At 36.7% G+C, this 72089-nt stretch overlaps 4 protein-coding genes across 7 annotated transcripts; all 4 read right to left on the minus strand.

Moving 5' to 3' along the window:
- Positions 1 to 6309: 6309 nt before the first annotated feature.
- Positions 6310 to 6765, minus strand: LOC130979898 (uncharacterized). Its single transcript, XM_057903447.1, has one exon. The coding sequence runs from the start codon at positions 6763 to 6765 to the stop codon at positions 6310 to 6312; it is 456 nt and encodes a 151-aa protein (XP_057759430.1).
- Positions 6766 to 15380: 8615 nt separating this feature from the next.
- LOC130955142 (J domain-containing protein required for chloroplast accumulation response 1-like) lies at positions 15381 to 22119 on the minus strand. Of its 4 annotated transcripts, none has more exons than XM_057882169.1 (6): positions 21521 to 22119; positions 20256 to 20785; positions 20094 to 20137; positions 19312 to 19410; positions 19019 to 19195; positions 15381 to 16145 (listed from the first exon to the last, which is right to left on the minus strand). In XM_057882169.1, exons 1-6 carry the CDS (start codon positions 22012 to 22014, stop codon positions 16104 to 16106), a joined length of 1386 nt encoding a protein of 461 aa, XP_057738152.1. In that variant the 5' UTR covers positions 22015 to 22119; the 3' UTR covers positions 15381 to 16103. The 4 variants fall into 4 exon arrangements, with proteins under 4 accessions (XP_057738152.1, XP_057738088.1, XP_057738022.1 ...); XM_057882105.1 differs by having other exon boundaries at positions 19312 to 19401; positions 20094 to 20152; positions 21521 to 22117; XM_057882039.1 differs by having other exon boundaries at positions 19312 to 19407; positions 20094 to 20152; positions 21521 to 22117.
- A 396-nt stretch (positions 22120 to 22515) lies between these two features.
- On the minus strand, positions 22516 to 23522 carry LOC130979908 (uncharacterized). The gene is made up of 3 exons (XM_057903457.1): positions 23225 to 23522; positions 22764 to 23135; positions 22516 to 22667 (listed from the first exon to the last, which is right to left on the minus strand). Exons 1-3 carry the CDS (start codon positions 23520 to 23522, stop codon positions 22516 to 22518), a joined length of 822 nt encoding a protein of 273 aa, XP_057759440.1.
- Positions 23523 to 23546: 24 nt separating this feature from the next.
- Positions 23547 to 24602, minus strand: LOC130979918 (uncharacterized). Its single transcript, XM_057903469.1, has one exon. It carries the CDS (start codon positions 24600 to 24602, stop codon positions 23547 to 23549), a length of 1056 nt encoding a protein of 351 aa, XP_057759452.1.
- Positions 24603 to 72089: the final 47487 nt, after the last annotated feature.

A 72089-nucleotide genomic window follows, 5' to 3' on the forward strand; every position in this document is an offset into this window, starting at 1 on the left:
TTAGATACTAGGAAGGAAAAGGATGATTGCATCATCCTTGGAAGACCTTTCCTAGCCACAGCAGGAGCTGTGATAGATGTCAACAGAGGTGAATTAGTCCATCAACTGAATGGGGACTACCTTGTGTTTAAGGCACATGGCCATCCCTCTGTGACAAAAGAGAGTAAGCATGAAGAGCTTCTCTCAGTTCAGAGTCAGGAAGAGCCCCCACAGTCAAACTCTAAGTTTGGTGTTGGGAGGCCACAACCAAACTCTAAGTTTGGTGTTAAGATCCCATATCCAAACTCTAAGTTTGGTGTTGGGACTATACAACATTGACCTGATCACCTTTGTGGCTCCATGAGAGCCACTGTCAAGCTATTGACATTAAAGAAGTGCTTGTTGGGAGGCAACCCAATTTTATTTATCTAATTTCTATTTTATTTTATTGTTATTTTGTGTTTTATTAGGTACATGATCATGAGGAGTCACGAAAAAATCATAAAAATTAAAAACAGAATCAAAAACAGCAGAAGAAAAAAATCACACCCTGAAGGAAGCACAGGCTGGCGTTCAACGCCAGTAAGAAGCATCTGGCTGGCGTTCAACGCCAGAACAGAGCATCAACCTGGCGCTGAACACCAGAAACAAGCAACATTCTGGCGCTGAACGCCAGGAATGTGCCTAAGAGGAAAAGCTGGCGCTGAACGCCAGTAACAAGCATGAAACTGGCGTTCAACGCCAGAAACATGCTTTACATGGGCGTTGAACGCCCAGAATGTGCACCACACGGCGTTTAAACGCCAGAATGGTGTGCAAAGGCAATTTACATGCCTATTTGGTGCAAGGATGGAATTCCTTGACACCTCAGGATCTGTGGACCCCATAGGATCACCTCAGGATCTGTGGACCCCACAGGATCCCCACCTACTATATTCCCACCTTAACTCCTAATCCTATTTTTGTGATTTGTATTCCCCATGTCACAATCCCCAACACTCTTCACCAATCACCTCAATTCCTCTTCCCAATTACCCCCTTTACCACTCACATCCATCCACTCTTCCCCATAAACCCCACCTACCTTCAAAATTCAAAAACATTTTCCCACCCAATCCCACCCTAAATGGCCGAACATTCACTCTCCCCTCTCCCTATATATACCCTTCCATTCTACTTCATTTTCACACAACACAACCCCCTCTTTCTCACCTTGGCTGAACATCCATCTCTCCTTCTCCTCCATATTTTCTTATTCTTCTTCTTCTCTTCTTTCTTCTCTTGCTCGAGGGCGAGCAATATTTTAAGTTTGGTGTGGTAAAAGCATAAGCTTTTTGTTTTTCCATTACCATCAATGGCACCTAAGGCCGGAGAATCCTCTAGAAAAGGAAAAGGGAAGACAAAAGCTTCCACCTCCGAGTCATGGGAGATGGAAAGATTCATCTCCAAGAGCCATCAAGACCACTTCTATGATGTTGTGGCAAAGAAGAAGGTGATCCCTGAGGTCCCTTTCAAGCTCAAGAAAAATGAGTATCCGGAGATCCGACATGAAATCCGAAGAAGAGGTTGGGAAGTCTTAACCAAACCCATGCAACAAGTCAGAATCTTAATGGTTCAAGAGTTCTATGCCAATGCATGGATCACTAGGAACCATGATCAAAGTATGAACCCGAGTCCAAAGAATTATCTCACAATGGTTCAGGGGAAATACTTAGATTTTAATCCGAAAAATGTGAGGTTGGCATTCCACTTGCCCATGATGCAAGGAGATGAACGCCCCTACACTAGAAGGGTCAACTTTAATCAAAGGTTGGACCAAGTCCTAATGGACATATGTGTGGAAGGAGCTCAATGGAAGAGAGACTCCAAAGGCAAGCCAGTTCAACTAAGAAGACTGGACCTCAAGCCTGTGGCTAGAGGATGGTTGGAGTTCATTCAACGCTCCATCATTCCCACTAGCAACCGATCTGAAGTTACTGTGGATCGGGCCATCATGATTCATAGCATCATGATTGGAGAGGAAGTAGAAGTTCATGAGGTCATCTCCAATGAATTCTACAAAATAGCCGACAAGCCCTCCACCATGGCACGGCTAGCTTTTCCTCACCTTATTTGCCATCTATGTTACTCAGCTGGAGTTATCATAGAAGGAGACATCTCCATTGAAGAGGATAAGCCCATCACCAAGAAGAGGATGGAGCAAGCAAGAGAGACCCTTCACGGTTCTCAAGAGATGCATGAGGAAGCTCATCATCAAGAAATCCCCGAGATGCCTCAAGGGATGCACTTTCCTCCCAACAACTATTGGGAACAACTCAACATTTTCTTAGAAGATTTGAGCCACAATGTTGAACAATTAAGGGTGGAACATCATGAGCACTCCATCATTCTCCATGAAATAAGAGAAGATCAAAGAGCAATGAGGGAGGAGCAACAAAGGCAAGGAAGGGACATAGAAGAGCTTAAAAACATTGTTGGTCCTTCAAGAAGAAGACGCCACTAAGGTGGATTCATTCCTTGTTCTTATATCTTTCTGTTTTTCGGTTTTTAATGTTGTTTTTATCGATGTTTTGTGTCTCTACTTCATGATCATTAGTATGTAGTAACCATGTCTTAAAGCTATGAATAAAATCCATTAATCCTTCACCTCTCTTAAAAGAAAAATGTTTTAATTCAAAAGAACAAGAAGTGCATGAATTTTGAATTTATCCTTGAATTTAGTTTAATTATATTGATGTGGTGACAATACTTTTGTTTTCTGAATGAATGCTTGAACAGTGTATATGTCTTTTGATCTTGTTGTTCATGAATGTTAAAACTATTGGCTCTTGAAAGAATGATGAACAAAGAGAAATGTTATTGATGATCTGAAAAATCATGAAATTGATTCTTGAAGCAAGAAAAAGCAGTGAAAAAGAAAGCTTGCGAAAAAAATGGCAAAAAAAAATAGAAAGAAAAAGAAAAAGTAAGCAGAAAAAGCCAATAGCCCTTAAAACCAAAAGGCAAGGGTAAATCAATGGATAGGAGGGCCCAAGGAAATAAAATCCAGGCCTAAGCGGCTAAATCAAGCTGTCCCTGACCATGTGCTTGTGTCATGAAGGTCCAAGCAAAAAGCTTGAGACTGAGTGGTTAAAGTCGTGATCCAAAGCAAAAGAGTGTGCTTAAGAGCTCTGGACACCACTAACTGGGGACTCTAGCAAAGCTGAGTCACAATCTGAAAAGGTTCACCCAGTCATGTGTCTGTGGCATTTATGTATCCGGTGGTAATACTGGAAAACAAAGTGCTTAGGGCCACGGCCAAGACTCATAAGTAGCTGTGTTCAAGAATCAACAAACTTAACTAGGAAAGTCAATAACACTATCCGAAATTCTAAGTTCCTAGAGAAGCCAATCATTTTGAACTTCAAAGGAAAAAGTGAGATGCCAAAACTGTTCAGAAGCAAAAAGTTACAAGTCCCGCTCATCTAATTGGAATTAATATTCATTGATATTTTGGGATTTATAGTATATTCTCTTCTTTTTATCCTAATTGATTTTCAGTTGCTTGGGGACAAGCAACAATTTAAGTTTGGTGTTGTGATGAGCGGATAATTTATACACTTTTTGGCATTGTTTTTAGGTAGTTTTTAGTAAGTTCAAGCTACTTTTAGGGATGTTTTCATTAGTTTTTATGTTAAATTCACATTTCTGGACTTTACTATGAGTTTGTGTGTTTTTCTGTGATTTCAGGTAATTTCTGGCTGAAATTGAGGGACTTGAGCAAAACTCTGAAGAAGGCTGACAAAAGGACTGCTGATGCTGTTGGAATCTGACCTCCCTGCACTCAAAATGGATTTTCTAGAGCTACAGAACTCAAAATGGCGCGCTCTCAACGGCGTTGGAAAGTAGACACCTAGAGCTTTCCAGCAATATATAATAGTCCATACTTCATTCAGAAATTGACGACATAACTTGGCGTTGAACGCCAAGTACATGCTGCTGTCTGGAGTTAAACGCCAGAAAAACGTCATGATCCGGAGTTGAACGCCCAAAACACGTCATAACTCGGAGTTCAACTCCAAGAGAAGCCTCAGCTCGTGGATAGATCAAGCTCAGCCCAAGCATACACCAAGTGGGCCCCGGAAGTGGATTTATGCATCAATTACTTAATCATGTAAACCCTAGTAGCTAGTTTAGTATAATTAAGACTTTTTACTAATGTATTAGTCATCTTTTGACCACGTTTCATCTTTGGTCTCAGTTTTGTTTTATTCTTCATCTTAGGAGACTATTGATCACGTTTTGGGGGCTGGCCATTCGGCCATGCCTGAACCTTTCACTTATGTATTTTCAACGGTGGAGTTTCTGCACACCATAGATTAAGGGTGTGGAGCTCTGCTATACCTCAAGTTTCAATACAATTATTATTACTTTCTATTCAATTCTCTTTTATTCTTATTCCAAGATATACGTTGCACAACACTTTGATGAATGTGATGATCCGTGACACTCATCATCATTCTCACCTATGAACGCGCGTGATTGACAACCACTTCCGTTCTACCTTAGGCCGGGCGCATATCTCTTAGATTCCCCAACAGAATCTTCGTGGTATAAGTTAGATAGATGGCGGCATTCATGAGGATCCGGAAAGTCTAAACCTTGTCTATGGTATTCCGAGTAGGATTCTGGGATTGAATGACTGTGACGAGCTTCAAACTCCTGAAGGCTGGGCGTGATGACAAGCGCAAAAGAATCAAGGGATTCTATTCCAACCTGATTGAGAACCGACAGATGATTAGCCGTGCCGTGACAGAGCATAGGACCATTTTCACTGAGAGGATGGGATGTAGCCATTGACAACGGTGATGCCCTACATACAGCTTGCCATGGAAAGGAGTAAGAAGGATTGGATGAATGCAATAAGAAAGTAGAGATTCAAAAGGAACACAGCATCTCCATACGCCTATTTGAAATTCCCACTATTGATTTACATAAGTATTTCTATCCTTTTTTATTTTCTTTTTATTATTAGTTTTCGAACTCATCATAAACCAATTTAATCTTCCTAACTGAGATTTACAAGGTGACCATAGCTTGCTTCATACCAACAATCTCCGTGGGATCGACCCTTACTCACGTAAGGTTTATTACTTGGACGACCCAGTGCACTTGCTAGTTAAGTTGAACGGAGTTGTGAATTGAATTTTAGACACCGTGATATTGAGCACCAAGTTTTTGGAGCCATTACCGGGGATTGTTTCGAGTAAGAAAAGAATAAATCACAATTTCGTCCACCACTGGTACCGGTGCATACGCACAGATGTGTGCGTACACACACTTGCTAATTTTCATCCTGTGCGTACACACAAAGAGTTGTGCGTACACACACATGGCTATGTGTTTATCTTTTGTTTTCTTCATGTTTTCTCCCAATTGCATGCTTCTCTTCCACTCTTATCAGGCCATTCCAATCTATTACACCTGAAATCACTCATCAAAACCATCAGTTAGAGAGAAAATAAGCACAAAATAGCAAGTTTTCACAATTAGGCACAGTTTAGAGAGAAAACACAAAATCACGCTATTTAGGTGAATAAATGTGGGTTTATATGGTGAAATCCACTCAAACCAATCCAAAATTTATCGTCAAATATGGATTCATCAGCCCCATCAGTTGTAATTAAGGTCGGGGTCTTACCCTTCATTGCAAATATGAGCTGACACAGAAGCCTAATATATGTATCAGTAGTTTCATCCATAATTAACGTAGTAGCAAAAACAATTGTTTGGTAGTGGTGGTTAACCCTGCTGAATAGGACTAATGGACAACCATACTTTTTTTTTTTTTTTGTACGTGGCATCAAAAGCAATAACATCCCCAAAGATTTGGTAGTCTAATTGGCTAATCCCATCAAACCAGAACAAGTTACGTAACAAACCTCTTGAATCATGACATACCTTGAAATATAATTGTGGATCCTTCAACCGCATATCCTCCAACTTCTTCAACACTCGTGTTACATCACCAGGAACTTGACGCCTTTGCCGAGTAATATTATTGTACATATCTCTGGGACCGTAGCCAAAAAATTCATACCCACCTGCTTGACTAGCTAGAAGACCAAATATCTGTGAAATGTCAATCCCGGACTTTAGCATGTTCATCATTCACATAATATCTGCCTTTGATATTTTTCTATGGGCATGCAACATAGCACTGAATTGTGTATCCAATAGATCATGGTTGTGTTCATAAGAGAAATAAAAAATATGCCACCTTCGAGTTTTAAGTACAAATTTAACATCCATTCGAGCTTCACATCCAGTTCTTCTTCCCAATCTAGGCTCCTACTTCCTATTTTTCATCATGTAATACTTCTCCTCCTTGAACCCTCGCCGATGAGATACAAACTTTTGTTTGTAAACTTCGCCAATACTATTCTTGAAAGTTTTACTCTTCCTTGCACTAAAGCCCTTAGAGTTTGAGTTTTTCAAATAAAAATCAAATGCAAGCTGCAAAGTAGAAAAGTGATATTTACCAATTTTAACGACACAATTTTTAGTGAAATTCAAATTTGTAATGTCTTGCACGGAGTCAGCCGCATAAGCAGCTTCATGGGTATCCTCTGATGGATCAATTTCAAAAAAATACACTCCCTCAGAAAATTCATCTCCGAAATCTTGTTCAGATTCATACTGTTCATCCATCATATCTTGGTCACATACTAGCTCTTCTTGTTGGTTAATGTCATCGTCCTCCTGGTATTGCTCATCTATCTTACTGTTCGTAAATATATCTGACATCTTAAAAATGTCCAATGAAAAAAATAAATAGCTTCCAATATTACACCAATGTCCTAAATTCGAAAAGCTTACATAAATGTGTCGTTTTGCCATATAACTATGTAAATCGAAGCAAACTAATTTGATTTGCACTCATTCTATTTATTTATTGGTATAAAATGAGATAACTACATAAATTTTAAATAGAATATACTAATAGGAGTATCAATATATAAATTTCACTCGTCCGCTTAAACAACTATTAGGAGTTAGAATCTCGCCTTGTGTATATAGCAATCTATTGGCTAGCGATAAACCTTTAATAAATGGAGTATCAATACATGGTTAGACTTGGCAGGAGTTTTCGAATACGCGGGTACCCGACCCATCCATACCCGAATGAAAAGGGTAATAACTTGACCCGAGTTGGGGCAGATTTTGCTCAAGACAGGGTATGGTCGGGTTTAGGGTGTACTCGCCCCAAATATATACATATAAACACTTTTTAGGAATTAGGATTTGCCTCACATCACACATGATTCATAGCTTCAGTCTATACTCTATAGCCATGCAAGATAAACTCAGTCATCCTCACCTAAAATCTTCTTCTTCTCGACTTCTTCATAAAAAAACTGCATAACTCCCGTCATGTTGTTGCTGAGTCCATCACCGCTTACCTATTCCAACTTCCATCTTCCTTCACAGCCAGAGATGGACCCACGTTTAATATAGAGGGGGCATTTGCCCCCACAATTTTTTTTAAAAGGTAATACTTATATACATATATACCACTTATTATATTATATTTGTCTCAAAATAAAATATAAATAGTTCTTTTGTATTTTATGTTAAAAATATTTTGTTAAACTTAACACATAATAATAATTATATTGTTAAATTTGATTTAGTATGAAAAATAAATAAATACACTCAAAAATTAGTGATAATTAATTATATTATATTAGTTAATTAATTAATAATTAAATTAAAACTTAGTTTTCTAATTAAATACAATTTAAATTATTAGTGATTTTTTAAAGATTGTTTAAGATAAAAAATATATTATCTATATATTAATATACTATAATTATTTTGGTTAAAAAATTTATTTATATTATAAAAATTATAATAAGTAGATTTGACAATTAAGTAAAATAATTGTTTAAAAATATATATAAAAAAATAATATTTAATCATGTTAAAAATTAAAAAGTCCTTATAAATATTTTTCTGTTATTTTAAATATTATACTATGTGTATGAAATTATATTTTTATTATTTTAAATATTATAATAATAATTGTGTGTATATTTCTAGTTCTTATCAATATGTATTAGATGGTTCTAATTTTAAATTTTGAATATATCTAAACCAATTTAGATTGATCAAGTGATCAATTTAGTCGTCCGCTTAAATAAGTATTGAGGGTTCGAATAATTTTGTGTCGTATGTATAGCAACTCGTTGTCGGCTAATTGTAGATTCTTAAATGGAATTCAAATTCATGACGGAGTAGTCCTTAACTTGTTGAATATCATGGGAAGCAAAAGAAAATAACTATACCTAAATTTTATTATATTTTTGTCTCCATTACTAAATTTTTCTAGGTCCGTCACTGTTCACAGCTTATGTCATCATCGCTGCTCATCCCATTACCGTCGTTGTTGAGCCCGTCGCCACCATTCTCCTGTTGAGTTTCTTTTCTCTAGATAAATTTCCCTCTCTCTCTCTCTCTCTCTTTCTCTCTCTCATTGTGAGTTTGTTAAGTTCTTCTCTTCTTCTTCCACAGACACATTACTTAGTCGCCTTCGCTATGAGTCCGGACGTTGCCGTTGCAGTTTCAACTTAGACATGCATGAGATCATTTTTGCATGTAATTTCTGAATTTTCTCATCCAAATTTGATCTATGTGGTTGAGTATTTTAGTACGGGATCATCGTAGTTTTGTTGTGACACTAATGTGATAAAAGCTTCGGTAATTTCATAACTAATATATGAGATAGACCAAATTATTAAAGTAATAAGAGAAATAACATTCAGATTTACGCGTAAAATTTATAAGAGGTTATCTCAGAAAAATATATATTTATAACCCAAGTAGAAGATTGTTAGAAAATTATTATTTTTTAATATATTTATAGATAATACATATATTAATTATAATCGTAAATTAAGTAATTTCACATTAAATGACTTATATAACGGTGATGTCATTTATTGTCATAAATGTTAAATTAAATAAGTCATTATTACTTTTGATTTGGATAAATGAGATTAAAATCATAGATACTATTTTATTTGAGTTTTAGGATTTAATGAGTGTCACACTCAAATATAAATAATAACTTTAGAAATTTGTCTCCAACACATCAAACTCGCCTTCGTAGCTCGTTTTTCACAGTAAATTGTGATTCAGCCCTATCAAAAATACAAAAGGCAGGTTTTGGTTGACAAAAATCAAAGAATCACAAGAGCCAAGCTCTATGATCTCAATCATAGTCTCGAATGAAGAGACGCTTCTGCGCTCATAGTTATATTTTTTAATGATTTAACATGGATGATCTTGAGGCTCAGAAATCCTAAAATTTTTAGCTAAAATATAAATTTTATTCAATCAAATGATAATAAATAATTTTATTGAATTAAATTATATTAATGTGATCATTAGATGATAAAGAATGCAAGAAAAATAAATAAACAATATTTTAAGAGTATAGAAATATAAAATTGTCATTTCAATTTACTTTTTTAATCAACGATAATAAATATCTTAAATTAATTAAATTTTTACAAAAATTATACACCTAAAACTATTTCATTTTTTCAAAAATCTTTTGAAAATACAATGGTTCAATAAGAGGTTGACTATTGAGAATTGAATATAATATTTTTAAATTCGTATTTTCAATAAAAAGATGTACTTAGCTCTATCCATCTTAAATAATTCTATATTCACTATTACTTATCCATCTAAATAATTCTAACATTGATAGAATATTATTTTTAGATGCAAAAAATTTAAAATATATTTATTCTATTTCAAAAATTAATATTCATATTTAACTTAGAATTCCAACAAATATGACAAAAAATATTATATTTTTTAGTTATTAAAAAATTAAAGTAAAATATCTATAAATATATTTTTGTGCTTTAGCTTTAGATTTTTCAAAAAAATTTGGCAAGTTAATGGAATCGAATCATATTTCTATAACATATATAAGAATGTATATTACACATAAATAAAAAAAATTAGGTATAATAAGAACAAATACATAAATTAAAATAAAATTTAGAAAAATAAGAACCAATAAAATATTGAAAGAAAGAAATATAAATAGAAGAGAAACACAATTATTAGATGGAAGAGAAATAATTTAATAAATTTTATGTATATATATATATTGGGAATAAAACATCACTTTAAAATGAGATTATTATTATTAATGACATATAAATATTAAAATTATATTAATACATTAATAGAAATACATTATTATAATAAAAAGTTACAAGAATTAAAATAACTAAAATTTATTAACTTTAATTAGTTAAATTAGCATAAAATAAGAAAGAGATAATTAATCAGATTAAATAAATTAAAAAAGATTACTGAATAAAGTAAATATCACAATAATTATATTACTAATTGAAAAATAATCTATTTAATCAATTCAAATTTTTATTGAAAATAGATAACTAAAGATTATCAATGAATAAAAATAAATAGGATATAATATATTAAAGAATAATTTTGGTTGTATAAATAATAAAATTAAATTATTATATACAATTTTTATTTTTTACCTTATTATGATTGAAGTTAACATTAATAGTAAAAAACTAATTTTAAATAGTCCAAATTTGTATTTTACAACATAATTAAAGCACAATTCATAATTTTTTTATTTTGTGATTAATCAATATTTTTTAAATTTTTTGGAGTCTTCTGTGTTTTATGATTGATAAATATTTTTTACAAAACAAAAATTTATGATGAGTTATTACAATCATAATTAATTAAAAAAATAAAAATTATAAAAAATCAAATAAAAGATAAAAAATAGAGTAAACATTTATTTTGAAACTAAAAATTTGTTAATTGTGCTAGAAATTCTAAAAATTTGTATTTTATTATATAATCAATTTTGTTACTCACTTTAACCTTATTATTCATTTATTGTATCTAAAAAAGTATATAATGCCACACTTTATTTTTAAAAAGATGAAACTCTTCAAATATACGGTATAATATAATTTAAGAACAATAAAATAAAAATATTTAGAATTTTATAATAGTATTTGAAATTTTCAATGACGATAATACAAAGTGTTTAAATCGACCAAATGAATTCAATAGTTATCCTTTGCACATCTTATTTAAATTTGAATCTTAAAATTCATTTTTATCTTTTTTTCTAATATAAATTATTTTTGACAAAAAATAGAGGAAAAAATTTATTAGACCAAAAAAATATCCGATCAAAAAATTATTATAAGGAGATTTATAATTCGAGAAGAAAAGAATAAAAGTATTAATAATAATTAAGAAAAAGAAACGAAGCTTGTATTAAAGAATGTTAGAAAAGAAATAATAAATTTCATATTAATAATAATGTTGAGGAATGATGTTGCTGCTTTAGGCTTCTAACCTTTGTCTTTGGCCATCTTTTTTTCTGTTCTTTGCCTTTTTTTTAATTATCAAGTCATAAAAAAAATAAAGAACAATTCAAGAAAACAAAAGCAGCAAGATCGAAAACAGTAAGATCAATAGTAACTATACAAATCAAAATATATAGGAGAAAAATAAACTATTATATGATAGAATTAACATGAGTATATTTCATCATTAAATAAACAAAGTTAATGCACAACAAAATTACATGTAAAGAGAAAAAAAAAAGAAAAAAGAGTTAAAATATCCAAAGTGATAAAAAGATTATTTTATAGAAGACTATAAAATAATGAACTTCTAACTAAATTAAACTGTACTTATTATTATTAGAAAGGGTAAGAGAGAGCAGTAGAGAAAAGGTTTGTGTGTATTCAAGTTGTGTAAAATGATACAATATAGAAGGGTATTTATAGGTGCTAAGAGAATCGAAATAATAAAGACATAATATTCTATAATAAATATTTAGATATGTTAAATAATGCTAATTGATCTAATTGATCCAAATTATACTCTAACAATTATATTCAATTAATTGATATACATAATATTAAATTGTGTGATACTTAAATATCTCAATTAGTTGATATAATTAATCCACCGTAATGAATTGTATTTAATGAGTTAAAAGAAATAAATCAGAAAACATTCTAAGAAACATGCCATGTCAACTTTATTATTAAGTGCAAGAATTCGATTTTTATATAATAGAATAAATAGAATAGATAGATATCTCATTATTCGTTATTTTAACTTATCTATTATATATTTTTTTATATTTACCACTCAATATATTAAAATACAATTTATTTATCTAGATAAAAATTACATAGATATTTAATTAAAAGAGCATTTAATTTTTTAAAATATAATAACAATTTTAATATCTTTTATTTTTTTTACATTTTTTGTGTTTTTTTTAAATAAAAGACAAGCCTATAGCAAAAATAGAAAGAGATTGTAGTATTTATTGAAGAGGGAAAAATAATATAATTAAAATTCATACATTTAAAATGTGTTTGAACTTTGAAAAATGAGATGAGACATGAGAACCCAAGACACTTGGCTTCAATAAATCTGTTTACACCATTCAACTCAGTGTTCTTTAGCTTTCTGTTTTCTTCTTTTTTATTTCATATGAATTTATCAGTGCCAAACATGCATCACATAGAGTATTTTTTAATTCCATCATAATCCATATATTATCTTTGCTAAACAAAATATAAAAAGAAAAAAAGACTATAAATAAATTAAAGTTATTATTATTTAAAAAGACAATAAATATATTAGTATTTTTGTATTTTAAATTAATTAAAATCTAAATGAAAGATAATATTAATTTAAAAAGTTAAATTAAAATTAACTCAAACGTTGATATTTAAATTATAAAAAAATTAATTTTCATATTTTATAAAATATCATACTGGCGGTAATTGTAAATATGACGATACTTAAAATTAAATAAAGTAACACAGATAAAACAAATAAAAAATATAAAAAATAACTAAATCTTGTATAAAATTTACCTATAAAATTCTGTACCGAAAATTGAATTTAATTTTAGTATATTAATAATATAAAATATTTTATATAATCATTCAATTCAATTAGATTTATCTATTTAGGTCGTTATTGAAAAATAAATTTAAGATACCAACATATAATTACTTTAAATTAAGCAACAATTATCAATACTATATAAGGGACACACTATTCCACTAAGAATGATTGCCATAAGAAATAATTTTCTAATTTTCTATACTAATATTAGAAAGTTTATATAATACGATATAATAATATTATCATTATCAATACTATATGATATCAAAACAAAAAAAATCACTGTGCTAATATAATATTATCAATATTATATAAATCATCTTTGTATTTATTTTTTTGTGCGTATATAATATTTAATTAACACATTAAAATATATATAATATTTTGTTAATACATATATAATATAAAGTGATTTGCAAATTATTTTATTGAATATTAAAAATTAGAGTAATTTATAAATTATTATAAATTCGTATATAATGTATAATTAAATTTAATGAATTCAATTAGAATAAACAACAAATTATTTATTTTATTTCAGACTTTATAAATGAATAAATTAATTAACTAATATAACAAATTATAATTAATGTAGTAAAATTAATTAAGTAATATATATTATAATAAATTATATTAATATTTAAATATCTAATCAAATCAATTAGCTGATATAATTAAGTCATAGTAATAAATTGTATTGAATGAGTTAAAATAATTAAATCGGGAAACACTCTCCGGAGCATGCCACGTCAGCTCCATCATTAAGTGCAGACATCCGATTTTTATATAATAAAATAGAAATGATAGATGAATGATAAAATAATAATTTATAAAATAAAAATAGATTGTATAATTAAATAATAGAGGATTAATTTGTAATTAAAATTAAATAAGAACTATTTAGCCGTTATTAAAAAACTTAAAAACATATTTTGTTATGGACCATTAGATAGTCCAAATGTTGAACATCAAATCCAGTGCCAATTAAGTGTGTGTTTGGATTAAAGTTTACAAATAAAAGTTTGCAAAAAATTGATTTTACGAACTTGATTTTGATGAAAAGTAAGTTTGTGTTAACGTGATTTATGTTTGATCATCTTTATATCAAAATGGATTATAATAAAATAAATATTATTTGGATTACACTACTCAAAATCACTTTTAGATAAAAAATTACTAAAAAAAGACATCAATTTAAATAATTTTTTATATTATCTTATCATTTTAATTTAGATATTTGAATAGATCTTATTAATTGATTTTATAGTAAAATTAATATATATTACTAAATTAAAAATAACATATAAAAATTAGCAAAATACATTTTATATTAAATAAAAATATATAAATAAACTAATAGTTTAATATGTTAATGTAGATAAATATTAAATTAAAAGATAAAACACCAATAAAATACATAAAAAATAATATTTTATACAAAATTAGTATATAAGAATATCATTATTTCTACTGCATGTAGTTATTTCTACTACATAAAAAGTCAGAACACAAAAAATATAAAAAATATTTATCATATAAATAAAATAAATACAATAAACAATAAAAAATAAAAATATGAGAGAGTACTACAAATTTTATAATTTCAAACAAAAAAATGTTCTATAATTTTTTTAATACTCTCAGTAATCTTTAATTTAATATTATTTTGGACTATAAATTTTCATTATTTACGACTCTATTGTTACTTATGCTTAATTTTTTATTTACTTTTCTTTTTAATGGAATCATAATTTATATTATACAAAATTTTGATAATAAATATAATACATAAAAATTACAATTACAAATTTTACAAAGCTAAATAAAAAATGAAAAATTTTTACAAAACAAAAATAAAGTAAAACAAAGAATAGGAAAAAAAACTCATACAAATAAAAAACAATAAAAATTTCATAAAACCGCCCACATAAAAATTGAAGCATTCATCATATACAAGTCAAATACTAAAAAGCGAAACATATGATCCTATTAACTACTTCCAAAATAACCTATTTATCTATGTATAATGTATTAAAACATAATACAAAACAGTTTTATACTCATGCCTTGATATTTGACACCTTTTCCTTCTACCCAATTACCTGCCATAGTTTCTTTGTGCTAGGTAATTAAGGAATGAAAAATAAAATAACCTTATACTATTTGGGATTGAGTTTCTATTATCTCCCAGACATTTTTGTTCAATCATCATCCACAGCTCCCTGTTTAATGTTAATACAAGGAGTTCACGTGTAATTGAATTCATATCTCCATATGTAATCAGCATTATTAGCTCCTAATTTGAGCAGCAAAAAAGTAAAAACCATTTATTTCAAGAACCAAACAAGCAATAAAAAGTTAAAAACTTAATTTACTATATATTTACAAAATTCAATAACATCAAGTTAAAATTTTAAATTTAATCACATAATTATTTCACTCCTATCTATTTTCTACAATATTTATTTAACAATTCTAATACTCCAAAGGCTGGGCTGGTTTAAGTGCATGTTTGGGCGCCATTATTTTGTAAAAAAAATAATCTTTTTTCAATAAAAAAAGACCTTTTTTTATTTTTTAACGTGTTTGGCAAATTTCTAATAGTAAAAGTAAAAGCACTAGTAAAATCAAAAAAAATCTTTTTTGAGAAGCTGTAATTTACATCTTTTTTTAAAAGATCTTTTTTCCTTAAAAAAAAGATGTTTTTTCATGTAATAAATAAACAAAAAAGTACTTTTATATTGTTATACCCAAACATAATTGATAAATAAAAAGACCTTTTTATATGAGATATCCAAACAAAAAATTACTTTTACTTCTCTATAAAATCTTTTAAAAAAAGATAACTAAAAAAAAGATCTTTTCTTAAAGCTCACCCAAACAAACACTAAATCTGGTATCTACAAAAGCATTAAACAACTTATGATACAACAAAAATGAAATGGTACATCCATCAGTCAACTATTTGTACAAAGGAGAGGAGATGCTATTTTCGAATTTCATGTACTTAAAACCTGTATTTGCTGCATGGCCACACACACTTCCATCATTCGATCTTGCTTGGTGTTTGTCCCCGAGCTTTAAACCAGAATTAAACCGAGTTATAGGGAATTCGAGTCATACACCGTTTAGAAAGAAACATCTTGAGAAATGAACGCAGTCCATGCAACCTGTTCCAACATAGAAGATATGAATTTCGATTTTATATTTATCCTAGTCTATATTTTATTGCCTCTTAGAAAAATTAAGCAAAAAGATCATCTCTTTGAAACCTTCTCAAGACATCATACTCTAATTTGATTTTAATATTGTAATAGATGTCTTTGAAGGTCTCATACTTGGTTTTCACCTTCTTAATCAATGGTGAAAATCAACACCTGACAAGATTGCGTGAAACTTTCCCTTGAGATCATCTATTCCAGTAATAGGAAATATTATGAAACCGTTTCTCCCTAATAAAACTATGAAAGAATAAAAGAAAAGAAAAGATGAAAAATATTGTGCTTTGTATTTTTTGATTGATTGTTGATTGATTGAATTGTAAATTATGAAGGTAAAACTAAATATATATAGAACATTGGCAAAAAGCAAATAAAGATAAGATAAGAACAAATAAAGATAAGATAAAGATAAGATATAATAATAAAAGCTAAAATTGTAACTAAATTTTTGTATTCAATTGGGCTGAATCTATGGGCCGCAAGACTTCTTTATTGTTGTCATGAGCTAAGGTGGAAGAGTGGTTTAATACTCACAAAAGCTTAAACTAGTAGAAACAAGCACATAGATGGTTATATCTTATACATGTCCCTCACCAAGAATCTTTTTTGGATTTGTATGAGTTTTGCATAGTTTTCTTTGTTTTTTTTTTTGCCTTATATAGAAATTTTATTGAGTTAATTGTCGAATTAGTCCTTGAAAGATGGGTCATGTTCTAAATTCGTCTTTGGAAAATTTTATCAATCAAAATAGTCTTTCAAATATTACAAATTAATCATTTTTGTCCTTCCGTGACACAATTAATAACTTCCGCCAACGATTGATGATATAAAACGTTAGAGATAATGACCAAATCAGTATCCGAAAGATTTAAACGCTGACATTTTGGTACCTCACTATTGTTATTGACAAAATGGTCCTTAAAAGATTTTAAAATTTGATAAGCGTGCCCCCGAGCTCGCCAGTGCAAATTTCCAGCAAGCACAATGCTGATGTGGCCACCGTGTTTTGGTGAGTTGGCAAACCACCCCCAAAGTTCCCTCCCCAACGCACACTCCCTCCCCTTCCCTCTCCCTCCCTGTCGCAGCCCCCATCCCCAACGCACACTTCTCCCCCATCGTAGTCCCCGCCGCATCACAACCCCCTCCCTAACGTACACTTCCCCTTCCTCCCTCAACACCACCATTCACAGCAATAACAACTTTAGCAATAACAACTTTAACATCAACAGCAACAACAACATCCACCATTCTCCCTCTCCAACGCACACTACACCTCCCTCTCTCAACCCCACCACTCGCAGTAACAATAGCCTTAATATCAACAGCAACAATAATCTTTACCACTCCTCCTTTCCCAATGCACACTCCCCTTTCCCTCCCTCAACACCACCATTCACAGCAACAACAACCTCAACATCAATAGAGTTGCCCCAAATCATGAATTGTCCCAAATTTTTAGGTTAAATTATCATTCAAAAAGATTAATAACAATAAAACTCAGAGAAAACAAACAAATTCATATACAATAATCAAAATAAAATAAAACTTAATACAGACACTACCAAAGCAAGAATAGAAGAAAAACACCAGACACAGACACAGAGGGGGCATGACACGATAGAGCCAAGATGGAACCCAGACAGAGGAGGCATGGCAGCGACTGGGGGCTAGCAGCAAGCAGATACAAGCAGTGAAGGCGACAGTGGTGAAAGGCGCACAGACAACGCAATGCTACGAAGGAGATAGACGACACTGGCGGACGTACAAGGCCCGATGACGAGATGGCGACAGTGCAGTGTCGATGACACTGGCTCTGTAAGACTGAGAAGGTTGAGCTCCACTGCTATTTTGAGGGAGAGTGAGTTGAGAGTGTGAGACACTATGTTGGTAAGGGGATTAGAATTCAAAGGGGTAAGGGAAGGGGATTAGTGTTCAGAAGGGGGGATTTTGGATTGAAGAGGGGGAAAGTGCGTTGGGGATGGGGGATTAGGGTTGGGGAGGAGGGAGAGTGCATTAAGGAAGGGGAAGGGAGGAGTGCGTTGCGGAGGGGGAAGGAGAAGGAGAAGGAGAAGTGCATTGGAAAGGAAGAAAGGAAGAATTAGGGTGGGGGAGGGTATTTGCCATGTCATCAAAACGTAGTGGCCATGTTAGCACTGTGCTTGCCGGACATGTGCTCCGGCGAACTCGTGGGTACGCTTGTCAAATTTTAAAATCTTTCAAGACCATTTTGTCAATAACAATAGTGGGATACCAAAATGTCAGCGTTTGAATCTTTCGAGTGCTGATTTGGTCATTACCTCAAAACGTTATTAATTGATATGTTTATGAAAATCTATCAATTTAGTCCATTTTTCCAATTATATAAACCCTAATATTAATATATCTTAATATAACTAACGACACTAAATTGATAAATTTTCATAAATATATTTGTTTAGCGTCTAATTGAATATACTAGGTGTCATGTATGATGTGAGTTAACATTCCATGTCATTAATTGTTGACAAAAACTATTAATTGAGTGACTAAAGGACAAAAATGATTAATTTATAATCTTTGAATGACTAATTTGATCAATAAAATCTTTCAAGGACAAATTTGTAAAACGAGCCATTTTTTAGGGACTAATTTGATTATTAACCCAAATTTTATTCTTTTTGAGGTTCAATGAAGGACGAATCCGAGACCTTCTAGTCATAGAAATTATGAAACTATATCATAAAACCACTTTTTTTCAAAAACTTAAACTGATAGGAGGAAACACATAAATAATATCTCGTACAGGAATAAACTTATCCAAAAATAGTATATATTTTACATACCTGCAAAATGGAGAAGGCCTTCTCAGCAATGTACTTTTGTAGAAGTGTTGCTCCTCTTTGCTGAAGTTTGTCAGGATGGAGGCACAATCTTGCTCTCTGATATGCCTTCTTCACTTGTGAGCTGTGTATTAGGCTCATAATGGGAACGGCATACCAGCCGCTCTCTTGCCATAGAATCTGGCAATGAAAACATACAACCTTGTCATGATCCTGTCATTTGTGCGTCAACTGCGAACAAAACTAAAGAGAATTCAATCAATTCATAGAAATAAGAGATCAATAACAGAAATTACATGATGTAGTGTTGAAAGCAGTAGCCGGATGTCAGTTTCCTTGCCACATGACCACAATCTTACATCTCTATCCAAGTTCTCTGTTTCTATCTGTAGCTTCTATAGAAAAAAGCATTGCAATCAATACAAATCTTTATTTTATAATAAAAGAAATCAAAAGAAAGAAATATTATAATCTCAAGAATGGAATTTAGAATGCATTTAAACTTGCAATCATTTCCAATTACATTTTTATTCTTGGCCTTAAATTTGGCTTACTATAGATTTGCGTTAATTGTCCATAAATCATGCACAGTTGAATAATTTGTATCACTTCTTTTCTTGAACAGTTGCCACTATCATCTTGAAAATGATCTTTTCATAATATGGGAAGTGTCGTCAAACTTTTTGCCTAGTTTCTGCCTTTAAAAGATAAAAGTTCCAGGCTTCAAATTAAAACAGTTTACTAAGGTCTTGTTATGTAGACACAAATCCAAGAAATGAAGTGTGACTGTTCTCCTGTTTCAAAACCCAACTAAGGCCAAATATGAGAAATGCTCAAGGACCATCAGAATTTATTGGTTTTGGCTATCACTTTTAGCCACTAACCTAATTCTTTTAGTCTAGTAATCCAACAACATACTTTTAGCCCAGACTTTTAAACAATGATGGCTAACTGCTGGCTAAACACAAGAAATTCTGCTGGCCCTCTAGTATTCCTCTATCCTAGAATTTGTTTCACTAATATGATGTAGGTATACAAGTAATTTGTACAATCATGCTTCTTAAATAAATTGTATTACCTTTGGAGACCTGACTATTCTGAACCCTTCATTATGGTATTTACCTGCAGCATGACTTCCTAGATTACAGGATCAAAGACAAATATGAATTGTCGTCTTTTGTCTGTTACATGCATGAAGCATTAGATTTATAAGAGACATTTTAGTAGTCAGGACAATTACCTTCTACTACAGTAGATCGTTCATTCCCGTTGTTTCTCCAACATGATTCTTCATCAGAATTTCTTGATTGGAACTTCTCTTTAGCCCAAGCAATTGCTTCATCAATGGCTTCTGATCCACGATGTTCCTCTCTGGTGCTGGAGTTAACCTCTATGACATAGGAGCTCATAACTTCATCATCATCATCAGGCTCTATAACTAATTCTGGAAGAACATTATCATGAACCAAAGATTTCGCATCAGGCTCTTGAGAGAGTCCGGAGACAGCCGAAAATGGGGAACTAAGTTCAAAGTCGTCAGTCACTTTCATGGTTCGACATGAATTAGATCCAAGACTAATTGTTTCTGGGGAGGAAACTTTTCTTGAGAATCCAAACTGGGAACTCTTGAAATTCCCCTTGCATTCAATATCTTGATATTGAACTTCACATGATTGGCCATTGCATTGAAAGAATGGCTTCCCTTGTTTAATAAGGTGTTCCTCAGGCATCATGGTGCATGAGTTCCATCTACATGGGACATTAATTGGCCTGAAACAATCAAACCATCTTCAATATCAGATTTCAAATATAGATCACCATATTGGGGTATATAATTGCATCTCAATAAAATTCAGCAAAAACAAAACCCATCAAGCATAAATAATTTGCATCGTCAATGTCAAATTGTCAAATAGGCCAGCTCGTAGTTATAGATCAGTAGAATATGTTTTCCAAAGAATTAGACTTGTCTTCAAATTGATCACATCAAAATCTACTAACATTTATTTTTATACATCATATTCATATATCAAAATTCAGGCCCTAACTCTATATCATTATTAAAATATCTCCAACTTCAGCTACTTTATTTATTTTAGATATATCTGGATGCTACCACCCGTGTCTAGATATGAAAGTATAAATTCATCTGCAAATTTAGCTAGCCACAAAGGGCACAATTGACAATGCACAACTTCTGCAAACCGTCATTAATTAGTTAAACACTAAATTTGTTCCTAATAAATTTCAATTCGAATTTCAATATATGTGATAGACAAATAAATCTATGATAAATTTTATTATAAAACCATTATATTAAAAAATATCGATACAACAAATTAGTCTACTTCAAAAATGAAGGAGCATCAATCTGTTAATTTTCAAACATTTCTAAACAATCAAAATTTGTTGGAAAAGCAAAGTGCCTGATTTGAATTTTTTTAAGACAATTTGGATATTTACTCAATTGATTAGATAGGAATTCGGGATTTCACTTTCCAAAACCTTAGCTTTGAAGCAAAAGAAGACAATGCCACATCATCGCCGATCGCCGGCCGGAGAGGGCTCAGGTCCTCTGAACTCAGGGCCGATGACGAATTCGACTTTGATTTCGCCATCGATTCCGACCGGGACCGATCCCTAGACCTCCGTTCATCGTCCGACACAAACACGCCGCTGTAAAACGCGTCGCTATTCGCCGGAATGCGGAACACCGGCAAGCTCCTGCCGCCTTTCGCTCGCGCCTGAGAAGCGAACTCCGACGGCCGGAAAATCTCCTCATAGAAAGAACTGGTCTTTGCTAGCTTGTACGCAAGTAGACTCCTCGGCGGGCCGCCGAAGACGTCGGCGAAGTCTTCGGGGTCCAACGTTTCCCTCTCGGAGGCACTGTCGCTGGCGAAGATGGACCGCCATGTGCGAGAAGATGAACGGTCCTCCATGGACCGCCGGCGAGGGGTCCCCGCTGTTAATCCCATCCTCATCCTCCAGGACTCGTCCATTTGCCGGCGGGGCTCTCCGGTGAGTTGTTTCTCTTCAGTGACCAGAATTCTTCACTGGAAAAAAGCAAAGTTTAGCTTGTGCCCTTATAAAGTGTTGAAACTTGGAAAACATAAAACAAAGAATAAAATTTAAATAACAAAATGATTAAAGAAGAAAGGGATATGTGAAAGAAGCCTGTGATTGGCTTAATTCTAAGGTTGCGAGAACCGGACCCGTGAATAAACTGGTGAGGTTACTGTTTTAATGGTTCACTAGTTTATTGGTTCGATTAGGGTTCAACCGGAATTTAATCGGTTTAATTAAATATTAAATAAAATTATTACAAAACTTAAATATTATCAATTACTTAAGATTAGAGGTTCACAAACAACTTCAAAATTCAAACAACAAAGTTTATAACAAAACAAAAAATAAAACGTACATAATGACAAACCCATAATGTTCTACATTCAAAGGATACAATTACTAGCAAGTTTTCAACTAATCAAAGGTGCAACTCATCAAAAATCATAATTATCATTAAGTGTTCCAACATCTCCATCATAAACAGGTAATCCAAAGCCACCATCATCAGAAGTACCACCAAAAGAAGCTGTATTTGAAGAATCAGCAACATGAGAAAAATCCACATCAAGTTCCACATCTCCTCCATCTAATGAAATAAAATAGAAAACCAAGAAAAAATTAAAGTTACAACTTTACATCAGATATTGAGAGAAAATGAAACAAGTTTTGCTATTTCAATCACCTTTAGGATATGATGGCATAGCATTATCCATATAAATTAAATTTTCAATGCCTTCGATGTCTCCATTAGTAAATTCAGGATCATCTTCATCCGGCATTACCCAAAAATCTACTGTGTCAATGCTTTGAATGTCAATTGGATCATAATTCTTCTTTTTGCGATGCATTCTAGATTGAAGGCGTAGATTATAAGTGACATAAACAATGTCACTTAGCCTTTGATGTTCTAATCGGTTCCTCCTCTTTGAATGGATTTGTTCAAAGAGGCTCCAGTTCCTCTCGCAGCCAAATGATGAAGATGTTTGATGAAGAAGACGAATTGCCATTTTTTGCAAGTTAGGAGCACTCCCACCGTGTAGCCTCCACCATTCACCTACCAGAATATGAAATTCAACCATCAATTCTCATTCAATATTTGAAAAACATTAAAAGTAAATTGAACATAGAAATATAAATACTTACCAGGTTCAAGTCTCTTAATTGCTTTCAATGCATTTTCCCTTCCAAAACTTCCTTTTCGATCTCGATACAACTGTATCTCTTGCATTACGGCAACCGAGTCATCGCAAAGAGTTTCAATATCAAATAAATCAAGCAAAGACCTCAAGATATTTGCCTTCTCAACAAACCCCTCACTATAGAAGTAATCTGGATTCAAAAAGTATGCTGCTACATGGAGGTCACGCTTCAAATGCTTATCCCACCGCATTTTCAAGATACTTGTATAAGGTGTGTATGCAGATTTCCTATTTCTAAACATTGTCTTGATGTTAATTTTGGCTCTTTACATGCCCGCATACACAATACCCAGAGAAGGTTTCTCATCAGCATCAACAAGCCTCAATAACTTAATTAGAGGACCAACAAGCATAACAGTAGTAAAACAATCCTCCCAAAACTTACTATCCAAGATAATTGAACTAACCATCTTCCCATTGACACTCTTGGATAATTTATGAGAAGTGAAATATTTGTCAATCACCAATGATTGCAAGTCTTCTTTATGATCATATATACTTTTCAAAGTAATGAAAACAGTAGCAAAACGTGTTACTCCTGGTCGAACAATTTCTTTCCACTCTTTTCTTTTTCTAAGCCATGACAAGAAAATCATATGATTGTAAACAAACACAGTCACTTTTGAAGCACGAGAGGCAAGGTCAGCTATGTGAGGAAGACTTGCTATGTCTTTCAAGATAAGATTGATACAATGAGCAGCACAAGGAGACCAAAAAATGTTTGGATACTTTTCATGAATGAGTTTTCCAGCAGATACATAATTCGCAGCATTATCAGTAACCACATGCACAATGTTACTAGACCCAACCCACTCAATAACCTCAGCAAACAATTTAAACAAGGTATCGGCAGTTTTTATCATATCAGAAGCATCAACAGACTTAACAAATGACATACCAGCAGGACAATAAACGAGAAAATTAATTAACGTACGCTGCCTTTGATCAGTCCAGCCATCTGCCATCAGTGTACAACCAGTCCTTTTCCACGAGCTCCTATAACCTTCAACAAGCAACTGACACTCCTTCTTAAGATCGGCCAGCAAATGAACTCTCATTTCGTCATACGACGGTCCCTTGAAACCAGGACCAATTGCAGCAACGCCGTCCAAGGCAGGTTGAAAGTAAGGCGATTGAATTGCATTGAATGGAATCCGTGCATCAATGATCCATCTTGCAAGCCCCAACTTAACCTTGTGTTTAACTTGTTCACTGGCCAAGACACTTTTCAAAGCTGGTTGAGAGCCTGGCGTAGTCCTTTCCTTAAAATAACTTCCAATTGGAGTAGCAGCAATCGCTCTTCTCTTTCCTTTGTCTCCCATTGTTACAGGAGCCGGAGGTTGTATAGGATTAAGCGCTTCACCCTCTTCTTCCGCTTCTCTTTCACTTTCCACATCAGAACAATCAGATGTAAATTTTCTTTTTTCTACCTTATTTTTTTTTGTTTTCCTCCAAAAGCCTTTTGAATTGAATTTCAACATCTTCAGTTACTTTGTTACAAACTTTAATTTGTCCAGGGATTTTTGCAAGATGATATTTCATTCTATATATCCCCCCTCCATTGTAAGTATTCAAGCAGAAAATACATGTATATTGAGCCTTGTTATTTTTGTCATACTTCACTGTAAAATACTGCCAAGCTGGATTAGATTTACTTCTGGATGAACCAGTTTGAGAATTTTGAACAGCATTATCTTGTGGCTGTGAGTTACTTTATGATTGTTCCATCTATAACAAACAGAAAATCAAAGACAAGAAATCAACTTCATGCAGCTTGACAGTCACAGAAATCAACTGAGAATATTCATGAACCAGCAAACAGAAGCAACAAAACTAGATTGAAAAACAGATTCATGAAGCAGCAAACAGAAGCAACAAAACTGGATTAAAAACAATGGCCACAATATGAAAAAGATTAAAAACAAAAGCCAGAGTGCAAAAAGCTCCAAAAATCTATTGCGGCAGAATCTGAAAAATTTTGAATGAGCTGCATAATTTGTTACAGTAAAGATGGGAAGATAGTTGGATAAAAATCGAAAAGCATCAGATCCAAATCAAACACCAAAGGCAAGAAGAAATAAGAACAAAATGGCAAAAAAATAGAAGCAAACAATGGATGAATCATGAATTACCCCTATACTCGTCACTGAAGCAAAACAGATTCATGAAGCAGCAAACAGAAGTAGCAAAAACAGATTGAAGATTCATGAAGCAGCAAACAGAAGTAGCAAAAAGAGATTGAAGATTCATGAAGCAGCAAAAACAGAGGAACTAGGAAGCATGTTCAAACAGAACAGGCGAGCTCAGAATTCAGTAGGAACTAGGAAGCATGTTCAAAATCAAGAAGACAAGAAAATCAGTCTTACTGGCGAATGAGAGGCGGGCTCGGCGAGCTGGGCGAGGTTCGGCGACGAGGAAGTGGCCTCAACGCGGTGGTGGTCGCGGCTGCTGTGTAGTAGTTTCGGTGGCGATTGAGGAGCGATGCTGGGTGGCGAGTGGCGACTGAGGAGCGCTGCTGGGTGGCGACTGAGGAGTGCTTTGGAATCTGGTCTCTGGAGCTTGGTGGGCGGTGGCGCTGCTGGCCTTGGTGAATGGTGGGTGAGGGGAGAAGAAAGGGGAGGCTGGGTGCTGGGAGCTTGGGTGTTGCTGAATGCTGAATGATTAGTGATTAGGGTTAGGTTCCGCCAGTTTCTATTTTTTTTTTTTAAAATAGCCAAAACGACGTCGTTTGACTTTTGAATTTTCAAACCACTGAACCGTCAAAAAACCGGACGATTCTTCCGGTTTGCCGGTTAACCGTCGGTTCAACCGGTTTTTTAACCGGTTCTTTGTTATTCGGTTTTTAAAGTTACCCGGACCGACTAGGTAACCGGTTCCCAATTTTTTCGGTTGAACCGACCGGTCCGGTCCGATTTTTAGAACCATAATTCCGTTTTTTTTCCTATCCTTATTCAAATTAATTTTTAAGTTTAATCATTTTGTTCATCAAAAAATTTTGGACCACTTTAGCCTGAAGTAAAATTAATTATTCAATTAGTTCTTAATAATTAACTCTGTGACACACTTAAATTTTTTTTATCATCCATATCCAAAATTTATTGAACTCCGCATATAAATTATCAATTTATTCAACTCAATTAATTCTAAAGGAATAAGTTAACAAGCCTTGTTTTAATAAAAATGTTATATTAATAGAAACATTTGTGCACAGAATGTGCTTTAAACAATAAATATTTGATATTTGATGAACTAAGCGAAACAGGGTTAATTATTTTATGCATCTGGTCATTATTGTTGTTTGTTCGCTGAATAATTAATTTTGTTTTCTGTGACAATGAATGCTTAGTGATTAGTGATTAGTGATTAGTAGTGACAACTGACAAGTGAAGGGAAATGTGATTAGTGGGGGATAATATGAAATGGTGGAGTCGGCTGGATTTGCTTATCTGGAAAATGCATGGGCTGGAATTGATGAAGCTAAGTCCCCACAGACATAATCATGGAAGCTATGTTTTCTCTTTTCTTTATATTATGCTTTTTGTGATTTTCTTTTTGCGTGGGGAAGCTAAGCTACCAAGTGGTTGTGGTACTGTTACCTTTTACCTTCAGCTTGTTGTAGAGAAGTTGTGTATGGATTTAGGAGTGTAAGGAATTCATATAAGGTTCATTATCTATTTCTCTTGCATTTGGTTTATGACTTTTAAGTACATTTGAAAAAATAAAATGGGGGAGTAAGAAGAATGTCAGAAATACTGTGAATTTATGTGTATGGCAGAAGATAAAGTTGCCAACAGGACAGGTGGGGAAAAGGATGGTTGATACTTTTGAAGGAGACAATCCTCAAATTTATTTGAGATCAGAAAGATTTATGAATTATCTTTTTTCTTACTTTTGATTTTTAAATTTCAATTTGGAAACGATAATCAATACTATAATAATATATGATTCCATGCTTCTTGATAATCTTAATAAGTATAACTCTGAGGTTCAAATTTTAATGAAAAGTTCTTAGACTGATAAGAGGATAATTTCCAGTCTTGTAAAAATAGTATTTTAAAATTTTTTATTTTTAAATAAACAAGTTATTTAGTATTAAGATCTTTGTAATGGGTTAGTTCAACAGATTTTGTATCTACTAATATGAATTTATAAAATTTTTGGGTTTTTTGTAGGTTTATAGGAATATAATGAAAATTGTTTGAGAAAATGGTTTTATACAGTATTTTTCTATCTTTTTTAAACCATTCTTTTTTGATGACTAATATTTTGATGGAGTTTGGTTTTTCATAATATGAAAATTGTTCTTTCAAGGGTTGAGTGCTGATGAGCGGATAATTTATACGCTTTTTGACATTGTTTTTAGGTAGTTTTTAGTAGGATCTAGCTACTTTTAGGGATGTTTTTATTAGTTTTTATGCAAAATTCACATTTCTGGACTTTACTATGAGTTTGTGTGTTTTTTTGTGATTTCAGGTATTTTCTGGCTGAAATTGAGGGACTTGAGCAAAAGTCTGATAGGAGGCTGACAAAGGACTGCTGATGATGTTGGATTCTGACCTCCTTGCACTCAAAATGGATTTTCTGGAGCTACAGAACTCCAAATGGCGCGCTCTCAACGGCGTTGGAAAGTAGACATCCAGAGCTTTTCAGAAATATATAATAGTTCACACTTTATTCGAGTTAAGTTGACGCAAACTAGTGTTCAACGCCAGTTCTATGCTGCATTCTGGAGTAAAACGCCAGAAACACGTCACAAACTAGAGTTAAATGCCAAAAACACGTTACAACTTGGCGTTTAACTTCAGAAGAAGTCTCTGCACGTGTAAAGCTCAAGCTCAGCCCAAGCACACACCAAAGTGGGCCCCGAAAGTGGATTTCTTCATTTAGACTTATTTCTGTAAACCCTAGTAGCTAATCTAGTATAAATAGGACTTTTTACTATTGTATTAAGGGTCCTTTTCCCTATTTTCGAATTCATATGTCTTTTGTGAAGGCTGGCCATTCGGCCATGCTTGGACCATCACTTATGTATTTTCAACGGTGGAATTTCTACACACCATAGATTAAGGGTGTAGAGCTCTGCTGTACCTCGAATTTTAATGCAAAGTACTACTATTTTCTATTCAATTCAGCTTATTCTTGTTCTAAGATATTCGTTGCACTTCAACCTGATGGATGTGATGATCCGTGACACTCATCATCATCCATCCTTATGAACGCGTGACTGATAACCACTTCCATTCTACCTTAGAACGAGCGAGTATCTCTTGGATTCCTTGGTCAGAATCTTTGTGGTATAGGCTAGAATGATTGGCGGCCATTTATTGAGGATCCGGAAAGTCTAAACCTTGTCTGTGGTATTTCAAGTAGGATTCAGGGATTGAATGACTATGACGAGCTTCAAACTCGCGATTGTTGGGAGTGATGACAAACGCAAAAGAATCAATGGATTCTATTCCGACATGATCAAGAACTGACAGATGATTAGCCGTGCTATGACAAGAGCATTTGGACCATTTTCACTGAGAGGATGGGATGTAGCCATTGACAACGGTGATGCCCAACATACAGCTTGCCATGGAAAGGAGTGTGAAGGATTGAAAGTAAGAAAGCAGTATGTTGTAGAGATTCAACAGGGATAAAGCATCTCCATACACTTATCTGAAATTCCCGCCAATGATTTACATAAGTATTTCTATCTTTATTTTATGCTTTATTTATTATTATTTTCGAAAACTCCATAACCATTTGAATCCGCCTAACTGAAATCTACAAGATGACCATAGCTTGCTTCATACCAACAATCTCCGTGGGATCGACCCGTACTCACGTAAAGTATTACTTGGACGACCCAGTGCACTTGCTGGTTAGTTGTGCGAAGTTGTGACAAATTGTGATTCACATTTGAGAGCGCTACCAAGTCATTGTTGATGATCACAATTTACGCGCACCAAGTTTTTGGCGCCGTTGCCGGAGATTGTTCGAGTTTGGGCAACTGACGGTTCATCTTGCTCCTTAGATTAGGTAATTTTTTTTTTTGTTTTATTTTCAAAAAATTTTCAAAAATCTTTCAAAAAAAATTTTTCCTTTTGTTTTCAAAAATTATTATAAATTTTTAAGAATGAATTCTAGAGTTTCATGGTAACATGTTGAAGCTTGGCTGGCTGTAAAGCCATGTCCAAATTCTTTTGGATTGAGGCTTCCACTTGTCAGCATGAAAGGCATGTATATGGAGTTGGATGAAGTATCAACCGTTGCATGCCTAATTTATATCCTAAAGCTAGCTGGCTATTAAGCCATGTCCAACTCCTGGATCGGAGCTTTAGGCTAACATTGAAAGATTCCTGAAATTCGTATTAAAAATTTTGAATTTCTTATTTTCTTTTTCCTATAAAACTTCAAAAAAAATTTGCAAAATCATAAAATCAAAAATATTTTTGTGTTTCTTGTTTGAGTCTAGTGTCAAATTGTAAGTTTTGTGTCAATTGCATGTTTTTAAAATTTATGCATTTTTCGAAAACTCATGCATGTGTTCTTCATGATCTTCAAGTTGTTCTTGACAAGTCTTCTTGTTTGATCTTCATACTTTCTTGTTTTGTGTTGCATGATGTTTTTCATATGCATTTTTGCATTCATAGTATCTAAGCATGAAAAATTTCTAAGTTTGGTGTCTTGCATGTTTTCTTTTCTTGAAAATATTTTCAAAAATATGTTCTTGATGTTCATCATGACATTCAAAGTGTTCTTAGTGTTCATCTTGACATTCATAGTGTTGTTGCATGCATCATGTGTTTTGATTCATAATTTTCACGTTGTGAGTCATTTTTGTGTTTTTTTATCTCATCATTAAAAATTCAAAAATCAAAAAATATCTTTTCCTTATTTTGCTCATAATTTTCAAAAATTTGAGTTGACTTAGTCAAAAAATTTTAAAACATAGCTATTTTTTACAAGTCAAGTCAAATTTTCAATTTTAAAAATCTTATCTTCTCAAAATCTTTTTCAAAAATCAAATCTTTTTTTCATTTCTTTTTATTATTTTCAAAATTTTTAAAATTTATTTTCAAAATCTTTTCTTATCTTTAGTTCATGATTTTCAAAAACTTTACTAACAATTAATGTGATTGATTCAAAAATTTGAAGTTTGTTACTTTCTTGTTAAGAAAGGTTCAATCTTTAAATTCTAGAATCATATCTTTTAGTTTTTTGTTAGTCAAGTAATTAATTTTAATTTTAAAAATCAAATCTTTTTCAACCATATCTTTTCAATCATATCTTTTTATCATTTCTTCTTAAATCATATATTTTTCAAAAATTTGATTTCAAAAAAATCTTTTCTAACTTCTTATCTTTTCAAAATTGATTTTCAAATCTTTTTCAACTAACTAATAGACTTTTTGTTTGTTTCTTATCTTTTTCAAAACCACCTAACCACTTTTTCCTCTCTAATTTTTGAAAAATCCTCACTTCTTTTTCAAAACTTTTTTAATTAACTAATTGTTTCAAATTTTAATTTTAATTTTAATTCTTCTCTTAATTTTCGAAAATCACTAACCCTTTTTCATAATTAATTTTCGAAATTCTCTCCCTCTCATCTTCTTCTATTTATTTATTTATTTACTAACACTTCTCTTCATCTCAAGAATTCGAACCTATCTTCCCCCTTGTGTTTGGATTCTTAACTCTTTTCCTTCTTCTATTCCTTTTTTCTTCTACTAACATAAAGGAATCTCTATACTGTGACATAGAGGATTCCTCTTCCTTTTCTGTTCTCTTCCTTTTTATATGAGCAGGAACAAGGAAAAAGACATTCTTGTTGAAGCTGATCCTGAACCTGAAAGGACTTTGAAGAGGAAACTGAGAGAAGCTAAAATACAACAATCCAGAGACAACCTTACTGAAATTTTCGAACAAGAAAAGGATATGGCAGCCGAACCCAACAACAATAATGCAAGGAGGATGCTTGGTGACTATACTACACCTACTTCCAAGTTTGATGGAAGAAGCATCTCAATCCCTGCCATTGGAGCAAACAATTTTGAGCTGAAACCTCAACTAGTTGCTCTAATGCAACAAAACTGTAAGTTCCATGAACTTCCATCAGAAGATCCTTATCAGTTTTTAACTGAGTTCTTGCAGATCTGTGAGACTGATAAGACTAATGGAATAGATTCTGAAGTCTACAGGCTCATGCTTTTCCCTTTTGCTGTAAGAGACAAGGCTAGAACATGGTTGGACTCTCAACCTAAAGATAGCTTGGACTCTTGGGATAAGCTGGTCACGACCTTCTTGGCTAAGTTCTTTCCTCCTCAAAAGTTGAGCAAGCTTAGAGTGGATGTTCAGACCTTCAAACATTAAGATGGTGAATCCCTTTATGAAGCTTGGGAAAGATACAAGCAGATGACCAAAAGGTGTCCTTCTGACATGCTTTTAGAGTGGACCATTCTGGATATATTTTATTATGGTCTATCTGAGTTTTCTAAGATGTCATTGGACCATTCTGCAGGTGGATCTATTCACCTAAAGAAAACGCCTGCAGAAGCTCAAGAACTCATTGACATGGTCGCAAATAACCAGTTCATATACACTTCTGAGAGGAATTCTGTGAATAATGGGACGCCTCATAGGAAGGGAGTTCTTGAAATTGATGCTTTGAATGCCATATTGGCTCAGAACAAAATGTTGACTCAGCAAGTGATGAGCGGATAATTTATACGCTTTTTGGCATTGTTTTTAGTATGTTTTTAGTATATTTTAGTTAGTTTTTATTATGTTTTTATTAGTTTTTAGTTAAAATTTACTTTTCTGGACTTTACTATGAGTTTGTGTGTTTTTTTGTGATTTCAGGTATTTTCTGGCTGAAATTGAGGGTCCTGAGTAAAAATCTGATTCAGAGGCTGAAAAGGACTACAGATGCTGTTGGATTCTGACCTCCCTGCACTCAAAGTAGATTTTCTGGAGCTACAGAAGCCCAATTGGCGCGCTCTCAACGGCGTTGGAAAGTAGACATCCTGGGCTTTCCAGCAATGTATAATAGTCTATACTTTTCTCGAGATTTGATGGCCCAAACCGGCGTTGCAAATCAGCTTCAGAATTCCCAGCGTTTAACGCTGGAACTGGCATAAAAATTGGAATTAAACGCCCAAACTGGCATAAAAGCTGGCGTTTAACTCCAGAAAAAGTCTCTACACATGAAAGCTTCAATGCTCAGCCCAAGCACACACTAAGTGGACCCAGAAGTGGATTTTTACGTCATTTACTCATTTCTGTATACCCTAGGTTACTAGTTCACTATTAATAGGATCTTTTGACATTGTATCTGTACCTCATGAAACTTTACATGTTTCTCATTGTATCTTCTACGGCATGAGTCTCTAAACCCCATGGTTGGGGGTGAGGAGCTCTGCTGTGTCTTGATGGATTAATGCAATTACTACTGTTTTTCATTCAATCATGCTTGCTTCCATTCTAAGATATCACTTGTTCTTAAACCGGATGAATGTGATGATCCGTGACACTCCTCATTATTCTCAACTATGAACGCGTGCCTGACAACCACCTCCGTTCTACCTTAGATTGAGTAGATATCTCTTGGATCCCTTAACCGGAATCTTCGTGGTATAAGCTAGAATTGATGGCGGCATTCAAGAGAATCCGGAAGGTCTAAACCTTGTCTGTGGTATTCTGAGTAGGATTCAAGGATTGAATGACTGTGACGAGCTTCAAACTCCTGAAGGCTGGGCGTTAGTGACAGACGCAAAAGAATCAATGGATTCTATTCCAACCCGATTGAGAACCGACAGATGATTAGCCATGCTGTGACAGAGCGCGTTGAACATTTTCACTGAGAGGATGGGAGGTAGCCATTGACAACGGTGAAACCCTACATACAGCTTGCCATGGAAGGATCCTTGCGTGTTTGAAGAAGAAGACAGTAGGAAAGTAGAGGTTCAGAAGACAGAGCATCTCCAAAACCTCAACCTATTCTCCATTACTGCAAAACAAGTACTTCTTTCATGTTCTTTTGCTTTTCACAATCAATCCTGATAATTTTTGATATCTTGACTAAGAGTTACAAGATAACCATAGCTTGCTTCAAGCCGACAATCTCCGTGGGATCGACCCTTACTCACGTAAGGTATTACTTGGACGACCCAGTGCACTTGCTGGTTAGTTGTGCGGGATTGCAAAAGTGTGATTGTAATTTCGTGCACCAAGTTTTTGGCGCCGTTGCCGGGGATTGTTCGAGTTTGGACAACTGACGGTCTATCTTGTTGCTTAGATTAGGACTGTTTTGTTTTTGTCGGTTTAGAGTCTTTTATTTGAGTTTAGTTTCATATTTTAAGTTTGGTGTCAATTGCATGTCTTTTTTTCTTTTAATTTTGCGAATTTGCATGTTCTTAGTCCTTTCTTGTTCCTTAAAAATTCTAAGTTTGGTGTTTTCTTTGTGTTTTTCCTTTAAAATTTTCGAAAATTAGTGTTTAATTTTCTAAAAATTTTAAGTTTGGTGTCATTTTGTTGTTTTTCTCTTTCCTCATTTCAAAAAAAAAAAATCAAATCTTTTTCAAAATAATTTTCAATCATATCTTTTTAACTGCCAATTCCAAAATCTTTTTAATTAGTTGATTGATTTAGTTTTCAATTTGCTTTGATTTTATTTTTCTTTTAGTTTTCGAAATTTTATTTTATTTTCCTTTTGTTTTATTTTATTATTTTCGGTCATTTTTTTTAAGAAAAAAAAAATAATCTACTTGCAATCCATATCATTTCCCTTTCTCCATCATGGACCTAAGTGGAATTGAGCAGTCCAGAAGGACTTTGGGGTCATATGCTAACCCCATTACAGCTGCATATGGGAGTAGCATCTGTATACCTCCCATCAAAGCAAGCAGCTTTGAGCTAAATCCTCAACTCATTATCATGGTGCAGCAAAATTGCCAATATTTCGGTCTTCCACAGGAAGAACCTACTGAGTTTCTGGCACAATTCTTACAAATTGCTGACACAGTACGTGATAAAGAGGTGGATCAGGATGTCTACAGATTATTACTGTTTCCATTTGTTGTAAAAGATCAAGCTAAGAGGTGGTTGAATAACCAACCTACAGCAAGCATAAAGACATAGAAACAGTTATCAGACAAATTCCTGAATCAATTTTACCCTCCAAAAAGGATGACACAGCTAAGGCTGGACATCCAAGGCTTTAAACAAGAGGATAATGAATCCCTTTATAATGCCTGGGAGAGGTATAGAGGTATGCTAAGAAAATGCCCCTTTGAAATGTTTTCAGAGTGGGTACAGTTAGACATCTTCTACTATGGGCTTACAGAAAAAGCTCAGATATCTCTAGACCACTCAGCTGGTGGATCTATACATATGAGGAAGACGATTGAGGAGGCTCAAGAACTTATAGATAATGTTGCTAGAAATCAACATTTGTACTCTAGCAATGAGTTCTCTACAAAAGAAGAAGTTATGGCAGTAGCCACTGATCCTAATCCTCAAGAACAGATGGTTGAGCTTAATCAGCAATTACACCTGATGACAAAACAGTTAGCAGAATTTAAAGAGATGCTCCAAGAAACAAAAATTGCTAACAAGAACATAGAATCACAGTTGAATCAGGCAAAACAGCAGCTATCTAAACAGATAACATAAGAATGCCTAGCCGTTCAACTGAGGAGTGGGAAGACATTGAATAACACTGCTCAAAGTAGCAAAAAGCCAATAAAGGAACAATTGACAGAGGATAGCCAAACCACTATCCAAAATCCCTCTGAGGACAGTAAGAGCCCAGAGAGGAATACTCTTGGCGTTCAAACGCTAGAAAAGGGGGGAAAGCTGGCGTTAAACGCCCATTCCCTGCCCAGTTCTGGCGTTCAAACGCCAAAAAAGGGGGAAAAGTTGGCGTTAAACGCCCATTTTCCACCCAACCCTGGCGTTCAAACGCCAATGGGGAATTAGACACCTGAGAGTGCTGATAGTAACCCCTCTAAAAAGGCTTCTCTAACCACTTCTGTAAGGAATAAACCTGCAGCAACTAAGGTTGAATAATATAAAGCCAAGATGCCTTATCCTCAGAAACTCCGCCAAGCGGAGCAGGATAAGCAATTTGCCCGCTTTGCAGACTATCTAAGGACTCTTGAAATAAAGATTCTGTTTGCAGAGGCACTTGAGCAAATACCTTCTTATGCTAAGTTCATGAAAGAGATCTTAAGTCATAAGAAGGATTGGAGAGAAACTGAAAAAGTATTTCTCACTGAAGAACGCAGTGCAGTCATTCTGAAAAGCTTACCAGAAAAGCTTCAAGATCCAGGAAGCTTTATGATACCATTCACATTAGAAGGTGCTTGCACCAAGACAGCCCTGTGTGACCTTGGAGCAAGCATCAATCTAATACCTGCATCCACTATCAGAAAGCTTGGGTTGACTGAAGAAGTCAAACCAACCCGGATATGCCTCCAACTTGCTGATGGCTCCATTAAATATCCATCAGGCATAATTGAGGACATGATTGTCAAGGTTGGGCCATTTGCCTTTCCAACTGACTTTGTAGTGCTGGAAATGGAGGAGCACAAGAGTGCAACTCTCATTCTAGGAAGACCTTTCCTAGCAACTGGACGAACTCTCATTGATGTACAAAAAGGGGAAGTGACCCTGAGAGTCAATGAGGATGAGTTCAAGTTGAATGCTGTAAAAGCTATGCAGCATCCAGACACACCAAATGACTGCATGGGCGCTGGCATTATTGACTCTTTGGTGGAAGAGATCAATATGACTAAAAGTCTAGAATCAGAGCTTGAGGACATCTTCAAGGATGCTCAGCCTGATCAGGAAGAACCAGAGGAAACAAAAGAATTTTTGAAAATTCCTCAGGAGGAGGATAAGCCTCCCAAACCTGAACTCAAACCACTACCACCATCCCTGAAGTATGCATTTCTGGGAGAGGGTGACACTTTTCCAATGATTATAAGCTCTGCTTTAAATCCACAGGAAGAGGAAGCACTGATTCAAGTGCTAAGGACACACAAGACAGCTCTTGGGTGGTCCATAAGTGATCTTAAGGGCATTAGCCCAGCAAGATGCATGCACAAGATCCTATTGGAGGATAATGCCAAACCAGTGGTCCAACCACAAAGGCGGCTAAATCCAGCCATGAAGGAGGTGGTGCAGAAAGAGGTCACTAAATTACTAGAGGCTGGGATTATTTATCCTATGTCTGATAGCCCCTGGGTGAGCCCTGTCCAAGTTGTCCCCAAGAAGGGAGGCATGACAGTAGTTCATAATGAAAAAAATGAATTGGTTCCTACAAGAACAGTCACAGGGTGGCGTATGTGTATTGACTACAGAAGGCTCAATACAGCCACCAGAAAGGATCATTTTCCTTTACCATTCATAAACCAAATGCTAGAAAGACTAGCTGGTCATGATTATTACTGCTTTTTGGATGGCTATTCAGGCTACAACCAAATTGCAGTAGATCCTCAGGACCAAGAGAAAACAGCATTCACTTGCCCTTCTGGCGTGTTTGCCTACAGGAGGATGCCTTTTGGTCTGTGTAATGCTCCTGCAACCTTTCAGAGATGCATGCTATCCATCTTTTCTCATATGGTGGAGAAATTCCTGGAAGTCTTCATGGATGACTTCTCAGTATATGGAGACTCATTCAGCTCCTGTCTTAACCACTTAGCACTTGTCCTGAAAAAGTGCCAAGAGACTAACCTGGTTTTAAACTGGGAGAAATGTCACTTTATGGTGACTGAAGGAATTGTCCTTGGACACAAAATTTCAAGCAGGGGAATAGAGGTGGATAAGGCAAAGGTAGAGGTGATTGAAAAATTACCACCACCTGCCAATGTTAAGGCAATCAGAAGCTTTCTGGGGCATGCAGGATTCTACAGAAGGTTTATAAAGGATTTTTCGAAAATTGCAAAACCTCTGAGCAACCTGCTAGCTGCTGACACACCATTTGTGTTTGACACACAGTGTTTGCAGGCATTTGAGACCTTGAAAGCCAAGCTGGTCACAGCACCAGTCATCTCTGCACCAGACTGGACATTACCATTCAAATTAATGTGTGATGCCAGTGACCATGCCATTGGTGCAGTGTTGGGACAGAGGCATAACAAGCTTCTGCACGTCATTTATTATGCCAGCCGTGTTCTAAATGACACACAGAAGAATTACACAACCACAGAAAAAGAGTTACTTGCAGTGGTCTATGCCATTGACAAATTTAGATCCTATTTAGTAGGATCAAAGGTGATTGTGTACACTGACCATGCTGCTCTTAAGTACTTACTCACAAAGCATGATTCAAAACCCAGGCTCCTAAGATGGGTGTTGCTTCTACAAGAGTTTGATATAGAAATAAGAGACAGAAAAGGGACAGAGAACCAAGTAGCTGATCATCTGTCCCGAATAGAACCAGTAGCTGGGGCGTCCCTCCCTTCTACTAAGATCTCTGAGACTTTCCCAGATGAGCAACTCTTTGCCATTTAGGAAGCTCCATGGTTTGCAGATATTGCAAATTATAAAGCTGTGAGGTTCATACCCCAGGAGTACAGCAGAGTGCAAAGAAAGAAATTAATTTCAGATGCCAAGTACTACCTATGGGATAAGCCATATCTCTTTAAGAGATGTGCAGACGGAATGATCCGCAGATGTGTACCCAGAGAAGAAGCACAAAGGATCCTATGGCACTGCCATGGATCACAGTATGGGGGACATATTAGAAGTGAGCGAACAGCCACTAAAGTCCTCCAATGTGGCTTCTACTGGCCTACTCTCTATAGAGATGCCCGAGAGTTTGTGCGTAACTGTGACAGTTGCCAAAGAGCTGGTAACTTGCCTCACGGATATGCCATGCCTCAACAAGGGATATTAGAGATTGAATTGTTTGATGTATGGGGGATTGACTTCATGGGTCCATTCCCACCATCATACTCAAACACTTACATTCTGGTGGCAGTGGACTATGTATCTAAGTGGGTAGAAGCAATTGCTACACCCACTAATGATACCAAAACCGTGCTGAAATTCCTCCAGAAACACATCTTCAGCAGGTTTGGTGTCCCTAGAGTACTAATCAGTGATGGGGGCACTCATTTCTGCAATAAACAGCTGTACTCTGCTATGGTCCGATACGGAATTAGCCACAAAGTGGCAACTCCATATCATCCACAGACAAATGGGCAAGCTGAAGTCTCTAACAGAGAGCTGAAAAGAATCCTAGAATGGACTGTAATTGCCCGTAGAAAGGATTGGGCAAAGAGCTTGGATGATGCTCTGTGGGTGTACAGAACAGCATTCAAGACTCCAATAGGAACCTCTCCATACCAACTTGTGTATGGCAAGGCCTGTCATCTGCCCGTGGAACTGGAACATAAAGCCTACTGGGCAACCAGATTCCTAAACCTGGATGCTAAGTTAGCTGGTGAAAAAAGATTGCTCCAGCTAAACGAGCTAGTTGAATTTAGACTCAGTGCCTTTGAAAATGCAAAAATTTATAAGGAAAAGGCAAAGAAGTGGCATGACAAGAAGTTGTCATCCAAAGTCTTTGAGCCAGGACAAAAAGTTCTGCTCTTCAACTCTAGGCTCAGACTATTCCCAGGAAAACTTAAATCTCGCTGGAGGGGTCCGTATGTGATTACAGGAGTATCACCATATGGATATGTTGAGCTTCAGGATGCCAATTCTGACAAAAAGTTCATTGTTAATGGATAGAGGATCAAGCATTATCTTGAAAGCAATTTTGAGCAGGAATGCTCAAAACTGAGGCTTGAGTGATCCTCAGTGAAGGTCCAGCTAAAGACAATAAAGAAGCGCTTGCTGGGAGGCAATCCAGTGATTAGCAGGGTATCTGTTCGGTTTAATCAAGGGTTGATACATTTTCTCAAAAGGGCAATTATCAAAATTGAAGGAATTCACAGAGTTACAGAAAGATTCAGTGCAAAAAGCAGAGAAAAAGAGCTTGCTGGCAAAAAAACGCCAGTAAGGGGTACTTTGGGCGTTAAACGCCAGAATGGGCACCATTCTGGGCGTTTAACGCCAGTAAAGGTGCCATTTTGGGCGTTAAACGCCAGAATGGGCACCATTCTGGGCGTTTAACACCAGGTGTGCAGCATCCTGGGCGTTTAGCAAAACGCCCAGTGAAGAAGGGAATTCTGGCGTTTAACGCCCACAATGGCCAACAATTGGGCGTTAAACGCCAGAATGGGTACCATTCTGGGCGTTTAACGCCAGAAAGGTGGGAGGCAGAGATTTTGCTTTCTGATTAAAATTTTTTCAAACTTTCCTTTTTTGATCCATAGTTTTCTACACAAACACATTTCAAACTTTCATCATTCACCTTCAAATTTTCAAAAATCAAAATCATTCTTCAAATCTCTCTCAAATCCTTCCCAAATCTTCTTCAAAAACTCAAATATCTCTCAAATTTTTTTTCATATCTTCTCAAATCTCCCTCAAAATTTTTGAAATCTCTCCTCCTCCTTTATAAATACATGTTCGGCCACCCCTTTCTCTTCACCATTCGAATTTGCTCTCTTCCTCTCTCCTCTTTTTCCTTTCTTTTGCTTGAGGGCAAGCAAACCTCTAAGTTTGGTGTGCTTTTCCGTGATCACTAAGCCAAGATTCATCAAGATCATGGCTCCTAAGGGAAAACAAACCAATTTAAGAGGCAAGAAAGAGAATAATCCAAAGAGTCTTTGGAATCAAGAGAAGTTCTTAACCAAAGAACATGAAGACCATTATCATAAAATAATGGGTCTGAGGTCAGTGATCCCGGAAGTCAAATTCGATCTAAAAGAAGATGAATATCCGGGGATCCAAGAGCAAATTCGAAATAGAGGATGGGAAGTTCTAACCAACCCTGAGATAAAGGTTGGAAGAAACATGGTTCAGGAATTCTACTCAAATCTGTGGCTGACAGATAAGCAGAGAATGACTGGAACTGCTTTCCATACTTACAGAACCATGGTCAGAGGGAAAGTTATTTACTTCCATCTGGACAAAATAAGAGAGGTCTTCAAATTGCCTCAACTGCAAGATGATCCTGAATCCTTTAATAGGAGAATGGTGAGAGCAGATAAGGGGTTGGATCAAGTTCTAGAGGACATTTACCTCCCTGGAACTAAGTGGATAACCAATTCAAAAGGTGTCCCAAACCAACTCAAGAGGGGAGACCTCAAACCAATTGCAAGAGGCTGGCTAGACTTTATTGGGTGTTCCATATTGCCCACTAGCAACGCTCTGAGGTCACTATCAAGAGAGCAGTGATGATTCATTGCATTATGCTTGGGAAAGAAGTGGAGGTTCATCATCTGATTGCTTGTGAGATCTACACAATTGCAAATAAGAATTCCACTGAAGCCAAACTGGCTTACCCAAGCTTGATCTCCTTGCTCTGTAAAGAGGCTAGAGTGAAGATGGGAGTAGATGAATTCATACCCATTGAACATCCAATCACCAAGAAGTCAATGGAAGGAAAAATGCAAGACAACTCTATCAAAAAGAGGGCGCAGGAGTTCCTCCCTGAATTTCCTGAAATTGACTACTGGGCCAGCCTAGAAGCATCTATCACCAAGTTGCAAGAAACTATGGAGCAACTTAAGGAAGAACAGCAGAATCAGAACTGCATGCTCTGCAAATTGCTGAAGGAACAAGAGAAGCAGGGGCGTGAACTTTAAGAGATGAAACGCCAAAAGCTCTCCCCTCAAGTGGAGGGAGAATCCACTTCTCAAAATCAAGGTTGTTGAGTCCTAACTCTGTGATAACCTCTATCATTAGGAGCCTATTTAAATTTTTTGTTTTCTATTACTATTAGTCTTATCTTATATCTATTTTTGAGTCTTGTTCTTAATTCATGATTAATGAAATTTAAAGTTCATGTCTTAAAGCTATGAATATCCTATGAATCCATCACCTCTCTTAAATGAAAAATGCTTTAATCACAAAAGAACAAGAAGTACCGGATTTCGAATTCATCTTTGAAACTAGTTGAATTAGTTTGATGTGGTGACAATACTTTTTGTTTTCTGAATGAATGCTTGAACAGTGCATATGTCTTTTGAATTTGTTGTTTTAAGAATGTTAAAATTGTTGGCTCTTGAAAGAATGATGGAAAAGGAGAACTGTTATTGAGGATCTGAAAAATCATCAAATTGATTCTTGAAGCAAGAAAAAGCAGTGAATACAAAAAAAAAAAAACGAAAAAAAGAAAAGAAAGAGAAAAAGAAAAAGAAAGAAATAAAGTTGTGATCCAAGGCAAAAAGAGTGTGCTTAAGAACCCTGGACACCTCTAATTGGGGACTCTAGCAAAGCTGAGTCACAATCTGAAAAGGTTCACTCAATTATGTGTCTGTGGCATGTATGTATCCGGTGGTAATACTGGAAGACAGAGTGCTTTGGGCCACGGCCAAGACTCATAAAGTAGCTATGTTCAAGAATCATCATACTTAACTAGGAGAATCAATAACACTATCTGAGTTCTGAGTTCCTATGGATGCCAATCATTCTAAACTTCAAAGGATAAAGTGAGATGCCAAAACTGTTCAGAAGCAAAAAGCTACTAGTCCCGCTCATCTAATTGGAGCTAAGTTTCTTTGATATTTTGGAGTCTATAGTATATTCTCTTCTTTTTATTCTATTTTGATTTTCAGTTGCTTGGGGACAAGCAACAATTTAAGTTTGGTGTTGTGATGAGCGGATAATTTATACGCTTTTTGGCATTGTTTTTAGTATGTTTTTAGTATATTTTAGTTAGTTTTTATTATGTTTTTATTAGTTTTTAGTTAAAATTTAATTTTCTGGACTTTACTATGAGTTTGTGTGTTTTTCTGTGATTTCAGGTACTTTCTGGCTGAAATTGAGGGTCCTGAGCAAAAATCTGATTCAGAGGCTAAAAAGGACTGCAGATGCTGTTGGATTCTGACCTCCCTGCACTCAAAGTGGATTTTCTGGAGCTACAGAAGCCCAATTGGCGCGCTCTCAATGGCGTTGGAAAGTAGACATCCTGGGCTTTCCAGCAATGTATAATAGTCCATACTTTGCCCGAGATTTGATGGCCCAAACCGGCGTTGCAAATCAGCTTCAGAATTCCCAGCGTTTAACGCTGGAACTGGCATAAAAATTGGAGTTAAACGCCCAAACTGGCATAAAAGCTGGCGTTTAACTCCAGAAAAAGTCTCTACACATGAAAGCTTCAATGCTCAGCCCAAGCACACACTAAGTGGACCCAGAAGTGGATTTTTACGTCATTTACTCATTTCTTTATACCCTAGGTTACTAGTTCACTATTAATAGGATCTTTTGACATTGTATCTGTACCTTATGAAACTTTACACGTTTCTCATTGTATCTTCTACGGCATGAGTCTCTAAACCCCATGGTTGGGGGTGAGGAGCTCTGCTGTGTCTTGATGGATTAATGCAATTACTACTGTTTTTCATTCAATCATGCTTGCTTCCGTTCTAAGATATCACTTGTTCTTAAACCGGATGAATGTGATGATCCGTGACACTCCTCATCATTCTCAACTATGAACGCGTGCCTGACAACCACCTCCGTTCTACCTTAAATTGAGTAGATATCTCTTGGATCCCTTAACCGGAATCTTCGTGGTATAAGCTAGAATTGATGGTGGCATTCAAGAGAATCCGGAAGGTCTAAACCTTGTCTATGGTATTCTGAGTAGGATTCAAGGATTGAATGACTGTGATGAGCTTCAAACTCCTGAAGACTGGGCGTTAGTGACAGACGCAAAAGAATCAATGGATTCTATTCCAACCCGATTGAGAACTGACAGATGATTAGCCGTGCTGTGACAGAGCGCGTTGAACATTTTCACTGAGAGGATGGGAGGTAGCCATTGACAACGGTGAAACCCTACATACAGCTTGCCATGGAAGGATCCTTGCGTGTTTGAAGAAGAAGACAGTAGGAAAGCAGAGGTTCAGAAGACAGAGCATCTCCAAAACCTCAACCTATTCTCCATTACTGCAAAACAAGTACTTCTTTCATGTTCTTTTGCTTTTCACAATCAATCCTGATAATTTTTGATATCCTGACTAAGAGTTACAAGATAACCATAGCTTGCTTCAAGCCGACAATCTCCGTGGGATCGACCCTTACTCATGTAAGGTATTACTTGGACGACCCAGTGCACTTGCTGGTTAGTTGTGCGGGATTGCGAAAGTGTGATTGCAATTTCGTGCACCAGCAAGTCAACATGATTTCTCAAAGTCTAAATGGATGGCAAAATGCATCCAACAGTACTAAAGAGGCATCTTCTGAAGAAGAAGCTTATGATCTTGAGAACCCTACAATAGCAGAGGTAAATTACATGGGTGAACCTTATGGAAACACCTATAATTTTTCATGGAGAAATTATCCAAATTTCTCATGGAAGGATCAACAAAAGCCTCAACAAGGCTTTAATAATGGTGGAAGAAACAGGCTTAGCAATAGCAAGCCTTTTCCATCATCTTCTCAGCAACAGACAGAGAATTCTGAGCAGAGCCCCTCTAGCTTAGCAAACATAGTCTCTGATCTGTCTAAGGCCACTTTAAGTTTCAAGAGTGAAACAAGGTCCTCCATCAGAAATTTGGAGGCACAAGTGGGCTAGCTGAGTAAGAAAGTCACTGAAACTCCTCCTAGTACTCTCCCAAGCAATACTGAAGAGAATCCAAAAAGAGAGTGCAAGGCCATTGATATAATCAAAATGGCCGAACCTAGAAAGGAAAGGGAGGACGTGAATCCCAATGAAAAAGACCTCATGGGATGTCTCCCAAACAAGAAGGAGTTCCCTATTAAGGACCTAAAGGAATCTGAGTGGCTCATATAGAGACCATAGAGATTCCATTAAACCTCCTTCTGCCATTCATGAGCTCTGAAAACTATTCTTCCTCTGAAGAGGATGAAGATGTAACTGAAGAGCAAGTTTCTCAATATCTAGGAGCTATCATGAAGCTGAATGCCAAGTTATTTGGTAATGGACTTGGGAAGATGCACCTCCCTTGCTCATTAGTGAACTAGATAAATGGGTTCAGCAAACATTACCTCAAAAGAAACAAGATCCTGGTAAATTCCTAATACCCTGTACCATAGGCACCATGATCTTTGAGAAGGCTCTGTATGACTTGGGGTCAGGTATAAATCTTATGCCACTTTCTGTAATGGAGAAACTAGGGATCTTTGAGGTACAGGCTGCCACATTCTCATTACAGATGGCAGACAAGTCAGTAAGACAAGCTTATGGATTGGTAGAGGATGTGTTAGTAAAGGTTAAAGGCCTTTACATCCCTGTTGATTTCATAATCTTAGACACTAGGAAGGAGGAGGATGAATGCATTATCCTTGGAAGACCCTTCCTAGCCACAGCAGGAGCTGTGATTGATGTTGACAGAGGAGAGCTAGTCCTTCAATTAAATGGGGACTACCTTGTGTTTAAAGCTCAAGGATATTTCTCTACAACCATGGAGAGGAAGCATGAAAAGCTTCTCTTAATACAGAGTCAAACAAAGCCCCCACAATCAAACTCTAAGATTGGTGTTGGGAGGCCACAACCAAACTCTAAGTTTGGTATTGAACAGCCACATTCAAACTCTAAGTTTGGTGTTGGGAGTCTACAACATTGACCTGATCACCTGTGAGGCTCCATGAGAGCCCACTGTCAAGCTATTGACATTAAAGAAGCGCTTATTGGGAGGCAACCCAATTTTTATTCATCTAATTTTATTTTTATTTTGTTCTTTTATGTTTTATTAGGTTCATGATCATGTGGAGTCACAAAAGAAGGGCTTACTGGTGTTTAAACGCCAGTAAAGAGCATCTGGCTGGCGTTCAACGCCAGAACAGAGCATGGATCTGGCGTTGAACGCCAGAAACATGCCGCAATCTGGCATTTAAATGCCAGGATTGCACCCTGAGGAAAGCTGGCGTTAAACGCCAGAAGCAAGCATGGAACTGGCGTTCAATGCCAGAAACATGCTGCAGACTGGCGTTGAACGCCCAAAACAAGCATAGAGCTGGTGTTTAACGCAAAAAACAAGCATCAATCTGGCGTTAAACGCCAGGATTGCATGCAGAGGGCGTTTTACATGCCTCATTGGTGCAGGGATGTAAATCCTTGACACCTCAGGATTTGTGGACCCCACAGGATCACCTCAGGATCTGTGGCCCCAAAGGATCCCCACCTACCTCAATCTCTCTTCCCAATCACCCTTTCACCACTCACATCTATCCACTCTTCCCTATAAACCCCACCTACCTTCAAAATTCAAAATCTCTTTCCCACCCAAACCCACCCTATGTGATGAGCGGATAATTTATACGCTTTTTGGCGTTATTTTTAGGTAGTTTTTAGTAGGATCTAGCTACTTTTAGGGATGTTTTTATTAGTTTTTATGCAAAATTCACATTTCTGGACTTTACTATGAATTTGTGTGTTTTTCTGTGATTTCAGGTATTTTCTAGCTGAAATTGAGGGACCTGAGCAAAAGTCTGATAGGAGGCTGACAAAGGACTGCTGATGCTGTTAGATTCTGACCTCTCTGCACTTGAAATGGATTTTCTGGAGCTACAAAACTCCAAATGGCGCGCTCTTAACGGCGTTGGCATCCAGAGCTTTCCAGCAATATATAATAGTCCACACTTTATTTGAGTTAAGACGATGCAAACTAGCGTTCAACGCCAGTTCCATGCTGCATTCTAGAGTAAAATGCCAGAAACACGTCACAAACCAGAGTTAAACGCCAAAAAACACGTTATAACTTGGCGTTTAACTTTAGAAGAAGCCTCTGCATGTGTAAAGCTCAAGCTCAGCCTAAGCACATACCAAAGTGGGCCCCGAAAGTGGATTTTTGCACTTAGAGGACAGACGGTAGGCATCGACAACGGTGATCCCCCAACATACAGCTTGCCATAGAAAGGAGACCGCATGACTGGATGAAAGCAGTAGGAAAGCAGGGATTCAAAAGGAACAAAGCATCTCCATACGCTTATCTGAAATTCCTACCAATGAATTACATAAGTATCTCTATCCTATTTTATGTTTTATCTATCTTCTAATTATCAAAATCCCATAACCATTTGAATCTGCCTGACTGAGATTTACAAGATGACCATAGCTTGCTTCAAGCCGACAATCTCTGTGGGATCGACCCTTACTCACGTAAGGTATTACTTGGATGACCCAGTGCACTTGCTGGTCAGCTACGTGGAGTTGTGAAGAAAGTGTGTGAGATCACGATTTCGTGTACCACATCACCTTGGCCATTTGCAAAGTGGGGACTCGACCTCCTTGGGCCCTTCCCATTGTAGGGGTAGATTATTTTACAAAATGGATTGAGGCAGAGCCCCTAGCCAATGCCACAGTGCAAAGAAGTCAAAAATTCTTATATAGAAACATTGTGACAAGGTTCGGGGTTCCTTACTCCATTTTCACGAACAATGGCACTCAATTTACAAACACAGGATTTAGAAAGCTGGTGGCCGAATTAAAAATCAAGCACCAATTCACATCCGTAGAACACCCACAGGCTAATGGACAAGCAGAAGCTGCCAATAAAGTCATACTAGTTGGGCTAAAACAGAGGTTATAGGACGCAAAGGGAGCCTGGGCTAAAGAGCTCCCACAAGTCCTATGGGCCTATCGGACAACTGCACAATCCACCACAAAGGAATCACCTTTTCGACTGGCTTACCGAATGGAGGCAATGATACCGGTAGAGGTCGAATAAGGATCTCCCAGAACGATCCTCTACAGTGAAGAAGCCAACTCCCAACTTTAAAGGGAAGAGCTCGACCTACTCTCAGAAGTTCGACAAAAAGCTCGGATCAGAGAAGAAGCGTTAAAACGTCGCATGGCCTCAAGGTACAATCGAAAGGTAGTTGGTGCACGAAATTGCAATCACACTTTTGCAATTCCGCACAACTAACCAGCAAGTGCACTGGGTCGTCCAAGTAATACCTTACGTGAGTAAGGGTCGATCCCACAGAGATTGTCGGCTTGAAGCAAGCTATAGTTATCTTGTAACTCTTAGTCAGGATATCAATAATTATCAGGTTTAATTGTGAAAAGTAAAAGAACATGAAATAAGTACTTATTTTGCAGTAATGGAAAACAGGTTGAGGTTTTGGAGATGCTCTATCTTCCGAATCTCTGCTTTCCTATTGTCTTTTTCTTCAAGCACGCAAGGCTCCTTCCATGGCAAGCTGTATGTAGGGTTTCACCATTGTCAATGGCTACCTCCCATCCTCTCAGTGAAAATGTTCAACGCGCTCTGTCACAGCACAGCTAATCATCTGTCGGTTCTCAATCAGGTTGGAATAGAATCCAGTGATTCTTTTGCATCTGTCACTAACGCCCAGCCTTCAGGAGTTTGAAGCTCGTCACAGTCATTCAATCCTTGAATCCTACTCAGAATACCACAGACAAGGTTTAGACCTTCCGGATTCTCTTGAATGCCACCATCAATTCTAGCATATACCACGAAGATTCTGATTAAGGAATCCAAGAGATATCTACTCAATCTAAGATAGAACGGAAGTGGTTGTCAGGCACACGTTCATAGGTGAGAATGATGATGAGTGTCACGGATCATCACATTCATCATGTTTAGGAACAAGTGATATCTTAGAATAGAAGCAAGCGTGATTGAATGAAAAAAGTAGTAATTGCATTAATCCATCAAGATACAGCAGAGCTCCTCACCCCCAACCATGGGGTTTAGAGACTCATGCCGTAGAAGATACAATGAGAAACGTGTAATGTGTCATGAGGTCAAGATACAATGTCAAAAGATCCTATTAATAGTGAACTAGTAACCTAGGGTATACAGAAATGAGTAAATGACGTAAAAATTCACTTCTGGGGTCCACTTGGTGTGTGCTTGGGCTGAGCATTGAAGCTTTCATGTGTAGAGACTTTTTTTGGAGTTAAACGCCAGCTTTTATGCCAGTTTGGGCATTTAACTCCAATTTTTGTGCCAGTTCCGGAGTTAAACGCTGGGAATTCTGAAGCTGATTTGCAACGCCGGTTTGGGCCATCAAAACTCAGGCAAAGTATGAACCATTATACATTGCTAGAAAGCCCAGGATGTCTACTTTCCAACGCAATTGAGAGCGCGCCAATTGGGTTTCTGTAGCTCCAAAAAATCCACTTCGAGTGTAGGGAGGTCAGAATCCAACAACATCTGCAGTCCTTTTCAGTCTCTGAATCATATTTTTGCTCAGGTCCTTCAATTTCAGCCAGAAAATACCTGAAATCACAGAAAAACACACAAACTCATAGTAAAACCCAGAAAAGTAAATTTTAACTAAAAACTAATAAAAATGTAGTAAAAACTAACTAAAATATACTAAAAACATACTAAAAACAATGCCAAAAAGCGTATAAATTATCCGCTCATCACAACACCAAACTTAAATTGTTGCTTGTCCCCAAGCAACTGAAAATCAAAATAGAATAAAAAGAAGAGAATATACTATAGACTCCAAAATATCAAAGAAACTTAGCTCCAATTAGATGAGCGGGACTAGTAGCTTTTTGCTTCTGAACAGTTTTAGCATCTCACTTTATCCTTTGAAGTTTAGAATGATTGGCATCTATAGGAACTCAGAACTCAGATAGTGTTATTGATTCTCCTAGTTAAGTATGATGATTCTTGAACATAGCTACTTTATGAGTCTTGGTTGTGGCCCAAAGCACTCTGTCTTCCAGTATTACCACCGGATACATTCATGCCACAGACACATGACTGGGTGAACCTTTTCAGATTGTGACTCAGCTTTGCTAGAGTCCCCAATCAGAGGTGTCCAGGGTTCTTAAGCACACTCTTTTTGCCTTGGATCACTTTTAAATATTTTTTTTTCACTGCTTTTTCTTGCTTCAAGAATCAATTTGATGATTTTTCAGATCCTCAATAACATTTCTCCTTTTCCATCATTCCTTCAAGAGCCAACAAGTTTAACATTCTTTAATCAACAAATTCAAAAGACATATGCACTGTTCAAGCATTCATTCAGAAAACAAAAATTATTGACACCACATCAAACTAATTCAACTAGTTTCCGAGATGAATTCGAAATCCTGTACTTCTTGTTCTTTTGTGATTAGAGCATTTTTCATTTAAGAAAGGGGATGGATTCATAGGACATTTATAGCTTTAAGACATGAACCTTAAATTTTATTAATCATGAATTAAGAACAAGACTCAAAAATAGATATAAGATAAGACTAATAGTAATAGAAAAGAAAATTTTAAATGACTCTAAAATAGACTCCTAATGATAGAGATTATCACAGAGTTAGGACTCAACAACCTTGATCTTGAGAAGTGGATGCTCCCTCAACTTGTGGGGTATTTGACCCTTCCAGGGAGAGCTTCTGGCACTTCAGCTCCTGTAGCTCACGCCCCTGCTTCTCTTGTTCCTTCAGCAATTTGCAGAGCATGCAGTTTTGATTCTGCTGTTCTTCCTTAATTTGTTCCATAGCTTCTTGCAGCTTGGCAACAGATGCTTCTAGACGAGTCCAGTAGTCAATTTCAGGAAGTTCAGGGAGGAACTCCTGCGCCCTCCTTTTGATAGAGTTATTTTGCATTTGTCCTTCCATTGACCTCTTGGTGATTGGGTGCTCAATTGGGATGAATTCATCTACTCCCATCCTCACCCCAGCATCTTTACATAACAAAGAGATTAAGCTTGGGTAAGCCAGTTTGGCTTCAGTGGAGTTCTTGTTTGCAATTGTGTAAATCTCACAAGCAATCAGATGATGAATCTCCATTTCTTTTCCCAGCATAATGCAATGAATTATCACTGCTCTCTTGATAGTAACCTCAGAACGGTTACTAGTGGGCAAGATAGAACACCCTATGAAATCCAACCAGCCTCTTGCAACTGGTTTGAGAACTCCCCTCTTGAGTTGGTTTGGGACACCTTTTGAATTGGTCATCCACTTGGTTCCAGGGAGGCATATGTCCTCTAGAAGTTGATCCAACCCCTTATCTACTCTCACCATTCTCCTATTAAAGGATTCAGGATCATCTTGTAGTTGAGGCAATTTGAAGATCTCTCTTATTTTGTCCAAATGGAAGTAAATAATTCTCCCTCTGACCATGGTTCTATAGGTATGAAAAGCGGTTCCAGTCATTCTCTACTTATCTGTCAGCCACAGATTTGAGTAGAATTCCTGAACCATGTTTCTTCCAACCTTTGTCTCAGGGTTGGTTAGAACTTCCCATCCTCTGTTTCGAATTTGCTCTTGGATCTCCGGATATTCATCTTCTTTCAGATCAAATTTAACTTCCGGGATCACTGACCTTAGACCCATTATTTTGTGGTAATGGTCTGCATGTTCTTTGGTTAAGAACCTCTCTTGACTCCAAAGGTCCTTTGGAGCATTCTCTTTCTTGCCTCTTGAATTGGTTTGTTTTCCTTTGGGAGCCATGATCTTGATGAGCCTTAGCTTAGTGATCACGGAAAAACACACCAAACTTAGAGGTTTGCTTGTCCTCAAGCAAAAAAAGGAAAGGAAAGAGGAGAGAGAGGAGGAGAGCAAATTCGAATGGTGGGGAAAGGGGAATGGCCAAACATGTATTTATAAGGGAGGGGGAGAGATTTCAAAAATTTTGAAGGAGATTTGAGAAGATATGGAAAGAATTTGAGAGATATTTGAGTTTTTGAAGAAGATTTGGAAAGGATTTGAAAGAGATTTGAAGAATGATTTTAATTTTTGAAAATTTGAAGGTGAATGATGACAGTTTGAAATGTGTTTATGTAGAAAATTATGGATCAAAACAGGAAAGTTTGAAAAAATTTGAAGTGGAAAGCAAAATCTCTGTCCCCCACCTATCTGGCGTTAAACGCTCAGAATGGTATCCATTCTGGCGTTTAACGCCCAGAATGGTATCCATTCTGGCGTTTAACGCCCAAATGTTGGCCAATTTGGGCGTTTAACGCCCAGCCAGGTACCCTGGCTGGCGTTAAACGCCAGAAACCCCTTCATCACTGGGCGTTTTGCTAAACGCCCAGGATGCTGCACACCTGGCGTTAAACGCCCAAAATGGTGCCCATTCTGGCATTTAACGCCCAAAATGGTACCTTTACTGGCATTAAACGCCCAGAATGGTGCCCATTCTGGCGTTTAACACCCAGAGTACCCCCTTACTGGCATTTTTTTGCCAGCAAGCTCCTTTTCTCTGCTTTTTGCACTGAATCCTTCTGTAACTCTGTGAATTCCTTCAATTTTGATGATCGTCCTTTGAGAATATGTATCAAACTTTTATTAAACAAAACAGATAACCTGCTAATGACTAGGTTGCCTCCCAGCAAGCACTTCTTTATTGTCTTTAGCTGGACCTTCATTGAGAATCATTCAAGCCTCAGTTTTGAGCATTCTTGCTCAAAATTGCTTTCAAGATAATGTTTGATCCTCTGTCCATTAACAATGAACTTTTTGTCAGAATCAATATCCTGAAGCTCAACATATCCATATGGTGACACTCCTGTAATCACATACGGATCCCTCCACCGGGATTTAAGTTTTCCTGGGAATAGTCTAAGCCTAGAGTTGAAGAGCAGAACTTTTTGTCCTGGCTCAAAGACTCTGGATGACAACTTCTTGTCATGCCACTTCTTTGCCTTTTCCTTATAAATTTTTGCATTTTCAAAGGCACTGAGTCTAAATTCATCTAGCTCATTTAGCTGGAGTAATCTTTTTTCACCAGCTAACTTAGCATCCAGGTTTAGGAATCTGGTTGCCCAGTAGGCTTTATGTTCCAATTCCACGGGCAGATGACAGGCCTTGCCATACACAAGTTGGTATGGAGAGGTTCCTATCAGAGTCTTGAATGCTGTTCTGTATGCCCACAGAGCATCATCCAAGCTCTTTGCCCAATCCATTCTACGGGCAATTACAGTCTGTTCTAGGATTCTTTTTAGCTCTCTGTTAGAGACTTCAGCTTGCCCATTTGTCTGTGGATGATACAGAGTTGCTACTTTGTGGCTAATTCCATATCGGACCATAGCAGAGTACAACTGTTTATTGCAGAAATGAGTGCCCCCATCACTGATTAGTACTCTGGGAACACCAAACCTGCTGAAGATGTGTTTCTGGAGGAATTTCAGCACGGTCTTAGTATCATTAGTGGGTGTAGCAATTGCTTCTACCCATTTAGATACATAGTCCACTGCCACCAGAATGTAAGTGTTTGAGTATGATAGTGGAAACGGACCCATAAAGTCAATACCCCATACATCAAACAATTCAATCTCTAGGATCCCTTGTTGAGGCATGGCATAACCATGAGGCAAGTTACCAGCTCTTTGGCAACTATCACAGTTACGCACAAACTCTTGGGCATCTCTATAGAGAGTAGGCCAGTAGAAGCCACATTGGAGGACTTTAGTGGCTGTTCGCTCACTTTCGAAATGTCCCCGATACTATGATCCATGGCAATGCCACATGATCCTTTGTGCTTCCTCTCTAGGTACATGGTGGACGAAATTGTGATCCATGTTCTAACTATTTTGAGATGAAAGCTTCATTATGGCACTGGTTGAATTCACAACTCCGTTCAACTAACCAGCAAGTGTACTGGGTCGTCCAAGTAATAAACCTTACGTGAGTAAGGGTCGATCCCACAGAGATTGTTGGTATGAAGCAAGCTATGGTCACCTTGTAAATCTCAGTCAGGCAGATAAAATTATGGAATTTAGAAAATCAAATAATAAAAAGAAAAGAAATAATAAAAGGGATACTTATGCAGCCTCATTGGTGGGAATTTCAGATAAGCGCATGGAGATGCTGTATGGCCCAAGGACGCTTGCTCTCCTATTGCTTCAACTCAATCCTTCTTACTCCTTTCCATGGCAAGCTGTGTATAGGGGTTCACCATCAGCGGTGGCTACTTTCAATCCTCTCGGAAAAATGGTCCTCTGCGGCTGTCACTCGCATGGCTAATCGTCTGGAGGCATCACCCATGGTTGATGGCTATATCCCATCCTCGCAGTGAAAACTACGCTCACGCACTCTGTCACAGCACGGCTAATCACTGGTTGGTTCCCGCGCCTACTGGAATAGAATCCCTTGATTCTTTTGCATTTGTCATCACGCCCAGCACTTGCAAGTCTGAAGCACGTCACAGTCATTCATTACCGGAATCCTACTCGGAATACCACAGACAAGGTGAGACTTTCCGGATTCCCAGGATCCTACTCGAAATACCACAGACAAGGTGAGACTTTCCGGATCCTCATAAATGCCGCCATCTATCTAGCTTATACCACGAAGATTCTGTTGGGGAATCTAAGAGATACACATTCAAGCTCGGTTGCATGTAGAACAGAAGTGGTTGTCAATCACGTGCGTTCATAAGTGGGAATGATAATGAGGGTTATTTAATCATCACATTCATCATGTTCTTGGGTGCGAATGAATATCTTGGAATAAGAATAAGAGAGATTTGAATAAAAGAAAATAGAATTGCATTAATACTTGAGGTACAGCAGAGCTCCACACCCTTAATCTATGGTATGCAGAAACTCCACCGTTGAAAATACATAAGTAAAAGGTTCAGGCATGGCCGAATGGCCAGCCCCCTAAAATGTGATCAATAGCCTAAAAACTTGGTGGGCGAAATTGTGATTTATACTTTCACACAACTCGAATAATATTCCTCGGTAATGGCTCCAAAAACTTGGTACACAATACCATGGTCTAAAATTAACTTCACAGTCTCGCTCAACTAACCAGCAAGTGCACTGGGTCGTCCAAGTAATACCTTACATGAGTAAGGGTCGATCCCACGGAGATTGTTGGTATGAAGCAAGCTATGGTCATCTTGTAGATCTCAGTTAGTGAGTGGAATCATAGGGTCAAATGGAATTAAATTGGATAAATAAAATAAATAAAACGGATAGAAGTACTTATGTAATTCAATGGTGGGAATTTCAGATAGGTGTATGGAGATGCTGTGCTCCTCTTGAATCTCTACTTTCTTATTACTTTCATCCAATCCTTCTTACTCCTTTCCATGGCAAGCTGTATGTAGGGCATCACCGTTGTCAGTGGCTGCATCCCATCCTCTCAGTGAAAATGGTCCTCTGCGGCTGTCACTCGCATGGCTAATCATCTGTCGGTTCTCAATCAGGTTGGAATAGAATCCATTGATTCTTTTGCGCTTGTCATCACGCCCAGCCTTCAGGAGTTTGAAGCTCGTCACAGTCATTCAATCCCAGAATCCTACTCGGAATACCATAGACAAGGTTTAGACTTTCCGGATCCTCATGAATGCCGCCATCTATCTAACTTATACCACGAAGATTCTGTTGGAGAATCTAAGAGATATGCGCCCGGCCTAGAGTAGAACGGAAGTGGTTGTCAATCACGCACGTTCATAGGTGAGAATGATGATGAGTGTCACGGATCATCACATTCATCAAGTTGAAGTGCAACGTATATCTTGAAATAGGAATAAATAGAATTGAATAGGATATCATCTTAATGGCATTGAAACTTGAGGTACAGCAGAGCTCCACACCCTTAATCTATGGTGTGTAGAAACTCCACCGTTGAAAATACATAAGTGAAAGGTTCAGGCATGGCCGAGAGGCCAGCCCCCAAGGTCTAAGGACTAGGCGTCCAGAGATGTCAAATACATTAGTTAAATGCTCTATTTATAATAAACTAGCTCCTAGGGTTTACATGAGTAAGTGATTGATGCATAAATCCACTTCCGGGGCCCACTTGGTGTAAGTTTGGGCTGAGCTTGATCAATCCACGAGCTGAGGCTTCTCTTGGAGTTGAACTCCGAGTTATGACGTGTTTTGGGCGTTCAACTCCGGATCATGACGTTTTTCTGGCGTTTAACTCCAGACAGCAGCATGAACTTGGCGTTCAACGCCAAGTTACGTCGTCAATTTTCGAATAAAATATGGACTATTATATATTGCTGGAAAGCCCTGGATGTCTACTTTCCAACGCCGTTGAGAGCGCGCCAATTGGAGTTCTGTAGCTCCAGAAAATCAATTTCAAGTGCAGGGAGGTCAGATTCCAACAGCATCAGCAGTCCTTTTTGTCAGCCTTTTTCAGAGTTTTGCTCAAGTCCCTCAATTTCAGCCAGAAATTACCTGAAATCACAGAAAAACACACAAACTCATAGTAAAGTCCAGAAATGTGAATTTAACATAAAAACTAATGAAAACATCCCTAAAAGTAGCTTGAACTTACTAAAAACTACCTAAAAATAATGCCAAAAAGCGTATAAATTATCCGCTCATCACAACACCAAACTTAAATTGTTGCTTGTCCCCAAGCAACTGAAAATCAAATAGGATAAAAAGAAGAGAATATACTATAAATTCCAGAATATCAATGAATATTAATTATAATTAGATGAGCGGGACTTGTAGCTTTTTGCTTCTGAACAGTTTTGGCATCTCACTTTTTCCTTTGAAGTTTAGAATGATTGGCTTCTCTAGGAACTTAGAATTTCGGATAGTGTTATTGACTTTCCTAGTTAAGCATGTTGATTCTTGAACACATCTACTAATGAGTCTTGGCCGTGGCCCTAAGCATTTTGTTTTCAAGTATTACCACCGGATACATAAATGCCACAGACACATAACTGGGTGAACCTTTTCAGATTGTGACTTAGCTTTGCTAAAGTCCCCAGTTAGTGGTCTCCAGAGCTCTTAAGCACACTCTTTTGCCTTGGATCACGACTTTAACCACTTAGTCTCAAGCTTTTTGCTTGGACCTTCATGACACAAGCACATGGTTAGGGACAGCTTGATTTAGCCGCTTAGGCCTGGATTTTATTTCCTTGGGCCCTCCTATCCATTGATGCTCAAAGCCTTGGATCCTTTTTACCCTTGCCTTTTGGTTTTAAGGGCTATTGGCTTTTTCTACTGCTCCTTCTTTTTCTATATACTCTCTTTTTTTTTTTCGAATGCTTCTTCTTTTTCACTGCTTTTTCTTGCTCCAAGAATCAATTTCATGATTTTTCAGATCCTCAATAACATTTCTCTTTGTTCATCATTCTTTCAAGAGCCAACAATTTTAACATTCATAAACAACAAGATTAAAAGACATATGCACTGTTCAAGCATTCATTCAGAAAACAAAAAGTATTGTCACCACATCAATATAATTAAACTAAATTCAAGGATAAATTTGAAATTCATGTACTTCTTGTTCTTTTGAATTAAAACATTTTTATTTTAAGAGAGGTGAAGGATTCATGGAATTATTCATAATCTTTAAGGCATAGTTACTACATACTAATGATCATGAAGTAAAGACACAAAACATGGATAAACACAACATTAAAAACCGAAAAGCAGAAAGAAATAAGAACAAGGAATGAATCCACCTGAGTGAGGGTGGCGCCTTTTTGAAGAACCAATGGTGCTCTTTGAGCTCCTCTATGTCTCTTCCTTGCTTCTTTTGAATGATTCCTAGTAATTTTGGTGTTCCTCCCCTTAGTTGCTTCCAATATTTGTGTGGAGGACAACTTATCCCCTGAGGTATCTCAGGGATCTCTTGATTTGCAGCCACATGTTCTACCACTGAGCTATGACGGCTTATATTAGTCTTTCCATCTCCCATGACTCAGAGGTGGAAGCTTTTTTGTCTTCCCTTTTTCTCTTTTTTTTTTCTTTTCTTTTTTTTTTTGAGGTTTCTTTGAATTGTTGATTTTTAGTTTCTCTTGACTTCCTCCTCAGAGTCCTTTCATGTTCATGATCTGCTTCAATAAGAATGTTCTTGTCCTTGCTCCTGCTCATATAGGGAAGAAGAGAACAAGAAAAGAAAGAGGAATCCTCTATGTCACAGTAAAGAGGTTCCTTATTGTTAGTAGAAGAAGAAAGGAATAAAAGTGGAGAATCCAATCACAATAGTGAGGATAGAGGCAGTGATTGGAGATGAAGAGAGGTGAAGAGAAGTGTTAGTAAATAAATAAAATAAATAGAAAGAGATGAGGGGGAGAGAAATTCGAAAAAAATTTTGAAAAATGGGTTAGTAATTTTCAAAAATTAAAACTAAAATTTGAAACAATTAATTAATTAAAAAGAATTTTTGAAAAAGAGGGAGGTTTTCGAAAATTAGAGAGGGAAAAGTAGTTAGGTGGTTTTGAAAAAGATAAGAAACAAACAAAAAATTAATTAGTTAGTTGAAAAAGATATTAAAATCAAATTTGAAAAGATAAGAGGATAAGAAGTTAGAAAAGATATTTTAAAATTTTTTTTTGAAAAAGATAAAATTTTAAAAAATATGATATAAAAGATATGATTTAAAAAGATATGGTTTTGAAAAGATAAGATTGAAATTAGTTTTGAAAAAGATTTGAATTTTAAAATCACAATTAATGACTTGACTCACAAGAAATCACAAGATATGATTCTAGAACTTAAAATTTGAATCTTTCTTAACAAGAAAGTAACAAACTTGAAATTTTTGAATCAAAACATTAATTTTTGATGCAATTTTCGAAAATATGATGTAAAGATAAGAAAAATTTGAAAATATTTTGAAAAGATTTTTGAAATTTTCGAAAATGATGAAAAAATGGAAAAGATATGATTTTTGAAAAAGATTTTAAAAAGATAAGATTTAAAAGATAAGATATTTTTTGATTTTTGAATTTTTTTTTGATGAGAGAGAAAACACTAAAAATACTCAATGCATGAAAATTTTGGATCAAAACGCATGATGCATGCAGAACACTATGAATGTCAAGATGACACCAAGAACACTTTGAAGATCATGATGAACATCAAGAACATATTTTTGAAAAATTTTCAAGAAAAGAAAACATGCAAGACACCAAACTTAGAAATTTTTCATGTTTAGACTCTATGAATGCAAGAATGCATATGAAAAACACCATACAACACAAAACAAGAAAATATGAAGATCAAACAAGAAAGTTCATCAAGAACAACTTGAAGATCATGATGAACACTATAAATGCATGAATTTTTCGAAAATTTTATGCAAGAAAAAGATGAACATGTAATTGACACCAAACTTGTGACTTGACACAAGACTCAAACAAGAAACACAAAATATTTTTATTTTATGATTTTCTAATTTTTTGTATTTTATTTGATTTTTTTCGTAAAATATATAGGAAAAATAAAATAAGAAATTCAAAATTTTTAATATGAATTCCAGGAATCTTCGCAATGTTAGTTTAAAGCTCCAGTCCAGGAATTAGACATGGCTTAATAGCCAGCCAAGCTTTTGTGAAAGCGCCGGTCCAAAACACTAGACATGGCCAATGGCCAGCCAAGCTTTAGCATACAGCTAATAATCAAATTAACTTGCCTCTATGAAGATGGTTTTGAAGCCTCAGTCCAAAAGAATTTAGACATGGCTTTACAGCCAGCCAGGCTTCAACATGCTTCATGAAACTTTAGAATGCATATTAAAATTTTTTTTTGAATAATTTTCGAAAATAAGGAGAAGATTTTGAAAAGATTTTTGAAATTTTTTTTAATAAAATAAAAATTACCTAATCTGAGCAACAAGATGAACCGTCAGTTGTCCATACTCGAACAATCCCCAGCAACGGCGCCAAAAACTTGGTGTTGTTGCCGGATTAAAAACTTGGCACCATTGTGGGTTGGAAACAATTGTTTGAATTGTTGTTCGAAATTGATTGTTCCCCGGCAACGGCGCCAAAAACTTGGTGGGTGAAATTGTGATTTATACTTTCACACAACTCGAATAATATTCCTCGGTAATGGCTCCAAAAACTTGGTACACAATACCATGGTCTAAAATTAACTTCACAGTCTCGCTCAACTAACCAGCAAGTGCACTGGGTCGTCCAAGTAATACCTTACATGAGTAAGGGTCGATCCCACGGAGATTGTTGGTATGAAGCAAGCTATGGTCATCTTGTAGATCTCAGTTAGTGAGTGGAATCATAGGGTCAAATGGAATTAAATTGGATAAATAAAATAAATAAAACAGATAGAAGTACTTATGTAATTCAATGGTGGGAATTTCAGATAGGTGTATGGAGATGCTGTGCTCCTCTTGAATCTCTATTTTCTTATTACTTTCATCCAATCCTTCTTACTCCTTTCCATGGCAAGCTGTATGTAGGGCATCACCATTGTCAGTGGCTACATCCCATCCTCTCAGTGAAAATGGTCCTCTGTGGCTGTCACTCGCATGGCTAATCATCTGTCGGTTCTCAATCAGGTTGGAATAGAATCCATTGATTCTTTTGCGCTTGTCATCACGCCCAGCCTTCAGGAGTTTGAAGCTCGTCACAGTCATTCAATCCCAGAATCCTACTCGGAATACCATAGACAAGGTTTAGACTTTCCGGATCCTCATGAATGCCGCCATCTATCTAACTTATACCACGAAGATTCTGTTGGAGAATCTAAGAGATATGCGCCCGGCCTAGAGTAGAACGGAAGTGGTTGTCAATCACGCGCGTTCATAGGTGAGAATGATGATGAGTGTCATGGATCATCACATTCATCAAGTTGAAGTGCAACATATATCTTGAAATAGGAATAAATAGAATTGAATAGGATATCATCTTAATGGCATTGAAACTTGAGGTACAGCAGAGCTCCACACCCTTAATCTATGGTGTGTAGAAACTCCACCGTTGAAAATACATAAGTGAAAGGTTCAGGCATGGCCGAGAGGTCAGCCCCCAAGGTCTAAGGACTAGGCGTCCAGAGATGTCAAATACATTAGTTAAATGCTCTATTTATAATAAACTAGCTCCTAGGGTTTACATGAGTAAGTGATTGATGCATAAATCCACTTCCGGGGCCCACTTGGTGTATGTTTGGGCTGAGCTTGATCAATCCACGAGCTGAGGCTTCTCTTGGAGTTGAACTCCGAGTTATGACATGTTTTGGGCGTTCAACTCCGGATCATGACGTTTTTCTGGCGTTTAACTCCAGACAGCAGCATGAACTTGGCGTTCAACGCCAAGTTACGTCGTCAATTTCCGAATAAAGTATGGACTATTATATATTGCTGGAAAGCCCTGGATGTCTACTTTCCAACGCCGTTGAGAGCGCGCCAATTGGAGTTCTGTAGCTCCAGAAAAATCCATTTCGAGTGTAGGGAGGTCAGATTCCAACAGCATCAGCAGTCCTTTTTGTCAGCCTTTTTCAGAGTTTTGCTCAAGTCCCTCAATTTCAGCCAGAAATTACCTGAAATCACAGAAAAACACACAAACTCATAGTAAAGTCCAGAAATGTGAATTTAACATAAAAACTAATGAAAACATCCCTAAAAGTAGCTTGAACTTACTAAAAACTACCTAAAAACAATGCCAAAAAGCGTATAAATTATCCGCTCATCAGTACACATCTGCGGATCATTCCATCTGCACATCTCTTAAAGAGATATGGCTCATCCCATAGGTAGTACTTGGCATCTGAAATTAATTTCTTTCTTTGCACCCTGCTGTACTCTTGGGGTATGAACCTCACAGCTTTATAATTTGCAATGTCTGCAAACCATGGAGCTTCCTGAATGGCAAAGAGTTGCTCATCTGGGAAGGTCTCAGAGATCTCAGTAGAAGGGAGGGACGCCCCAGCTACTGGTTCTATTCGGGACAGATGATCAGCTACTTGGTTCTCTGTCCATTTTCTGTCTCTTATTTCTATATCAAACTCTTGCAGAAGCAACACCCATCTTATGAACCTGGGTTTTGAATCCTGCTTTGTGAGTAAGTACTTAAGAGCAGCATGGTCAGTGTACACAATCACTTTTGATCCTACTAAATAGGATCTAAACTTGTCAATGGCATAGACCACTGCAAGTAACTCTTTTTCTGTGGTTGTGTAATTCTTCTGTGCGTTATTTAGAACACGGCTGGCATAATAAATGATGTGCAGAAGCTTGTTATGCCTCTGTCCCAACACTGCACCAATGGCATGGTCACTGGCATCACATATTAGTTCGAATGGTAATGTCCAGTCTGGTGCAGAGATGATTGGTGCTGTGACCAGCTTGGCTTTCAGGGTCTCAAACGCCTGCAGACACTGTGTGTCAAACACAAATGGTGTGTCAGCTGCTAGCAGGCTGCTTAGAGGTTTTGTAATTTTTGAAAAATCCTTTATAAACCTTCTGTTGAATCCTACATGCCCCAGAAAGCTTCTGATTGCCTTAACATTGGCAGGTGGTAGTAATTTTTCAATTACCTCTACCTTTGCTTTATCCACCTCTATTCCCTTGCTTGAAATTTTGTGCCCAAGGACAATTCCTTCAGTCACCATAAAGTGACATTTCTCCCAGTTTAAGACCAGGTTAGTCTCTTGGCACCTTTTCAGGACAAGTGCTAGATGGTTAAGACAGGAGCTGAATGAGTCTCCATATACTGAGAAGTCATCCATGAAGACTTCCAGGAATTTCTCCACCATATCAGAGAAGATGGATAGCATGCATCTCTGAAAAGTTGCAGGAGCATTACACAGATCAAAAGGCATTCTCCTGTAGGCAAACACGCCAGAAGGGCAAGTGAATACTGTTTTCTCTTGGTCATGAGGATCTACTGCAATTTGGTTGTAACCTGAATAGCCATCCAAAAAGCAGTAATAATCATGACCAGCTAGTCTTTCTAGCATTTGGTCTATGAATGGTAAAGGAAAATGATCCTTTCTGGTGGCTGTATTGAGCCTTCTGTAGTCAATACACATACGCCACCCTGTAACTGTTCTTGTAGGGACCAGTTCATTTTTTTCATTATGAACCGCTGTCATGCCTCCCTTCTTGGGGACAACTTGGACAGGGCTCACCCAGGGGCTATCAGAAATAGGATAAATAATCCTAGCCTCTAGTAATTTAGTGACCTCTTTCTGCACCACCTCCTTCATGGCTGGATTTAGCCGCCTTTGTGGTTGAACCACTGGTTTGGTATTATCCTCCAATAGGATCTTGTGCATGCATCTTGCTGGGCTAATACCCTTAAGATCACTTATGGACCATCCAAGAGCTGTCTTGTGTGTCCTTAGCACTTGAATTAGTGCTTCTTCTTCCTGTGAATTTAAAGCAGAGCTTATGATTACTGGAAAAGTATGACCCTCTCCCAGAAAGGCATACTTCAGGGATGGTGGTAGTGGTTTGAGATCAGGTTTGGGAGGCTTATCCTCTTCCTGAGGAATTTTCAAAAATTCTTTTATTTCCTCTGGTTCCTCCTGATCAGGCTGAACATCCTTGAAGATGTCCTCTAGCTCTGATTCTAGACTTTCAGTCATATTGATCTCTTCCACCAAAGAGTCAATAATATCAATGCTCATGCAGTCATTTGATGTGTCTGGATGCTGCATAGCTTTGACAGCATTCAACTTGAACTCATCCTCATTGACTCTCAAGGTTACTTCCCCTTTTTGTACATCAATAAGAGTTCGTCCAGTTGCTAGGAAAGGTCTTCCTAGAATGAGAGTTGCACTCTTGTGCTCCTTCATTTCCAGCACTACAAAGTCAGTTGGAAAGGCGAATGGCCTAACCTTGACAATCATGTCCTCAATTATGCCTGATGGATATTTAATGGAGCCATCAGCAAGTTGGAGACATATCCGGTTTGGTTTGACCTCTTCAGTCAACCCAAGCTTTCTAATAGTGGATGCAGGTATTAGATTGATGCTTGCTCCAAGGTCACATAGGGCTGTCTTGGTGCAAGCACCTTCTAATGTGTATGATATCATAAAGCTTCCTGGATCTTGAAGATTTTCTGGTAATCTTTTTAGAATGACTGCACTGCATTCTTCAGTGAGAAACACTTTTTCAGTTTCTCTCCAACCCTTCTTATGACTTAAGATCTCTTTCATGAACTTAGCATAAGAGGGTATTTGCTCAAGTGCCTCTGCAAACGGAATCTTTTTTTTTCAAGAGTCCTTAGATAGTCTGCAAAGCGGGCAAATTGCTTATCCTGTTCCGCTTGGCGGAGTTTCTGAGGATAAGGCATCTTTGCTTTATATTCTTCAACCTTAGTTGCTGCAGGTTTATTCCTTACAGAGGTGGTTGGAGAAGCCTTTTTAGAGGGGTTACTATCAGCACTCTCAGGTGTCTGATTCCTCATTGGCGTTTGAACACCAGAATTGGGTGAGGAATGGGCGTTTAACGCCAACTTTTCCCCCTTTTCTGGCGTTTGAACGCCAGAACTGGGCAAGGAATGGGCGTTTAACGCCAGCTTTTCCCCCTTTTCTGGCGTTTGAACGCCAGGAGTATTCCTCTTTGGGCTCTTACTGTCCTCAGAGGGATTTTGAGCAGTGGTTTGGTTATCCTCTGTCAACTGTTTCTTTCTTGGCTTTTTGCTACTTTGAGTAGTGTTATTCAATGTCTTCCCACTCCTCAGTTGAACTGCTTGGCATTCTTCTGTTATCTGTTTAGATAACTGCTGTTTTGTTTGATTCAACTGTGATTCTATGTTCTTGTTGGCAATTTTAGTTTCTTGGAGCATCTCTTTAAATTCTGCCAACTGTTTTGTCATCAGGAGTAATTGCTGATTAAGCTCAACAATCTGTTCTTGAGGATTAGGATCAGTAGCTACTGCCATAGCTTCTTCTTTTGTAGAGGGCTCACTGCTAGAGTACAAATGTTGATTTCTAGCAACAGTATCTATGAGTTCTTGAGCCTCTTCAATCGTCTTCCTCATATGTATAGATCCACCAGCTGAGTGGTCTAGAGACATCTGAGCTTTTTCTGTAAGCCCGAGTAGAAGATGTCTAACTGTACCCACTCTGAAAACATTTCAGAGGGGCATTTTCTTAGCATACCTCTATACCTCTCCCAGGCATTATAAAGGGATTCATTTTGCTCTTGTTTAAAGCCTTGGATGTCCAGCCTTAGCTGTGTCATCCTTTTTGGAGGGTAAAATTAATTCAGGAATTTGTCTGATAACTATCTCCATGTTTTTATGCTTGCTGTGGGTTAGTTATTCAACCACCTCTTAGCTTGATCTTTTACAGCAAATGGAAACAGTAATAATCTGTAGACATCCTGATCCACCTCTTTATCATGTACTGTGTCAGCAGTTTGTAAGAATTATGCCAGAAACTCAGTAGGTTCTTCCTGTGGAAGACTGGAATACTGGCAATTTTGCTGCACCATGATAATGAGTTGAGGATTTAGCTTAAAGCTGCTTGCTTTAATGGGAGGTATACAGATGCTACTCCCATATGCAGCTGTAATGGGGTTAGCATATGACCCCAGAGTCCTTCTGGACTGCTCAATTCCACTTAGGTCCATGATGGAGAAAGGGAATATGATATAGATTCACAAGTAAAGTAATTTTTTTTAATTAAAGATGACCGAAAAAAATAAAATAAAATAAATAGAAAATAAAATAAAATTTCGAAAACTAAAAGAAAACAAGATCAAAGCAAATTGAAAACTAAATCAATTAGTTAATTAAAAAGATTTTGGAATTAGCAATTGAAAAGATATGATTGAAAATTATTTTGAAAAAGATTTGATTTTTGAAATGAGGAAAGAGAAAAACAACAAAATGACACCAAACTTAAAATTTTTAGAAAATCAAACACAAATTTTTGAAAATTTAAAGGAAAACACAAAGAAGACACCAAACTTAGAATTTTTAAGGATCAAGAAAGGACTAAGAACATGCAAATTCGAAAAATTAAAAGAAAACAAAAGCATGCAATTGACACCAAACTTAAAATATGAAACTAAACTCAAATAAAAGACTTTAAACCAACAAAAATAAAACAGTCCTAATCTAAGCAACAAAATAAACCGTCAGTTGTCCAAACTCGAACAATCCCCGGCAACGGCACCAAAACCTTGGTGCACGAAATTGCAATCACACTTTTGCAATTCCGCACAACTAACCAGCAAGTGCACTGGGTCGTCCAAGTAATACCTTACGTGAGTAAGGGTCGATCCCACGGAGATTGTCGGCTTGAAGCAAGCTATGGTTATCTTGTGACTCTTAGTCAGGATATCAATAATTATCAGGTTTAATTGTGAAAAGTAAAAGAACATGAAATAAGTACTTGTTTTGCAGTAATGGAAAACAGGTTGAGGTTTTAGAGATGCTCTATCTTCTGAATCTCTGCTTTCCTATTGTCTTCTTCTTCAAGCACGCAAGGCTCCTTCCATGGCAAGCTGTATGTAGGGTTTCACCGTTGTCAATGGCTACCTCCCATCCTCTCAGTAAAAATGTTCAACGCGCTCTGTCACAGCACGGCTAATCATCTGTCGGTTCTCAATCAGGTTGGAATAGAATCCAGTGATTCTTTTGTGTCTGTCACTAACGCCCAGCCTTCAGGAGTTTGAAGCTCGTCACAGTCATTCAATCCTTGAATCCTACTCAGAATACCACATACAAGGTTTAGACCTTCCAGATTCTCTTGAATGCCGCCATCAATTCTAGCTTATACCACGAAGATTCTGATTAAGGAATCCAAGAGATATCTACTCAATCTAAGATAGAACGGAAGTGGTTGTCAGGCCGCGTTCATAGGTGAGAATGATGATGAGTGTCACGGATCATCACATTCATCATGTTTAGGAACAAGTGATATCTTAGAATAGAAGCAAGCGTGATTGAATGAAAAACAGTAGTAATTGCATTAATCCATCAAGACACAGTAGAGCTCCTCACCCCCAACCATGGGGTTTAGAGACTCATGCCGTAGAAGATACAATGAGAAACGTGTAATGTGTCATGAGGTCAAGATACAATGTCAAAAGATCCTATTAATACTGAACTAGTAACCTAGGGTATACAGAAATGAGTAAATGACATAAAAATCCACTTCCGGGGTCCACTTGGTGTGTGCTTGGGCTGAGCATTGAAGCTTTCATGTGTAGAGACTTTTTCTGGAGTTAAACGCCAGCTTTTATGCCAGTTTGGGCGTTTAACTCCAATTTTTGTGCCAGTTCCGGGGTTAAACGCTGGGAATTCTGAAGCTGATTTGCAACGCCAGTTTTGGCTATCAAATCTCGGGAAAAGTATGGACTATTATATATTGCTGGAAAGCCCAGGATGTCTACTTTCCAACGCGATTGAGAGCGAGCCAATTGGGATTCTGTAGCTCCAGAAAATCCACTTCGAGTGCAGGGAGGTCAGAATCCAACAGCATCTGCAGTCCTTTTCAGCCTCTGAATCAGATTTTTGCTCAGGTCCCTCAATTTTAGCCAGAAAATACATGAAATCACAGTAAAACACACAAACTCATAGTAAAGCCCAGAAAAGTGAATTTTAACTAAAAACTAATAAAAATGTAACAAAAACTAACTAAAATATACTAAAAACATACTAAAAACAATGCCAAAAAGCGTATAAATTATCCGCTCATCAGTAGTATAGCGAAGCTTCACCAACAATGACCTCATCTTAATCCGAAATGATATCGGATCAAGTCGACCCGGAGAGGGGAAGTTAGAGGCTAACTGGAAAGGACCCTACCAAGTCACAGAGGTACTATGAAAGGGCTACTACAAAGTGTCCGAACTCGAGGGGCGAGAGCTACCAAGGTCATGGCACGCCTGTAACCTAAGAAGGTATTATAGTTAAAAGGTAATAAAAGATCTTAGGACAAAGGTGCACTCTTTTTCCTGAAAAAGGTTTTTTAATGAGGCACAAAGCCAAGATCTGCAAAATTACCTAACTTAAAGACGGGTGAGCACTCCCATGTATATATTTGCATATTTTTTATTTTAAATAAAGTTTTTTCAGATTTTCTACAAATCCCCTTTATCAAGACGCATTAATATGAAACGCAAAAAATTCATCGCCCGATTATAAAGCTACAGATCGGCAAAAGTGAAAACCCAAATCACAGGGTGAATGTGTAATTATAAGTTTGGTGTTCCACCACATATTTCATTAAGAACACATTGCAACCCTTAGCATGACTAGTCACTAGCTCCAAACAATCAGAGAAACTACTTAACAATTGTCTACTTTCTAGTTCATAGTTTATTTTCTTAATAAAAGCACATGAGGTTTCCTGCATGTATTTATTTTTCTGCATATAGAAGTAGGCAAGGAACTAAGTTTGGTGTTCCCACACTAACTTAAGTTCAGAAAATCACAAGCATACATGCATGCTAACCATCTCTCAAGTGCTTGGGGAAGAAGCAATTTTCAATATCTTTGCAGGAAGTTATTCAATCTCTTGAAGGGTAAGATGCATCATCATGTGGAAAGATAAGGGAAAGACAAGAAAGCAAACAATAATGATGACACAGAGGAAGCAAAAAGACACCAAGAGGTTGTAACTTTACTTGCCTGTCTCTAGCTTAAATATGTTAATTGAAAGTACAATTGTACCCCTGTTGATCAGTGTCCTGTTTTCATGATTCATTTGTATTAGGTTGATTTTATGTTTATTTTTGGCTTGCTAGTTTAAGTGCTTGGATCATGACATCTTGCTTAAGTTGTATGCTTTGTTTCCCATGCTTGAATAAAAGAAAAATATTGTGAAACAGAGAAAGAGTAAAGGTCTATTTTGATAGAAGATAGAATAAGGTTATGTGGTGGTATGTGCTTGTTCATTAGTTGATTCATGAATAAGGCTAGAGGTTGGCATGACTTTGAGATATAAACTTGAGTTACATTCTATGAGACTTGACAAATAAAAGAAGTCCATAATGAAAGAAAGAAAATGCAAGAGAAAGAAATAAAAAGATAATCAAAAGGGCTCGGCACCAATGGCTTGAGGTTTTGAATATATGCCTGTGATGCTTTTGTACAAAGATAAGCTTGGACAACTAGGTTATAAGGGGTGCTTCATCACCTGACAACTTGGGTTAACTAACCCGGGATTGCCAACCGAAAGTCCACCATCAAGAGCTACTTTGAGACAAAGCATTTAGTGACCCAAAGAGGTGCTGAGCACCAATGTCCAAAGAATAAAACAAGCTAAATGCATGTGATGTGTATTTGCTAAGGAGAGGCTTGAGCAAGTAAGTCCTTAGGGGTGTCTCAACACCTAGCATCCTGAACCAAATGGGGCGGGAATGCTGGCTGAAAGATTACTGTAAAAAGCTGCCTTAACACATAGCATTTAGCCACAAAGAAGAATCACTAAGATATCATGCATAAAAACCCCATTAACCAAGATTGAATATCTATCAATAAGGGCTTGTATATCTCTGTGTTTTCATTCATTTCTCTTATGCTCTACTGCTTGCTTGGGGACAAGCAAGATTTAAGTTTGGTGTTGTGATGCCTAGGCATCTTAGGCTAGTTTCACAAGCCTTTTTCATTAGTTTTTACTTGGTTTTCATGCATTTCTTAGGCAATAAGTAAGCATTTGGATGAGAATTGCATGCATGCCTTGATTCAATCAAACATTGTTAATTATGTGCATTTTCATGAGATTTATGCAAGAATCATTTGATGTTATGAATGATGCAATATCTTGTGATTATGGCAATACTTTGATGTATTTTGTTTGGTTGATGATAGGTGAGGAGAAGCAAGAGAAGGGCAGAGAAGAAGCAGAGGAAGCAACGTTGGTGGCCAAAGTTGGCTAACCAACATTGCCACAAACGTTGGCAGAGGAAGAGAAGGCAATGTTGGTGCCCAAAGTTGGCTTACCAACGTTGCCACAAACGTTGGCAAAGGAAGGACTAAGCAATGTTGGTGGCCCTAGTTGGGTCACCAATGTTGCCATGAATGTTGATTATGTAAGAAGAAGCAGCATTGGTGGCAAAAGTGGCTCACCAACGTTGCCACAAACATTGCTCACAACGTTCCAAGGCTTAACAAGCAACATTGGTGGCGCAAGGGTGGCTCACCAACATTGCTGACAACATTACTAGCAAAGAAAAGGGTGCCCAATGTTGGTGGGAATGTTGGTGAACCAACATTGCTCACCAACATCTTCGGCAATTTCAAGAGAAATGCATTGGAAAAATTGGCTGTGATGCACACGAGTGGGCGACGCGTACGCGTGAGATTGGAAATTGACGAGCCACGCATACGCGTGGGCGACAAGCATGCATGAGAGAGGCGCTGGTGCGCCAACATTGTGTCTTGAACTCTAGCGTTTGCACGCCAACGCTGGGTCATGCGTACGTGTGGGCCACGTGTATGCTTGTCCAGACGAACATTGGTACCACCAACGTTGAGCCCAACGTTAGTTGCAACGCTCCCAATAGCTTATTCATGCAACGTTTGTGCCACTGTTAGTGCACAAACGTTGGTCACTAACGCCAAGGCCAATTTCATTTTAAATAGCTCCCATGCAAGTATGAACGTTTGTGAGCTAATGCCCAATGTCAACGTCACAAAGAGCCACTCCAAGCTTACTTCAACCAAGGCCAAAAGCCCACATCCAAGTACTTGAAGACCCATTTTTGAAGAGTATGTATATGAAGAATTTTGAAGTTAGAAAGAAGGCTCTGAAGGCTGGAGGATTAGAGACTCCAGAGAGCTTAGTTTAGCATTTCTCTTTTGTACCCATTTTACATTCTGCACTTTCTTCTTAGTTTGTATTGAGTTTAGTTTTCTTTTATGCAATTTTCAATTCCTTGCACTTCTACCTTTCTGAAATTTTACGTTTGAGTTTGCACTGAGTCTGATTTACATTCATGCAATTTAAATTATCGTCAATTTTTCCTAGAGTGATGATCAACTAATTCCCAAACCATTAGGGGGAGGAGCTCTGTTGTAATACACATGAATGGATGAAATTCTTCTTCTTCTCAATCCGCTTGTTGTAGCTAAGGGATATCTTCTATGTTTATTGATATTTACTCAATCCGGAAGGGGGTTTGAATAAATTAAATCTCTATGTGAGCCTCGGAAGGGGAATCATAGATATTAGAATTGAAGCTTCATCCCTCACATTCGGGAGGAATTGTAGTCTTGAGAATTTGTGTGGCTCATGGATAAGAGACATATACTTAACCTCTTCTCATGACAATTAGATCAAAGAATTGGCAAATTGATTGTGATTAGAAAAATTGGGTTGCCAAGAAATTGGGACTCAATTAATTCCAATCCGCCATAGCTCTACATCATATGAATGAGATTGAAGTTGAGACTAGTTGATTCATGATGGATTGTGATATCTCCAATCCCTAATGAATCTCTTTTATTGTTGTTCCTTACTTTACTTGCTTTGAATTTACTGCTTCTTTTAATTTTCTAGCACCCAAAGCCCTTTTACATTTCATGCAATTTACATTCCGTTGTCATTTACATTCAGCTTTTTTACTTTCTTACTCTTTAAGTTTCAGTCCTTTAAGTTTCTTGCCATTTATGTTTCAAGCAATTTACATTCAGCAATTTATATTTTCAGCACTTTAAATTCATTGTAATTTACATTCTGTTAATCAAATTTCACCAAACTCTTTCAATTTTTTTGCTTGACTAGACATATCACCTCACTAAAGTTGCTTGATCCATCAATCCCTGTGGGATCGACCTCACTCTTGTGAGTTTTACTACTTGATGCGACCCAGTATACTTGCCGGTAGTTAATGTAGATTCCAATTTTTTCGTATCACTTTCACCATCTCCTGGGGTCGCACTTTCGAGAAAGAGTACTCAGATTTAACCTTTATTCCTTTCGTATCACTTCCGTGGGAGTGCGTTACTGAAAGGTCACGCGTATGCGTGGGTGTACAATCTTCTATGCTTGCATACGCAAACATTCTTCTCGCATACACGAGATAATCATCCCGAATAGGTTGGTCACGTCCCGTACGGAAGTTATGTAGAATAGCAAAAATGCTTAATGCTGCACACTTTTTAACTTTGCACTCCAAACTTCCGACGCGTATAACTTTTTTGTTTCAAAATATTTTTCATACGTTCTTTGAATGACGTAAACTTCACGAACCTAATTTTTATTCAAAACAAGTTTGAAATAATTTGGGGATCTGAAAGCCAAGTTATGGCTCGCCGAAGTTTGGACAAAAATTAGTTTTTCACAAGAATTCTTAAACCTCTATTTTTACATAAAATCAAATTCAATACCACATTCCACTCATACCAATAGCACCACAACTTACCATTTATAGCATCACCATCACCCTAACCAACCATTCCTCAATATTACACTATTTCATACATAAATTTTCTTTACTAACTAACAAGGTCATCAATCATTCATCCTATACACATATTCAATTTTAACACCTTACCATTCATCGTCAAAGCATCATATAACATTATATACTTCATCCCCAATATCAAACAACAACCAACTCCCAACTTAGTTCATAATTATTCTCAAGGAACTAAACAATTTAAGATATACATGCATTCATTCCTATGGTCAACTAGCCTAAGTTTTCACAAGACATTACATATAAAATACGAGAAACCTAAACCATACCTTAGCCGATTTCCTCGTATAAGCCAAGGCAACCCCACAAGGTAAGTTCACGAGTTCCACTTCCAAAATCCAGTCTCCACAATTTCATCAAGCATTCAACATCCACAATTAAGCTCCAATTTACATACACACACACCTAACACATATTATCATATATTCATACACACAATTCAATACCCAACACACTAAATTAAAGAATTATCTAGGGTTATAGGATTTTCACCTTACACAAGCACCAAAGAAGCAAGATTGAACGTTCTTTTCAAGCTAATTCGAGCCTAAACACCGAAATTTAACAATTCTTAACATAATTGCCCATATATTTCAAAATTGGGAAAGAAGAAATTGGAACACATAAGTAGTTTTCTTACCTAATTATTGACTGGGCATTGTAGAGCTTGACGTTGCGGTCGCATGACCGTAAATGGTGCAACAATCGGATCTCTGAGCAAGAAGTTATGGAGGATTGAATTATAACCAAGGGTTTTGGCTATGGTTGG

The sequence above is a fragment of the Arachis stenosperma genome, chromosome 1, assembly GCF_014773155.1.
Source record: "Arachis stenosperma cultivar V10309 chromosome 1, arast.V10309.gnm1.PFL2, whole genome shotgun sequence".
NCBI classification, from domain to species: Eukaryota; Viridiplantae; Streptophyta; class Magnoliopsida; order Fabales; family Fabaceae; genus Arachis; species Arachis stenosperma.

Bases quoted from the DNA above. Each gene is read 5' to 3' on its own strand.
- LOC130979918 (XM_057903469.1), bottom strand. From the start codon at position 24,602: ATGGGAGACAAAGGAAAGAGAAGAGCGATTGCTGCTACTCCAATTGGA.
- LOC130979898 (XM_057903447.1), bottom strand. From the start codon at position 6,765: ATGTCAGATATATTTACGAACAGTAAGATAGATGAGCAATACCAGGAG.
- LOC130955142 (XM_057881980.1), bottom strand. From the start codon at position 22,014: ATGGACGAGTCCTGGAGGATGAGGATGGGATTAACAGCGGGGACCCCT. The intron at 19,411-20,093 runs GTAATACAATTT...TTTTTTCTATAG, and splicing joins GAATAGTCAGGTCTCCAAAG to AAGCTACAGATAGAAACAGA. The intron at 19,196-19,311 runs GTAATTTCTGTT...TTTCATTGCCAG, and splicing joins TGCTTTCAACACTACATCAT to ATTCTATGGCAAGAGAGCGG.
- LOC130979908 (XM_057903457.1), bottom strand. From the start codon at position 23,522: ATGTTTAGAAATAGGAAATCTGCATACACACCTTATACAAGTATCTTG. The intron at 23,136-23,224 runs GTAAGTATTTAT...ATATTCTGGTAG, and splicing joins AATTAAGAGACTTGAACCTG to GTGAATGGTGGAGGCTACAC. The intron at 22,668-22,763 runs GTGATTGAAATA...TTATTTCATTAG, and splicing joins TATGCCATCATATCCTAAAG to ATGGAGGAGATGTGGAACTT.